The sequence below is a fragment of the Argentina anserina genome, chromosome 5, assembly GCF_933775445.1.
Source record: "Argentina anserina chromosome 5, drPotAnse1.1, whole genome shotgun sequence".
NCBI lineage: Eukaryota > Viridiplantae > Streptophyta > Magnoliopsida > Rosales > Rosaceae > Argentina > Argentina anserina.
This window is the reverse complement of record NC_065876.1, coordinates 16362965-16434659: the sequence shown is the minus strand read 5'-3', so window position 1 is coordinate 16434659 and position 71695 is coordinate 16362965. Positions and strand designations below refer to the sequence as shown.

The window sequence follows — 71695 nt, the reverse complement described above, 5'->3', positions numbered from 1 at the left end:
CTGCTGAGAATATTTTTTATATCTTTAATCCCTTTTAATGCTAATACCTACTCTAGAAATTGCTTTATTCCTAAGTTATGTTGGTGATTATTTTTGTATTTTGATTGGCAGATTTGTTAGTTGAAATGACCCTTATCAATATCAGATTCCAGTTGACTAAATCATATCAGTTTTGAGTTGTTCCTTGACCATTCGGTTAACTGACAAAGGTATGAGTTTGATATATTAGAATGTAATAATATCATAAACGTATTTAAGAAATGTATTGATGAATTAAGGTATAAATTGATGAGTTTTTTTCACCAACAGTCCCTCAACTCTGGTGTACCTACCAATGTGATACCTCAACTCTTAATCGTACCAATGTGATACCCAGACTCTAGTATTGCTATCATTGAAGTACTTCCGTCAGTTTTTTTCAACTTCTCCGTCATCTTGGTGACGTGGCAAGTACGTGAGGCCCACAAAGAGGGTTAAAAGATAAAATTAACCCCATCTGAGAGAAGCAATGTTTTTCTCGCCCTTTACCTTGAGAAAGACACCCAACAATTCCAATTTTGGCGCCAATTTTCCCTCCCTACTCCTTAATTTGTGTCTCTTATCTAAACTAAAGAACTACCGCCAACCAGTCGACCACAATCTAATAAAACCTAGATCAATCTCATTTTCTATTTTTACCCTAGCACTTGTTAAACTAACAGAATAAATATAGACATTTATATGGAACATCTCATTTCCACAATCTCATAAGAATATAGAAACACATAACTTAACGAAATTCAACTACATGTTTAAGTACTATTAGTTCTTACAAGCAAAAATCATGGCAGATCAACATAAAAGGTGGCAACTAATGGTACTTAAACATGTATTTGAATTTCATTAAGTTATGTGTTTCTATATTCTTATGAGATTGTGGAAATGAGATGTTCCATATAAATTTCTATATTTATTCTGTTAGTTTAACAAGTGCTAGGGTAAAAATAGAAAATGAGATTGTTCTAGGTTTTATCAGATTGTGGTTGACTGGTTGGCGGTAGTTCTTTAGTTTAGATAAGAGACACAAATTAAGGAGTAGGGAGGGAAAATTGGCGCCAAAATTGGAATTGTTGGGTGTCTTTCTCAAGGTAAAGTGCGGGAAAAACATTGCTCCTCTCAGATGGGGTTAATTTTGTCTTTTAACCCTCTTTGTGGGCCTCACGTACTTGCCACGTCACCAAGATGACGGAAAAGTTGAAAAAAACTGACGGAAATACTTCAATGATAGCAATACTAGAGTCTGGGTATCACATTGGTACGATTAAGAGTTGAGGTATCACATTGGTAGGTACACCAGAGTTGAGGGACTGTTAGTGAAAAAAACTCTAAATTGATCATAAAGATACGGTTACCACACCATTTTCCGTTTATACTGATTTACAGTAATATTTTTTGGTACGTGAATTTCTGTTCAATAGACCAAAATAAAGACTTGAATAATTAGATCTGTAATGTTGGTTGCAGCTAACTGAAACAAGTCAAATAATTACACTTCTTATTTGAACAAGCAAAAGAAATGCTGGATTGCTGGATCAAACAGACTTGGACAAGGACTAGCCTGCTTTTGGATGGACATTTAAATGTGGCAATTTGGTAGTAGTACCTACTAAGACTGTAAACTATATCATGTGCTATCTAATATAATGGTACTGTCTTCAATTTTGGTCTTGCGTTCAATACCTGGTCCTTATAATTTGCGACTCTTTAATTGTTTCACTTGTTAACTGTTGCTGGTACTTATATCATTGACAAGTATGACATGCCTTTGGATAGACGTTGCTCCAATTATTCAGTTCTCCAGTCACTTATAGTGCGTGATAATAATGTCAACCTGCACCAACGCCCGGGGCTCTTATCTAGTTATAAACTGAAATGAGGATGTAATGGGATTAGCTTTAACCCTAAACTACACTCCAATGAGGATGTAAGGGAGTTTTGAATCTCATACACCTGCTGCAAATTAACAGAGCCAAGAAATCCCAAACAAGTCCTCAAAAACAAACAGCTAGATCATTGGAAATGGTATTAAACATATGCTTTGTTCTTCAACGTTTGTTGTTCTTCAATTTGTGTGGTTATTTTCCTATGTTCAGCCTGTTGTCTCTTTACCCTTTCAATCTAATGTTCGCTTGTCTAAAAGAAAATTCTCAAGTATAGACTAGAGATAGGGAGCGATAGAGTGAGAGCAACTAAATTTCCCAAAACTGTCGGTATAGCAATCGTCAGGTGTTCTAGCAAGGAATTATCATGTAATTTCTCAACGGCAACAAATCATGATCAAGAGCAATGATTAGAATCTTTCCCGTTGCTACATTTTCAGTCTAGCTGATTCATTATTGAGGAAAAGCTTGTTCATTTGTTAAGAATAACGAAATTGATTATGGGCATCCTCGAATCATAGCACCATTTCAAAGATGTCCTCATCACTCACTGACCACCATCCTGTTTTAATCATTTTATGGATGAATCACATGGCATTTGGTTCTCCTTGTTTACTTGGGAACTTTTTGGAAAGCAAAATTAGCCATCAAAAGTAGAGAGCATAATGCCTTACCAAACCCCTTTACATAGAGAATTATTCCCATTTTCACAAAATAATCACTATATATATATATATATATATATATATTTCTGGTTTATAAATGAAAGAAAACAAGCGAATATGAATGGAGGTTTTAGGAAATAATGGATGGACCGACGCCTCACTCTCTCTACCTAAAGCTTCTAACTCTATGGACAGACAAATCAAATCAAATATGGACTCCTGGGGCCTAGTTCTTTCTCTTGCTCATGTTTAGCATCAAGTTGTGACCACGAACTCAATTGACGGGGTAGGGTTAGTGTCCCTAGCTGTATATTTGGCTTTTCCCATCAAGGAAGACACCAGATTCATGGACCAGGTACAATCATCAACAAAGGCACGCTCGCCAACCCCACGCCAGTCACCATTTTTTGTTGTACGTACACACGCGAGAAAGCGAGAATGACAAACTGAGAGTGAGAATAATAGGGTTTAGCAGTTGTATGTATCTCTGATCGTAATGTGATCTATGTGTGCCTTGGAACGTTGATGTGTGCAGGCCGATGCATCTGTACCTCCCCGATGGTTTTGCGCTCGAATTCTTTGATGGTGCTGGCCAGCTTCTTCATTTTGTCGTCGAAAACGTAAGGGAGGTTGTTGTACATTGTGACATTGTTCTTGGCCGACATTGGCACCAACTCCCTGCAAACCTCGCCCCGTACTTGTATGGAATTGTGGTAGTGATAGTAACGAATCCTGTCCTCCGTCTTGTGCAACGTCTTCCCAGCCACATTTTCCGACATGTGCACCCCGGTCGCGTACGCCTGCTTTGCCTGAATTGCATACTTCCTGTCTCGACGGAGTCCCGTTCTCGAGTCCCTGAACAGCAGCTTCTCGAACCCCCACTGCCTGAAATTTAGCCAAGACAAGTGTAAATTCAGAATGTCAATTAGCTATGTGTATCACCACACATTCACTACCTATCTGTCACGAAAATGACAATGAACAACATTAATAACCAATAATAGATTTCATCATTTCAAGGCCTCATAGAAACTTAAGGGGTCCAATGCAAGCAACAATTCCAACTTCCCCATCAAACTGTTCTTTAACTTGTTTCAGTTTACTTGCTAGTTACTTCTAATAAATCTCTCTCTCTCTCTCTCTCTCTCTCTCTCTCTCTCTCTCGGGCAACACAGTTCCATTAGAATTTAGAACAATACCTCAAAATTCGGTAAAATGATATGTATGAAGTATGAACTACTTAATGAGAAGTAGAACTAGTACTGACCTGGAAAAGTCCTGGGTGGAATCGTTGAGACAAAGCGCGCTAGACATTGGATTCTGCTCAATAGTGAACTGGGTATAATCCGAAAACTCATTCAGAACTGATTCCAAAGTATTCCCATCTGGCAAGTAAATATACTCATCCACGTCGAAGTAGAATGTCCAATTGGCAGAGTATCTATACTTGTGCAAACAGTCATTCACTACCAAGAACTGGTTGTAGTAATACCCATCATACTGCGCCTGGTCCCTAATGTCCTGAACCGTCGCCCTCCCGGCTTTCACCCACGGCTCCAGCACCGCCCTGGCCTCCGGCGACACCCCGCCGGCGTCGTGGAACACAAAATGTGACTTGGGTCCGAAGAACCAGGCATGGTACGCCATCCATTCCCTGATTCTGGATGCACTGAGGTTTCCGTAGAGGCTGGAGCCGCAGTATAAGTATTCGTAGTCGTAGGGTGGGTGGAACTTGGACTCGTTGTAAGAGCTGGGTGCTTCTTCCAAGGCGGTGAACTTCTCGAACCTTCTTGGGTTGTCGCCGTAGTAAGCATTGACAGTGAGCTTTCCACCGGAGTTGTCTTGGTTGGGGTTCACCGGGAACGTGCAGTTGACGACGACGACGGTGTAGACGCGGCCGTAGCCCCAGTCGGGGAGCATTTTGTAAGCCAAGGCTCGGATGGAGGAGCCGTTAGTGGAGATCCATTCGCATTTGAACCAGGGGCGGCCGTAGACGTGGATGGGCTTGGAAGCGAGGCCGACGACGGCGAACGTCTTCGGGCCGCCGCGGTAGGCGCCCATTAGGACGAAGAGCGCGGCGGCGTTGCCGTAGGACTGGAAGAGCCGCTTATTGGGGTCGGGCTGCTTAGAGAGCTTCTGCTGCTTGAGAGGCATTGAGGAGGATGCGGTTATGGGGAGGCTGGTAGTAATGTTGGACGACGCGGCGGCGGCGGCGGTGGAGGGGGCGGCGGAGCAGGAGGAGGAGGAGAGGAGGGTCTGGTAGTAAGGAGGGAGGTTCCAGACGAGCATGACGAAAGTGAGAGCGAGCAATGTGAGGAACAATGGCTTCTTCTCGAAGCAGCTGCTGACGAGCTTAGAGAGTGGGGGTGATCCGCCGGGGACGGAGGAGGAGGGTAGTGGGGGTTCTTTCCTCATTGGGTTTTTGTCGGTGGTGATGGAGATGGATACACAGAGGCTTAACTGGTAGTGGGTGCCTTGTTATGGTGGAGTGGTTGATTATAGGAACAAGTACTCAAGAAGTAATAATAGTAGGAGAAGAGAGTAATGTAAGAGACAGAGACAGAGTGAGTGAGAGTGAGAGTGAGAGAATGGAAGGGAGGGGTCAAATTGGGGTCACCAAGAACGACGACGATGCCCACTCTCTGCTGCCTTTAAGCCTCTAGAGAGAGATAGCTGCCTGTTCCTTCTTCTTCATTCCTTGCTTCTCTGTTTTCCGTCTGCCAAGGCTTTTTGAGGTAAAGGAACGATGGTTGGCTTAGCCGACAGTTACATAAATGGGGTTTGATCTTGGTTTATTTACAGAGTTATGCCACTGCCCATGAATAGCTGCCGCTAGTTATGAAGGGGGACTTTGGTAACTGCATATGTTTCACTGTTGGTTTTCTGTATGGGAGAAAAGAAGGGGAATTTGATGGTGTATGAGTGAAAAAGAAGGTTATGGAGTCTAAAAATAGGGCAACGTCTATTAAAGGCCTGTTCTCCGAGCGCCGGCCCTTAATTTGCAGACGTTTAACATGGCAGAAATGATCCTTCTCTTCCTATCAGTGGTCACCCTGCTAAGCTTTCCGACTACAGAGGCCGACTACCTCTTCCATATGTGCCCCAACACCACCGTCTTTACCCGAAACTCTACCTTCCAATCCAACCGAAACCACCTCCTCTCCACTCTCTCCTCCAACTCCACACGTACCACCGGCTTCTACAACGCCACCGCCGGCCGTTCCCCAAGCGACACCGTCTACGGGATGTTACTCTGCCGCGGTGACGTCACCACCGCCGGTTGCAAAACCTGCGTGACCACTGCTACCTCGGACACCGTGCAGCGCTGCCCGGTCGAGAAAGAGGTTATGATGTGGTACGTCGACTGCATGATCCGGTACTCCAACAAGTCCTTGGGAGACTCTGCAGCTGATGGAGAACAGTGGCCGGCGCTCGGAGAGCAGGCGTTTACCAGAACTTGCCCAAAAATAGAGGCAACAAAGACTATTTGACTGTTTTATAAAAACAGAAAAAGTTTTTCTTTTTCTTTTTGGAAAGATAGAATTCATTAATTAGTTTATGCAGGTTGAATGCCGCTTAATTCTCGACACTAACTATTAAAGTTATATGACTAAAAGTTCTCATTTGTGATAAGTACATAACAAAATTTACAACTAATTACCTCCAACTAAGCCTAAAAATCTCATTGATTGATAATACATGTCGCCTAAGGCCTATACTGGTGTACAAGTGAACAACTAGGTAAAATAAGAATTATATAGACAAAAGTTTTCGATCAAAAGTCTATGACGAATAAAAGAATCTAAGCGATGCATTTTTCCTTACTGGTAGGACTCATCTTCCTTGGAGTTGGATGAAGAATAACACGAGGAGGAAGAAGAGGACCAGGTCTCCTCGACGCCTTGGATTCCACGTTCTTGCTACCAATAGTCTACCACCTTTTTTTTTAAGGTAAAACATCCTCCACAAGTCCAAAGACTCAGGCTGCAGACTATAATTCTATCCAAACATAAACGAAAAATTTTAGTATACATTAATGTATGTTATATATCTCACATCTAACGGTTAATATTGTTTTGTGAGTAAGCTCAGAAAAATAATATTTGTTGTCAACTATTGAATGTGGGATGTATAACATACATTGATATATAATAGATTAACCCAATATAAACGTCTTCATCTTCTTGGGGGAGGGGAAACAGCTCTTTGTCATGCATACTTCTTAGTTTGGTTCAACCGCCTTCATGTCCGTGTCTATTTGACAATTTTATATAAAAAAGAAAATGTTATTTCTTTTTGAAAGATAGAATTCATTAACTAGATCATATGTACGGATCAAATGACGTTGATTTCTCAACATTAACCTCCAAAGCTTTATGACTAGAAGTTCAATTGTGATAAGCACAAACAAACTCAACAACTAAATATCTCCAACTAAGCCTAAAAATCTCACTAAGTGATCATTCACTTCTTATAAAGTTAAGAAGTAAGAATATGTGTTCAACTCGTAACTCAATCAAACTTAATTTTTTTTATCTAGCCCACTTTCAGCCTTGTAGGGGTGGCACTTAAGACCGAAAAACCGAAAACCGAACTGAAAAAATCGGACCGAAACTGAAAAAAACCGAACCGAACACAAATCAAACCGAACACAAGAAAAACCGAACCGAACCTAATTAATCGGTCTGGTTTCAGTTTGGGCACATAAGAAACCGAACCGAACCGAAAAACCGAATTATTTATAAAATAATGTCGTTTTACGTTTATCTTACCGAATATTTGTTTTGATTAATGTGATTTTAGGTTTATATTATATATAATTATATGTTTCTCTTTTGTAGTGTTATATATGTATATATAATCATCTATGTTTATATGTATGCCCATATATGTATGTTTCAAATAAGTTTGCTAAAACAAACACACACATATATATATATACAAGCGGATGTGTAATTACTAAATCCGCCTCAATATGAAGCAACTATATGAAGGAAACTTCTCAAGATCGATCGACACCAGTCGATATGATCAGTATATATATTTAGTGACCATTTTAAAATTTCATCCAATTCGGACCTCGTTTGACCGTCGGAATTTCCGATAAACCGAAAACAACACTAATATACCGATTATACCCTAAGGAAGGACCCATTACCAAGATGCGAATGAGAAAAGTTGTTTACATATTTGAAGTCACATAATTTTTGTCATCGATCGTGCGTGGTCGAAACAAGGAAACTCATTTGACAAAGTCCCGGTCAATGGGGGGTTTTATTATGTGAAAACGCATATTTTTTGGTTGACCGTTGGTACGGACGGTCAAACCATGTTCAAAACGGACGAAATTTTTACGGGTTCCCTAAATATATATACCGATCACATCTACTGGTGTCGATCGACCATATTTCAAACTGGAGTTGTCGATCGCCGAAGTGTCCACTAATGTACCATAACCTTTATATTAGGGTTATAATAAAAACTATCACATTATGAAGCGACTATATGAAGGAAACTTATTAGAATTGATCGACACCATCCGATGTGATCAGTATATATATTTAGTGACCATTTTAAAATTTCATCCAATTCGGACCTCGTTTGACCGTCGGAATTTCCGGTAAACCGAAAACAACATTAATATACCCTAAGGGAGGACCCATTACCAAGATGCGAATGAGAAAAGTTGTTTACATATTTGAAATCACATAATTTTTGTCATCGATCGTGCGTGGTCGAAACAAGGAAACTCATTTGGCAAAGCCCCGGTCAATGGGGTTTTATTATGTGAAAACGCCTCTTTTTTGGTTAATCGTTAGTATGGACGATCAAACTATGTTCAAAATGGATGAAATTTTTACATGGTCCCTAAATATATATGCTGATCACATCTATTGGTGTCGATCGACAATATTTTGAAACTAGAATTTTTAAAAAAATCAAAAAAAATATTTTTTTTCAAAAAAAATAAAATAAAAAATAAACCGAAAATAACCGAACCGAACCGAATTAAAATTTAATTTCAATTTGATTTACGATTTGACCCTAAAACCGAACCGTTTAAACCGAATGCCTCCCCTACAGCTTTGTAGTGATTGGATCTAGCCCAGTTTGGGCATGGATTAGGTCAAGGATACTTTTGCATCTAGGTGCAGCTGCAAAGGTGGCGTAAATATTAGGTTATGTCAGCTAAGCATTGGAAAGAAGCAGTGAACCTGATTTCTCAGTTTACTAGGTGTACACCAACTGAGGTCGATCTTAAGTGCATCTAATTTAATTTACTCTTGTCAGGAAATTAATTACTTTGTTTTGTCTCCAGTGCTCGTGGGTATTCTCGAGCTTATTTGTAAGTTGTAACTAGAGAAGGTGTTGCTTATGTTTTTGTAGCCAACCTACATGCACAACTAACATTGCATGAGGATAACATATGATTGCAACGTCCCTTCGAAACATTGTTTGGCAATATAATTTTATATATGAGTTCGAAAAATAGCATGACACCAAATATTGCAGGTTAGCACTTAGCATCAACTAATAATTAAGGTTGGAAGCTAAAATAATTAAAGAAACTAATAGGATCCTATAGCTCTCATTCTCTTAAACTCAATCAATTATTTTTGAATGTAACTAACTGACCAACATGTCTAATACTTTGGACCATATGCTAATCAATACCCCAATTGATATCAATAGATATGGTTAGCAATATAACCACAAGTATTATTCGAAAAAACATAATCACGAGTATCAATTGATATCAATGGATATAGCTGTCAAGCCATACATGATCAAATATTATAGGTCAACTTGTCAAAGCTAGAGTAACTATTATGCATTATGATGCGATCCTCATTGTTTCCTTCAACCACTAATCATTGCATAGTTTTTGTTACTATATATAATACATGCTTTCTGGTGGTCAAAATTAAGGCAAACAAATATGATATAATATCATGGACAATTACTCAATGTCTCAATTGGTCCAAGAATCATCCAATATGTGCATTATGAACCGAATCAATCTTATTATTAAACTCCCACAAATCTATCCACTGCTAAAAAGACATAAGTTTAGGTAGAGTATTAAGTGGTTTGCTCAAGGAGAAACACCCGCACATAATACAATTAGAAAACCCTGTCTTCACCCCTCCCCAAAATCTCAAATCACCAAAATAAACCTCCGAACTGGAAACAATCCACTTGGGCTGGCGGCCTGAGGAAGCCAACCATCGAAACGCGACCCACTTTCAACTTCCTTGTATGCATGCATGGGTAGACCTCGCCCAACTGATTTCAAATTAATAGTCTCAACTGTGCACACAGTTTACCTATAATTATTTGATTACATAATTTCTGGAACCAACTTCGATCTTTCTTCCACAAGCCCAGTTAACTGTCTTTACTCATCTCTTAGTATTTATGGATTGACTCAGCTACATCGTGTATCAGGATATGATACCAAATGTTAAATACCTTCAGGAGAGGTTTTACTCATTACACCAAAGGTTTTCAGTGAACTATTGAAGCTATCGAGAGAGTACCAAATGTTGACGGTGACGAAGGTTACCTACTTTCGGTGGACGCGGAGCCAACAAGTTCAGTCGAACAGCGTAACGAGTCTAAGGGGTTACAGAAGCTGGTCGTGCTTTGACTTCTACGTATTTAAGATGCAGTCGCTTCCTCGATAACGAGCTCTTCGCAACCAAGGAGCTGATGGAAATTGAAACAATAACAGCCTAAAGAAATTGATGAACGTACTTTTTTATGTGAAAATTCTAGTAGTATTGAATTGTTGATCAGTAATTACATGGTTTTTGCTCGCCTTAAGATAAAGGAAAGCATTAGTGACCGCAACAGCAGCAGGATAGCCTGGATAGCTAGGTTGCACGGACATGCCTAGATGTGGCGTATCGCGTGTCTGACACGGACACGCACACGGACAAGCCCCAATACGCGCCGGACTTTGGACACGGCCCGGACACGCAGACACGCACCAAGTCATAATAAAAGTGAAAGTGCTTATGGTGAGAATCAAACCTTGGTCATCCAAGGCACTCAACAACTCTTTAACCATTACAACAGATTCAGTTTTTGTTATATTTATGCACACTTTAATATATATATATATAAGGAGAGAAACTCGTGATAAAAATAAGAATGCTTGTGGTGGGATTCGAACCTTGGTTATCCAAGGTACTTATCAAGTCCTTAGCCATTCTAACAAGTTATGTTTTCATCATTGTAATGCACACTTTGACATATATATATATATATATATATATATCTCTAAAATTCTAAATACTTTCAAATTTATAAAATAATTTTTTAATAAATATATATATATATTAAAAATAATATTTAATTAACGTGTCCACCACGTGTCCGTGTCTAAAAAAATTTATATATGCCGTGTCTACGTATCGAATCGTGTCCAATACGGACACTCGTGTCCGTGTCCGTGCTACTTAGCTGGATAGGTAAGACCAATCGGGTCTCCCCGAGAGCTTGTTTCTTCAGAACCCTAGCCTTCTCGTTTTTTTACCGGGAGAAAAGTTTCATGCTATTCATTTTGTACCACTTCAGTGAAACCAAAAGTAGCAGCATCCATATATATATATATATATATCAATATTTTAAAAAGCGAATGGGTACCCTAAGGTGTTTTCTTGAGAGTCTTGAGCCTTAGAACTTGAGGCGTATAAGGCGTAAGCCTTATGTTATACAAAATTAGTAGTTAAATGTGTAAATATATAATTATACATATACAAAAAGAACAAATATACATAAGAACTTACCAATTTATTGCATTTAGATATAATGAAATTCATAATCCAAACGTTTTAGATAGTTTTCATCAAATTAAACACATTATATAAATAAATATAAAAATATACTTAAAATGATTATTTTCTAAAGCGTAGTAAAATGCGTAAAAGGCGTAAAAAAACGTAACATAAGGCGTAAAAGGCGAGCCTCGGTGTCCAGACAAAAAAATAGAGGCGTTATGTAAGTAGCTTTAAGCTTTTTAAGCCTTAAGCGAGCCTTATGCGAGTTTTTTAAAACATTGATATATATATATATATATATATATATATATATATATATATATATATATACAGTCCCTATCCAGAGTGAAGGTTCACTCTGAAGTTTCAGAATGAAGTTCCAATTTTTGCCCACTTTTCTGTCAAATTTTTACAGTATAAGCGATTCAATATTTAGGTATGCTATTCAAGATCATCTCTATAAAGTTTCATCCAATTTGACAATGATTTGAGCTTTCAAAATTGAGATTTACACGAACGGTTCACGTTGAACAATTTTAATTCATTCATTGATTTAATCTAATTTCAATACCTTAACGATGTCCGAATTAGATGAAATTTTGTAGAGATGATCTTGAATAGCATACTTAAATATTGAATCGCTTGTACTGAAAAAATTTGACCGAAAAGTGTGCCAAAATTGGAACTTCACTCTGAAACTTCAGAGTGAACCTTCACTCTGAATAGGGACTATATATATATATATATATATATATATATATATAGTAGGTGACGGATTGTAAGAGCCAACTTACGTAGCTTAATTCTTGGGTGAAGGAGACTCAACCTCAGTTCTAGTAATGTTGCCTAAAGCTATCTGAAGGATCGAACCATGCACAGCTGGTGATTCCTCATGAGGTTAGAAGTCCAGTCACAGCACTGATGGAGGCTGATCGAAGGACAACTTCAAGGTTCGTTGGCTGCATACTTGGATTGACCTTCACTAAGCGTTTGCCTCATACTCAAGATTCTGATCAAGGCCTATCCAAATAAAACCTTAGAGAAGCTAATCTGGATTATTTTGAAAATTAGAGATTGAGTTCTCATCATAACGTATGGAATCACTTCCATCTTCACCAGAAAAACAATTATATGTCGCTTACACCTCCAAACTCCGAGCTAAACTTCGTAAAACCTTGTTGCTGCCAATTTAATTGCAAAAGTCACTAATATTTGTCAAAAAAACTGAAAAACAGGCAACTATAACTGTTAAAAAAAAAGACTATTTTCATATAAAGTTGCTTGGTCTTAGATTTTACCTCAGAACTATAGTTTTGGTCAAGATGATAAGTTAGTTAAACTAAGTTGAACTAATTTTTCTTCACAATTATTGAATTTCCAGCATATGTACAAACAAATGAGTATAACGTACTGTATAATGCGCGCATCAGTTGAGTGAGCGACCACGACTAGTCTAACTTATTTTTAAAACCAAGCTAATTCGTTATTGTTACTTGCTAGTATTTCAATTCTGCTCCACAATTCGTTTATTGTGAACCTTTCTCCTTGAGCACATTTTCGGAACAAAGCTTGATGTTAAGTTAGTGGAAATCTTTCGTTCAGTAATATTACAGCACGGCCTCATGCATATTCGCAAATGCTCATGTGGCTACGAGCGTAGGATCTTGGAGACTTGCTTGAACGTACACTAGGCGTGATGTTTATGCATGTAGGAAGAGTACTCATGAAAGATTTATTTGGACATTAACACAAATTACATGACTTGAGGATTAAGTAATTGATCAAATAATATCTAAGCAATTGGAGTTGAATAAAGAATGTATATTCAGCAATATCTAATAATCATATAAACAAGATATTCACTAAGAATCCAACTAGATTTCTGATATGATACTCATGTTCAATAAGGAAACTATTTAGAATCCAATTAGGACTTTTTGATAGACAAGGCACTAATTGAATCACTATATATATATATATATATATACATGGGCTATTGGTCCCTGCCTCTCGTTACAACAACAATTCAGCTACGTACATATCCCATTGAGGTTTGTGAACGTATTAGAGAGCAGAAGATCAATGTTCTACATATGGCCATCTCTGTCAATGCTACAGGTATGTTATTGATCTTTTGTTTAAGTTCTAGTTGATTAAATGTGTTTGCATAGCTTGATTAATACAATTTTAGTTTTCAATTGGCATCAAGAGCTACGTTAATTGACTCATGCATGCAAATTGTTTTCAGAAAATAATCAATGATTAAAGTTATAAAAAAATCTAAAGAAAAACCAAAACCTTAAGAACAAAATCGGGTCAACCCGAATTGTAAAACCTTCATAAAGTTACTGGGCCTGTGAGCCGTGTTACCCGCCCCAGCCCTACCCAGAAAACCCATTTAAAGGGTTTGAAGTTCGTCGTTGGGAATTCATAAAACACATAAAAATACTCAACAAAACTTTTAATCAAACAATACAAAAATCACATTAATAAGAATACTAATAGAAAATCTCTTTTATTTGCTCTAGGTGTCCAAGTGGTTACTCTTAACCAAATTGAACTTTTGACTGGTGCTAATTACAAAAACTGGAGGAGACAGATTGACTTGAATTTTTCCTACAACAATGAGCTAGATGACTACCTATTTTATGAATTTCCTGAGAGGATTGATTTTGAGGACAAGGATACCTATGCTACTCAGTGGGAGTATCAAACCTTATGGCATAGGAAAAACAACATTTGCAGAAATATAATTAAAGCCACCATGTCTGAAACCATACCTGAGATGGATTATGCCTATGATCTACTGCAATATATAGATGAGAAATTTAAGAAAAATGACAAGTCTAAATCTCATGTCTTGTCATTGGAGTTCAACACCCTGAAGTACAATAGAGTTGGAGGAGTTAGAGATCATAATCTCAAAATGGAGAATATTATCAACAAACTCAAAGAGTTAGATTTAATCCTTCCTGATGAGTTTATAGTTAATACAGTGTTGCACTCTCTCCCTCCAACATTTAATTAGCTTAAGTCGAGTTATTTTGCTCAAAAGGATAAGTGGGGGCTTAATCAGCTTCTAGTTGTAGCAACTGAAGAAGAAACTAGGATTAAGGCTGATGATCCAGCCTACAGTGTGATAAAGGCTGCAGATGCAACGGTCAATGCAGTATGCAAGAAAAAGTGGAAGAAAAAGTTATGAGCCAACAAAACTAACCTTAAACCAAACTCAGCTAAGTCTGCAGGAGGTTCAAGCAATGGTGTCTTTAAATTTAAATGCTATTTCTGTAAGAAGACAGGGCATAAGAAGAAAGACTACAGTGGCTTCAAGGCTTGGATGCTGAAGAAGGGGTTTAACAAACATGATGAATCCAAGGAGTGATGAAAGTCACATTCGAGTTGGGAATGGTATGAAGACTTGTGTCAAGACCATAGGATGCATTAAGCTAGTTTAAGTTCAGGAAATTTTCTTATTTTAGACAATGTCTTTTATGTACCCTCAATGAAGAAGAATTTAGTTTCTTGGGATTTATTTATTGAGTCTGGATATTCTTTTCTATATAATAAAAGTGGAATTCAGTTTATTAAAGAGTCATTGGTTGTTGGTTCAGCTTTGCGTTTGAATAGATATTTACATATACAATGTAGTCTTTATTCTCAAATTGTTTATGCAATTGAGAATACTTCTGTCAATTCAAATGCTTCTAATAACAACAATGTTTCTAGAGGACTCGACCATATTTCCAAAGAAAGATTAAAGACCTTAGTTAAAGAAAAGATGTTGCCTGAACTTGACTTTTCTAACTTGCATGAATGTGTGGAATGTTGTAAGAGTAAAATGACTAACTTAAACAGAAAATGTGCTTACAGAGCTAAAACTCTTTTAGAATTAATTCATACAAATATTTGGACCATTTGAGATTAAGACTGTCTGTGTAAACATCTATTTCATTGCATTTATAGATGATTTTTTATGTTTTTGTCACATTGAGTTGTTATCTAAAAAATCACAGTCTATTGAAACTTTTAAGAATTACAAAGCTGAAGTTAAACTTCAACTTGGTATGAAGATAAATATTGTGAGATCAAATATGGAGGAGAATTTTTATGGCAGGTATACTGAGATTAGTCAGCACAAAGGACCATTTGCCATGTTTTTACAAGAACATGGAATTAAAGCTCAGTATACCACACCTCACAATTCCCAGCAAAATGGAGTGGCAGAGAGAAAGAATAGAACTCTGTTAGGCATGGTCAGAAGTATGATGTGTACCTCTACTTTATTATTAACACCTTGGGGAGAAGTCTTAAGAACTGCAAATTATATTTGTAATAGAACTCCAAGTAATTCAGTGGATAAAACACTTTTTGAATTGTGGCATGGAAGAAAACCAAGCATGCACCATTTTCATGTTTGAGGTTGTAATGCAGAAGCTAGACTCTACAATCCCAATTTAGATAAATTTGTTAGTTGTCATTTTATAGGTTATTGTGAAAAGTCCAAGAGTTATAAACTCTACTCAAGTAAACATTCTCCCAGAATTTTTGAGACTCATCAAGTTAAATTTTTAGGAGAGACTCAATTCAATGCAGACTATGTAGATTTATCTATTGAACTTGCAGAGATTAATGAAAATTTTGGTCTCCCTTAACTTAAACAATCAGACTATTTCACCAAATATCACTGATTTAACTACAGAAAATCAAAGTTTAAGTGAAACTGTGATTTTGGGGGAAAAACAAATGTTGAAACACAAACTGAGCCATTAAATGATAATTTCGTAGAAATATAGAAATTGATCAACCTGCAGATAATAACAATGAAAATCTAGAAAATAAAATAAAAATCAAAAGGCTATAGGTTGTAAGTGGGTTTATAAAACAAATAGATATGCCAAGGGAAATATAGACAAAAATAAGACATTAATTTTACTAAAACATTTTACTAAAACGAAGTATGCTAAGTGGGTTTAAGGCTAAGCTATTAGCTAATTAAAGGGTTCACTCAAAAAGAACATTTTCTCTTGTGTCAACAAAAGATTCTTTTAGAATCATCATGACTTTAGCGGCTCATTTTGACATGGAGCTACATCATATGAATGTTAAGAGAACTTTTCTAAATGGAGAGCAACGTACTCATCTATCTCGCATATATAGTAATGCATCTGCATGTATCAAATGTATAACACACCAATTCAAACGAACAAATGTTCCTTTCAAACTATTTTTACACACAGTGTAATGTACGTTCATACATATGTGGTGTAAAATCGGATATAAACGAAGTATTATCATCAAAAGGAAGGAATCACTTGCCAAACACGAACAACAATTGGAGTATTAGTGGCTACTCTTTATCATGAATTGAAAAGAAAAATGGCATCATTTTGTTTATTTGTCGTAAGATGCTATACAACTCAACAACGAAAATAAGAGATATTCGAGGGAAAAATCTAAATGAATCTGGGAAATTACCTTATTTAAATTTAACAAGCAACATTGTCTTTGTTTTTCACTTTATATCGAATATTACAACTTTTGTTCTTCGTATCTCATAGCTGTTGATTTAATTGGTTGTAGAAAGTTAAAGAAGCCGGACGGAAAGCTTCTTACTTATAAGACACATGCAATTGTCAATATATCTGACTAAAGCTTAAAGACAAACCTTGACTTTTGATGCCATGGTATCTTCTTTTTTGCTAAATTAAATCATTTTTATCACAGCAACGTACATTTTGGCTTAAAATCGTGTCCACGCCACTAAACCTAAAAACCAGCAAGTGAGTCTTTTAACTGTGCAATTATCTACTTTGTTTTTAAACTGGTTCCCACTTTGGTTTGTCATGAGGCCATCGGGAATCTTACACTGTTTTCCCATTGAAAATGATATTGATATATGTTCCCTATTGTAATTTATAAAATACATCAGCACATTTTTATCTTCAAGAGTTATTTCTAATAATATAAAATGAGTACCTAAAACTTACCAAATTATAAACGCTCAAATTTTCTGGTATGAATGACCCTTTAATATTATTACTAATGTTGACTTATTTTGGGCCTTACAATTGTATGATAGCTGGACCTTGGTTGGATTCTCTTAGTGTCGGATCTCTAGGGTATGTTCTGAGCTTGATGTCACATACCTAGTCATTCGGTTATCACACTTGGTCCATGCAACGCTCCATCCTTATGGAGTAAGTCTTATCTAACGGGACAATGCACTGGTTTCGCCATGCCTTGGGCTCATCAGGGGATCGGCTCCAAAACCTGACCAGTGTGTAGGGCAGCCAACTCCTTTCTTCGATGTTAAGTCCCCGACTAGCGACAAGCTCCCCAAACTTAACCAGGTCGGCCTGCCTGAACCCCTAGAAAGGAGCAGCCATATATCTCCCACAATTCTGATCTTGGAACAATCCCACATATGCATGAAGTTCATTTAACCAGCGATGTCCACGACAGACACTCCTAAAAATGGGACGTGACATCCTCCCCTACCAAACTTGGTGTACGTCCTCGTACACGGCATCCCCACGTGTGGCCCGTGTAACTCTTGTATGCCCGCGATGCCTGAGCGACGAAAAGGAGTGCCCAAAGATCGCCCAACAATGCTTCGCGCTGGATCTCTCATCCTGGACTTTGCCATGGATCCTCATCTGGTCCTCCCCCTAGAGACGACCCTGCCTACTCGACTCCCCCGTGGAGCCCCTCTTATCCTGGGGACATGGCGATACGTGTGAGCGCTTGGTGACACAACGCAGCGATGTTGAGGCGGCTCTGATACCACTTGTCACGGATCTAGCCATTCGGCTGCCACACTTGGTTCATGTGGCGCTCCATCTCCATGGAGCCAGCCTTATCCAACGGGGCAATGCACTGGTTTCGCCCTGTCTTGGGCTTATCAGGGAATCGGCTCCAGACCCCGACCAGTGTGTAGGGCGGCCAACTCCCTTCTTCGACGTTAAGTCCCAAACTAGCGACAAACTCTCTAAACTTAACCAGGTCGACCGGCCTGAACCCCTAGAAAGGAGCAATCATATATCTCCCACACTTTTGATCTTAGAGCAATCTCACATATGCATGAAGTTCATTTAACCAGCGACGCCCATGACAGACACTACCGAAAACGAGACGTGACATTGAGCTATATAACCAACTTCTATTGTAAGAAGAAAGCTATTAAATGAATATCAAATCTATCTAATTTAATTTCTTTCAATTTCATGTTTCAATTCCTTCTACGTTCTTTTAATTTCTCTATTTCAATTTCTTAATGGATTACGATCCAATCATCTTCCCCTCTATAATTTTATCCTCACACATAAACATAAAAAATAATTATGTAAAAAAAAATAAATATTTCACCAATGTGTTTTGTCAAAATTATGCTTTATAAGAAATTGAATTACATAAAAAGAATTATCTTTCAAAAATCACTTCAAACAAAATTCTACAAAGTCGTGTCATGAAAGCACGGAGGCTAATATGAATAAAGCTAATCACCCCTTTTATTTAGACCAAACCGTAATCCTTTTGGTCTTTGAAATTGCTGCTCGATCTTATTTACTGTTATGGCTGCTCGATCTTTGCTTGCAGTCGTATGTTACTCCAAAGTCCAAATGGATTTAACTTTTCTGTCCAATCAGATTTGACGTTCAGATGAACTATACATGTTGAACGTGGTCTTTTCACCCAAACGAATCAGGTGTACATGTGTTTCTCTCATAGGAGCTATAAAAATCGGATAATAACGAGAATTACCAATCTATTATGTCCTTGCTGCCATGCAAGAGATTGCTTGTAGTGCATATACAGTCGGCCACAGAGCCCCCAGCCCCAGGATAATCATTTTGGATAACTAATTAACCCCATTAATTAACTGATTTCTTCGATCTCCTGTGAAACACGATGGTGTAAATTCTGCTTCTGAGATTTATATCTTTGAACTTCCTAACGAAAATGGGAAACATATATACATGCATATATATAGACGTTTTTTTTTTTTACGACCCGCATGCAGTGCTGGTTAAGTTTCTGACTCCGCTATCTAATCAAGCCTAAATAGCCTTTAGGGTTCAACTAGCTAGGGTTTAGATTTATAATTTAGGCGTGGTAATTTCTTGTCTCCCTCTGCACTATTTCTTGCTTGATAACTTTCGTTTCATTTTCCATGTACGTACGTAGTGTGATCAGATAAACTAACAGCACATGCAAATGATGCAATATATGTAGTCAAGCTAGCTGTGTATCGAGGGGCATCTTTCTACACTGTCCTCAAATAGTGCCAACCTTGGTGGCATAAATATTCGTCTTCTGTTTTGCAATTTGCACCACCAAATTAACAATACAAGTAGATCATCGATAACCAGAGTGGGGGAGAGAAAGAAAAGAAAAACGAAAAAGAACACCAATACGATGATGTACAGCAACAACAATTCCACCTTGAAGAATGCAAGAACTACTTTCCTCAAGAAATCAGATTCAATGCAACTCCCAGCATATCATCAACCCATAGAATCTGTCCCTAGAAGGTGTGCTTCGCTAAAGTTTCCGACCTCTCCTCAACTTGTCTTGGGGGAGGAGATGCTCCATTTTAGTCACCCACAACATCCTCTTTCCCATGTGAACTTACCAGACCTCTTCACCTGCGCCGGCTGTAAAGAGTACGGCGCAGGCAAGAGGTTCACTTGTCAACAATGTGACTATCAGGTTCATGATTTTTGTGCCTTGTCTCCTCCAGCTCTAAAAAGTCATCCCTTCCATTGCCAACACCAACTTGTTTTCTATTCTAAACCAGGTATGCACTGACTTAAATTTATAAGCTTCACCTATCTAGCTAGCTCTGTCAAAGTCGCTATTTTCCAACTTTTAAATCTATGCAGTATGGTTTATTAACGATAGGATAATAATACTGTAAGAGAATTAGCTATATCCACATCGAAGATCGATCATTTAATCATCTAAGTTTGCAGACAAATACAGTAGGAGGTAACTGAAATGATAATATAGTGATAAAAAAAAGAAGTTAAAAACGTTTTCAGAATTCAGATTCGATTGATCTTAACATTTGTGATGTATCCTTGAATGAAACTAAGGTCCTAAATCATGATGGTTCTGGACATAGACTGTAGAGAAGAAAATTGAGATTTTCTCTTTATATATAGTTATATAATATATACATATATGCGATCGAGTTCAGAATTCTGCTGGGAGAAGTCCACTTTTAGATTTTTTCGATTTGCATTGTGCGCGTTTTCCTTTAGAGACCATGTTGGTATAAGGTAGGGTTATGTTCATCCCATTACATCTATATAATTGTTCAAATTAGCAGTCTGATAATATATATATATATAACCATATTATCACTAACCATATCGCTGCTGAATTACATATAATTAATAAAATCAGTAAAAGGAGGGATGGCGCAGTCGAAGTGTGATGTTTGCAACAAGCCGATCAAAGGGTTTGCTTTTAGATGCGGTGCATGTAGTTTTCAGATGCATCCCTGCTGCGCCATGCTATCTTCAGAAATCACCTTGCCATATGTCCATTCCCATACCCTAAAACTCTTACCTGCATCAAGTGGCAACGATCCGAGTTTCGTTTGTGGTGAGTGCAGGAGGAAGAGGTCAGGCACAAGAGTGTACCACTGCACCGTCTGTGATTACCATCTTCATGCGGTTTGCGCAAAGAATATGATCAATGGACTTCATGAAAATGGCATCAAGAACAGAGAAAAGCCCAGCATGTTGGGAACTGCAGCACGCCTGGCATCTCAGGTGGTCATCGAGTTCATCGGGGGATTGATTGAGGGGCTTGGAGAAGGTGTTGCAGAAGTGTTTGTCCAAAATGTCACCAGGTCAGGAAGGGGCAACGGTAGACGAAGAAGCAGAAGAACTACTAGATAGTGTTTCCTCATCATGCACATGCAGATATTGATAACGCCTGGACTTTGGGAGTGGGATTATATAAATTACTACCTACGAGTATAAATACATAGGTATATACAGTTTCCTTTTCTTTTCTCTTTCTTGGATTTCTTGTGGGAACATTATTGTAATGTAAACAGCTGATGATTGGATTGGAGTGCCTACTATTTGTTTCATGTATGTATGTTACAACTTCCTACTTTATATAAGTATTTGCTTTCAAGGGATATGCTTCTTCAATCGTTCATGATGTGTTAAACATTTTACAAACTTGATATTTGTGTGAGAACTCGTGAATTGTGGAAGGGAAAACAAAACCAACTACCTATAGCACCTTATCTTTGATGAAAGCTCAATCACAAAATACTGACGAGGTGTTTATCACTTTATCCAATGTTTCTCATTCTCGGCCTTCTCTCCACATGGTTCATCTTCATCAAAAAGGATATAATTTCATTAAACCAGGTGTTGAAGTTAAAGTGGGGAGACGGGAACTAGAGTTGCTAACACAAGCTGAGAAAACAGAGAAAATACACGAAGAAACAATGCGAATATCCGCCAAAAAGCAACAAAGTAAGGGTATGCACGGTGCAGTGCAGTGCAGCTCGGAGGTAAAACCATATCCAATCCAATTTAAATGGTTTGATGATTTTACAAACCATATCCAGTATTCGGTTGAGTCAAACCGTTTATCCGGTAAATTACATTTTCGATGTGGTTTCGGATAAATCACTTGTTCCACATACCAATTTAAATAAATAAAGTCTTCAAGTCTCTGTATAATATTATAAGCCAAGGAAATAAATAAAGTCATCAAGTCTCTGTATAATATTATAAACCAAAATACTAACTAAGTTTTGAAGACACAAATTTTTAATAATATTACATAATAATGTCTCTTAAGTCTTCAAATATACTATTGTTCCGGGAGAATTATTATTATATCTTTGTGTGTCTCTTAGCCTATTTAGGTTTCCTTATTGGAGTAGATTATGTTTTATGTAATATATATGAATTCATGATTCATCGGGATACTCCGTATGTAATGTCTATATATAGGTCTCATTATCAATCAATAAAGAGTTCGATTATGTTCTTTTATGTTGTTATTATTCTCCTTTCGTTCCTTCTCAAACACGTTATCATGCACTTTGTTCTAAAGTGTCTAAGTGGTGAGGCCACCACAAGAAATAATCCATATCCCTGAAATCCTATGCTCCGGCAGCCCTCAATCCCCCTCATTGCCGGAAAATAGATCGAAAAGTAGTTGTCGGCAAAGAACCGAAAAAAAAAAAACCAAAATTGATCTTGTTCAGGGCACCCAGAAATTTTCTTTGGGCACCCAAGCTCTTTCTCCCTCGATCGAATCACTAGCTTTCATGGCCGCCGGCTCTGACTCAGTTGCATGTCGCCACCCTCATCCTGCCAGCCATGTACGCCGCCTCTAGCCGCCATCCAGTGCCACTCCAGACCTAGATTTCCCTAACCAAGACTCGTCGCCGCCACCACGTAGCTTTTGCCTGCCTCCATCGCATTTGTAGAAGTCGACCCGTGTTCGGAGTGCTTAACCCAACGACCCAGCATCGCTGCTCATCCTCGGAGCCACGTAACTTCGTCGACGATATTCTGAAGTCAAGGTCAACCGCCTCCGACCTGGTCGCCGCCAACTTGCCATCCCCTCCTTCCTCACCGTCAATCAAATTCAGCATTGGACCCGAATTTGTAGATCCTGATCCGTGCAACGCCGGCTATATCCATGACGTCGTCAAATTCCCTCAGTCTAGCAGCCTCGAAGATCGTCGCCGCCTTCCCTAACATCTCTGACACAGACTGATGACTCAGATCTGCAAGATCCAACTTGGCCTTCACCCGGTTTTAACTCCAGGCTTACCCAACCCAGCTTTGGGCCTTCGGTACCATCGAGCCCACTAAGCCTTTTTGGCTCTAAACTTTATCTTTTCTCTTTCCTTTTCTTTTTTATTCAATTTTAATCATTTATTTGCATGTTTTAGTTTTCTAACTATGTTTCATGAGCTTGCATAGGAAAATTGATCATTCATCATACTATGACGATGATATTCATGTCGAGATGGATGATACTTTTATCATCTACACGCGATTTCAATCGTATCCTCAAAAGATTTTTATGTCATCGGACGAATATGGAAAAGGAATTCATCAAGTAGCTTTTCTACATGAATATATTTGAAGATTATCTCATTTTCATGTGGTCTATTTGGCAGACTAACAAGTATGTTTTTCTTAAAGTTGCTACTTTTGAACATATATATATATATATATATTATCTGGTGTTATTAGCCTTCTTTATGTCTCATTTTCGGCCTTTCTTATAACGCCGATGAGACCAAAGAGAGATATGATTCCCCTCTTGGTCGACGTTTTTCGTGTGACGGTCATGGGGAGTCACGTTATTATTTAAAGGGAAGAAATTGATTTAGTATGGTCGCCTGAGTGCACCGCTATTTTGGGTGCTATCATGAGAATCATCGATATGCATCGAGTATTTTGTGACCATATACATCACAACCCTTCTAATTCCAGTTACATACTTGAATAGTTTCGATTATTCGAAACCTATACAACTCTCGTTTCTGGTGGATGCGTCGACATCGCGACTGTTATTTGAATTTTTAAGTTTTCTTAAACTCATGTCTATAAACGATAATCTCAAGGTTTATGTACTCATTTATTTGAGTTGAAATTCATTACTCTAAAGCAGCACTATTTGCTGACAAAAGATCCCAAAAATAGCAAATTCCATGGTACACACTTAAAGTGATCCGTCTATGACATTGTTTTACCATAGTTGACCTTGATGCATGCTCCACATCCAAGAAACACAAGCCATTTGTTTTTGCTACATATCTATTATATATTGAGGGAACATTTGAGATGGAAACATAACATTCTTCCAATCTCCAGATAGCAGATTTTGAGCCTCAGGATTTGGTTGTTATGCATTTTTCATTAGTCAGTCTATTTGACTATGTTTTCTGCTTACTATTTTTCAAATATGACGTCAGCATTGCCATGTTTATTACTCGACTTTCGCTTAAGTCGTTTATTGGAATTGGAAGGTTGTTTGTGTTGTATTAAAGATTGGCATATTCAATAAAATTTCTCGTATTCCTTGTTTACAAGATGATCTGTGAGAATTTTATTTGTCTTAAACCTAGCATGAATGGTCAACATTTACAACTCATTTTGGTTCTTAAATTGGCCGTTTTTTGGTTACATGAGACCCCAATAGCACTACATTATGAATTTGGCACTTAGCATTTGGAAAACAAACCTCAGAATGTCAAAATTTGACATCATTATGATCTCGGACGTTTCCAGCACCACTGCCCGGTTCCCGTTGGCGATTTTTGTCAGATATGAAGTCCGGCCTCCTAACCGGCCAGATTTCGGTCGCCAACGACGGATTTTACCGTCACTGGCGCCACCAGTTTTCTAATGAATTTTCCGGCGATTCTTCTTCATTTTCTCGTTGTTTCCAGCATATTTCCAACATTCTTTGTTGGAGCGTTTTCCCGCCAACGTTTCATTCAGTTTTGAGTTATTTGGACATGGTTTTCCGGTTTTCTCCAAGTCGTTTCATAGCTCAAACGATTTTATTATTGACCACCCGCACCAATTGGATGGTTTTTACCACCCTAATTGTTTGGTATTCAACTGCTTCAATACCATTTTTTTTTTCAACTCTTCAGTTGAATAATGTAGTTATATTGTCATGTGATACATTCGATAAGATTGTACTATTTGTTCCCCGTGTCGCTTACTCTCTTAATTTATTTTGATAATGTCTCGCGGCGAAGTCGAGTGTCTTGTTGATTGCGTAACCACCCACACTATTCTACGGGACAAATAGTTGTTTTACGGATCTCGTGCGGAGATTGTGTTCTATATCTTCGTATTTTGCTAAGTTTTAAAGGTCATACATGCCAATAATTTTTATCTGCATACGTATGTTGAGAATGGAAAGGAATATCTTTGTCAGAAATTCAAAAATTGGTTCTACGTAACCCTACTGCCCTGTCTGCTGCCACACCACTGCTCACACAGCAGCCCCTGCACCTGCCTTGCACGACTCTGCTACCCTACAACTGCCTTGCACGGCTCAGCTTCCCTGCAGCTACCGTGCACGGCCCTACAGCCATGTAGCCTCGCAGCCCTTGCAGCTACCCCGCAGGCTCGCATGTACGGCCTCTTGACAAAATCTGCTTAATTGATTACTTTTATTGTCAATCTTCTCATGTGAAGACTCCAATTGAGCGTATTTCATTCTTACAACATATTTAAGATGTCATTTGTGGACTTATTCAACCAAGAATACGGACCTTCTAAGTATTTTATGGTATTGGTTGATGCAACGACGTGTTGGTCACACGTCGCTTTGCTTTCCATAAGGAACGTTGCATTTGCTAAGTTTTTTTGCTATGATCATCATACTGTGGGCTCACCACCCTTCCCTTCCTCTCAAATCTATTCGATTGGATACCGTTTGAGAGTTCACCTCCAAGACTTTTGATGATTTCATTTTGCATGTCTGCTGGGATCGTCATTGAACATATAATTCTTTATGTTCATTCACAAAACGATCTAGCAGATGCTTGTCTTGGTTATGAGTACTAACCTACCGGGCTTTGCATGGGGATATGTAATGATGCTGCATGCAGCGACACTTATTCGTTTCAGACCCAGAACTTACCAAGCGTTTAGTACATACAAGATGGTTAGTGGATACAATCCCAACGTTCATTTCACTAACGCCTATTTGGTTAAGTTGTTTATGTGTCTCTATTGTAGTAATCTGAATGGGTCTACTTGAAATGCTTAAGTATTTTGGTTGGTTATGATTTATGAATCACCAACACTTGTCTGTTATTTCGAATCTACAATTGTCGATCTCTATCCTGCGATATTAGCAGACGGTCACTTTGATGAGACATACTTTCCGTCGTTAGGTGGAGATATGGAATGCTCACATTCCAGTTTTAACGCCAAGAATTGACGTGGTGTGACACTATGTCTCATTAAGATCCCGCATTGCTCTAAGTAAGCAAGAAGTACAACGCATTATCGACCTCCAGAAAGTCAAAGATTTGATGCTCAATGACTTTACTGATATTGCGAAAGTGACGAGATCACACATAAATGTTGTGATGGGCCAATAAGGTTGGAACTCTCAGCATATGGGAGAATTTCCAATGACCTACTCCTAGCACCGTTGGCACCATCCCTGACAGTGGGAAGGAAGCCGACGATGGCACCATTGTACGCTGTGGTGTTGTCGGCGCCCGTGGTATTACACCACAAAACAAGGACAACAAACGCAAAGATGTACTAGTAAGGGTCATAGCTTCGATCTTGGCTCCTACCTAGATGAGGGGGAGACCATCAAATTCTCTGGAATCAAAACCACAAAGAAGCAAGGTGCGTAGGCACAAATATTTCACCCATCATCAAGAGATATTCTCTGAACATGTGTATCAACTAAGCTTCTGTGGGATGCTACATAGTCTTTTTGTTGATGTTAGAGAACAAAAAAAATCTCTTAAATTGATCATATAAGCGCGCGTATGTTAATGGATTGATCTCCCATGATTGATGATGTATTTTCTTATGCTCTTATTCCGTTGTAAAGTATCAACAATGAGCAACTTGACCGAAGTGGAAAGAATCAATACAGGATGAACTAGACTTGTTATGTTAGTCTTTGTTCGTAAGTATAATGAGAAAGATAAAGTCATGCGATATTTACAGGACTTATGACACAAATATTGTCTCATTATCCTAGTAATGACCACGATGAGTTATATTCTCTCGTTATGGACATAATTGTTTTTCGCTACTTGATCAGTAGTGTCCATAAAAAGTGATTTGCATCATATGATAGTGGTCATAGCATATTTGTAAAGGGATCTTGACACATATATGAAAGTGCCCGAGGGACCTTAATTTCTCAACTAAATGCCTCTAGACCACGGAGAGCTTATGTAATCAGATTGTAATATTCAAAAGAACGTAGTACAATTGGTTACAAGAACTCATACTCATACGTGTTCATATCAAAGCCCATTTTGGACTCTCTATTCTGTCTAAGTTAAGATGATGAAGAGATTCAATGAGATATAGATTCATATATGTAAATGTTGTTGGGATACTTTTTCTTTCATTATAATGTGATTAACTATGTGTCTATGCATCGTCATTGGACTTGAATTGCTCCATTGACATGGGTTTATTCTACACTTAGTGAACCAACATAAATCATATCCACACCAATGCCGCCAACAGCTCATACACACTAGCATACGTGTTAGTGTTGTTGTTGACACTGGCAATGTAGAGGACGTGTACGGTTCTGTCTCAGACCAAAATCAGTCCTTCATTGGTCCATTCCCCCATCCCTTTGTGAAAGACACATTGAATGTGACAAATCAGAATTTGTCCAGTTTCGTAGGTCAACTTCAATGCGACCTACATGACAGCTTACTTAATAAAATATGGTGACATTGGTACCGTTGGAAAGGTCAATATGTCTACTTTCCAGGAACACCAACTATTTGTTCATATCTATCGTATTGAATGAGTTATAGCTGTTTTAGCAAAGTATGACGGTTTTGTTCGGGAAGTTGCAAGTTATCAATTTCGATAGAGCACTGTGAACTGCTCCGGTCGAATTAGGTTGTGAACTTTATGTCATTGGAAAGCCACGGGTGTCCACTTTTCAGAACATTTTACAGTTCACTCATACCTATTGTGAAGAAGAAGTTATGGTTGTCTAAGTGCGTGAAGGTCATTCGACACCGGAATCTGATTTTCATTGCAAACTCTTGTTTTGAGTTGATATGCAATCTTGTTTCCTAAGATCTAAGTTTGGCTAAGTATAACATGTATGATCTAAGGATGTATGACTATATTAATGATTAATCATTAGCCAAAGACTACTTTTGAGAAGCATGTAACGAACGTTGTATACGTTGTTCTTTGTACTTCATGATTATGGCACTAATCATGGGGGTTGTTTCGTAGACATCAGGAGGAGTCTACCTCACATGATGCTATCAAATGTAGATTGTGTGTTGTGCTCTTTTTCCCTTCGATCAAACTTTTTTTTTTCACCCAAGAGGTTTTTATTTTGCTTGACAAGATTTTTACCGAGGTAATGTTATGTGCACCATGCAACCTAGGCATGCGACACAATGGAGAGTGTTCCGGGAGAATTATTATTCTACTATTGTGTGTCTTAGCCTATTTAGGTTTTCTTATTAGAGTAGATTATGCTTTATGTAATAGATATGAATCCTGATTCATCGGGATATTCCGTATGTAATGCCTATATATAGGCATTATTATCAATCAATAAAGAGTTCGGTTATGTTTTTTTATGTTGTTATTATTCTCGTTTCGTTCCTCCTCAAACAATTATAACATAAAAAGTAAATAGAGAATGAAAAATGAAGTGGTAGAAAGAGATAGAATTTAGTCAATTTAGAATAAATCTTGGTAATCTTACGACTTAAAGCCTTAGAGATAATGTTTTATTACTATTAAGTATTGTTGTATTACTATATCATCATGTTGTTACCTGTGTTGTTCGGTTTTTATCTGATTTGGAAAATGTCTAATCTTAATCCAATTCATTTATAAGCGATTTAGTGATTTCACAATCGTAATTCAGTTCATATAAAACGGTGCAGTTTATTATCCGGTTTAAACCAGTGCGGTACCGCACACCCCTACAACAAAGGAATCTGACCAGAACAAAAATGCAACAGAGAACAAGTAAAAAGGAGGAGACAGCGGTAGAATCTGTTATATAATCTCAATCTTGAAAATTTACATTAAAAAAATATTAAAAAATCTACAATGTAAAAAATTTCACCACCTGGCACCGGCCTCTTAATCTTAAGCCCTATAATCATATATCTTATGCTCAAGTAAAGCCATGAAATTTCATTTCTGTGATCCATCATCCTCTACAGTGACAAAATCAGTACACAAATAACTTAAAAGCTTTATCACAAGTTAAAATGAAATCTAGTAAGGCAAACCCACCTTATATCAACCAACATGTGAAACCTCTAATTACGGTATAACTGCTTTAATCTTTCTATTTCTTTTTTTGTTGCCTTCGTTCTCACCCTTTAGTTTCAGTCTCCAGTTTCTCTCCATTCAATTGTCCATGCATACCAATGCAAAGATGCATTCACCATCTGCCCGATCTCAACTATTTCATCTCATTTAGCAACTGTTAGCATCGAAGGTCTCCAAAGCAGAAACGTTCCGCATTCAAAGAGGAAAAGACAGAAAACTTTTACCTATTTTGAAAGCAAACGAAAGCTAAATGAAAAGCATATCCCAATTTTCCCCAGACCTCATCTGTTAAAAAACATGCAGCTCTGAACACCAACTTTGTCTGCTGTCCCAGAATGTCCCGCTCTCAGGTCAAGTTTCCTCTCCTTAACGGGTTGTTAGCTGAAATTATTTTCCTTTTCCAGAACTGCATCACAGGAAAGCTACCCTGGAACGTGGACATCATACCAAACTCACATGTCACTCGACAGTTATTACTAATAGGACTAACTTGTGCCAAAATCCAAATTCTCCCATTTGAAAGGAGCAACTGCGCCAATGTCTGGGGAACCTCTCAAGAACAAGCAAACACACACACAAACAGCAGCTATAGCAAGCATAGAATGAATGAATGGGCGCTGAAGCAAGCCTTGAGCACCAGGAACCCTCCTGGTGTATCTCGATGCCGCAACTGCACACTTGGCACATGATCTGCCACCTTGTCTTAATTGAATACTTCCATGCTCCAGCTCCATCCCGTTGTGAGTTTGCTCTATCTCATTTCCAATTGTTAAGGTAACCTGACTATTTCTTCTATCAGCAAGTTTGCGAGCCACCAGATTGTTGTAAGAGTAATTATTCCTCATCATAGCATAAGCATATGGAGACTGCCCACTGCCATCCAAAAGGGAATTCCAGCAGTTCAATCCGATCTATAGGGAAAAGAGAAACAGATGAATAAAAGGAAAACATTATATGTTATATCAGACAAATGTAATACTTCTTATAACTATCCATAAGTAACGCAAACAACCAAAATCTATAAAACTGAAATGAGGCATCATGTATAAACAATTATACAAGCAACCTAGATATCAGAGTTAACGGTCACTATTTATTACCTCCTTTGGGTCATTTGTCAAAGCATCAATCATATCCTCTGAATTTGACATCGATGCAGCTAAATGAAGCGGTGTCAGGCCACCAGGTCCAGCAAGATTAGGAGGGAATATATATTTCTTGTCACTGCTAATCACAGAGTAATTAATAAGCAAGTCAATCATCTTCCTGCACCTCCTTTTTACAGCCCGGTTTAACAGCTGGACATCTGACAGCATCTCCAATGACTCTCTTGACAGCCCATTCCCATTGAAATTCACCAAGATGTCCAGAAGTGTTTTCACCAAAGTACAACAATCTCTCTCAACAGAGAATGCAAATAAAAACTTGAAACGACTAAGAGAGTAGCAGGACCCTTGAAACATGGAAGCGGTCCTTTTCCTTTGGAAGAGCCATCCTAGCTCATTCAAAAAATGTACAACTTCCTCCGTTGACCTGGGCCGCCCATAATCCTGATTTTCATCTTCTGAAATTGCACCGCATGCCTTTGTCTCCACATCAAACTCAGACGCAATGAGATTCAGTTCTGTACAGATTGTAGCATCAGCTATGATCACAGGAAAGCTGTTTCCCTTAAAACCATTATCCACCTGTTCATATCAGCAAAAGGTCAATAGAAATTTCTCAGTGATTCTACTTCCGATTATATAAGCAATTGTTAACAGATCAAATGATCAAATCTCTTTGAGAATGCTACCTCTATGAAACAGCGACCTAGAACACCGGGAGATGCATCATGAATTTTAAAACTGCTCAAGTTTATCTCATCATACGCAGTTCCATGATATGACGTTCCAACTTCCTTTGATGTGCAACTACCCATATACGTGCAATGAATCCTGCACGATCAGAAACATACAGTTAAAGAAACAAACACGAGAATCGAAGATTATTCACAATAATGAAGCAGATTGCCTTACTTGGTGCCATAATTTGTCAGATTTCTACCCCTTATTGAAAGAGTGGTTTCTTGCCCACCCACAACAGCCAAAGGAGACACAGAGATCAGCTCTGGTGAATTACCTGTTCTCCACGCTTTGCATAGACGAATTTTTCCTGAAAGTTGATTCCACGTTATTGAAATTCAAGGCGTATTTTAAAACATGGCAGTATCCAAACATGTTAACCATGCTACTATGACTTTTACTCTGCAGTACATATAGTCCTAACCCACATAGGAACATCAATAGTGAAATGTTTAGACAAAGTCACCCTCTTAGGATCCCTAGACTTGCTGGAAGCTGCTGACAAGTAGTTGCTTAGAGCAAGACTTCTCAGGAAGAAAGGTCATTAGGGAAGAGCGTTTTATTATCATCAAAGCTAATGAATTATGTTTAATTGTTCATCGATAGGTTGGTGAAATATACCAAATAAGATTGTGTAATGAATTCATTTGTTCATTGACAAATTTAATGATTTAGATAAAATAGGATGTCTGAGAAACAGACATTCTGATTTTCTCTCAAAAGCATGGGTAGAGCTACGTAACACATTTGGATTTTTTTTTTTAAAGAGAGAAACCAGAAGGCCACATTGTAAACAGTCCCAAGGATGCCTATATGCCGGCCAAAACCACACTAACAATTTGTACTTACCGTCTTTATAAGAAGCTAATTGCCTCCCAGTATTTACTAAAAACCTTCCACTTCTCCAAAAATCAGAATCTGAACTTTGAACCAAAGAACTCACATGTTGGACCAGGTTTTCTTCAAGCTGAAACAATACATACGCACTGTGATCAGCAAAAGACTAGAAAAAGATATTACTCATCTGTATTAGGAGAAGTCACTCACGTGCTCCCAGGCAGCAAACGGCATTGACACATAAACTGACAAGACCACACAACCAGGCCTTATGTGGCTCTCCATTTCAGACGGACTGTTAGAAAGCCAACTGTATACCTAAAAGAGAAGAGAAGCTAAATTGTGAGATACTCCAAAAGAAAATTACTAAATATAGCTACCATGGCAAAATAAACCAAAAACTCCTCACCTGAGTCCGCAATGTCCCTGGTAACTGACTGGGATCCTTAGCAAATAGTTTAAACGATATTCTTCCAGTACGATCCTGTTAAATAACAATATAATCCTTAACATCCCTTAAAAAATAGTGAACTAGACTTGAAGATACACAGTACACACACATATTAAGTAAACCAAAAGTATCTTCACCAAGAACTAAATTAAGGATTAAAGCAATAGGTGGACACTCAACACTACCTGAGGATCAGAATTCAAACTGGATGGTGAATGATCTGAACCAGAAGATATATAGCCGGCTTGGTGTGGATAGTTTTGAATGGAGGTGCTGACAGCTCCTCTATTTGACCCTCTAAAAAGATCAAAAGGCAAGTTACTACCATCATTCATGTCTGAGTCAAAGTTCAAATTAGAATCTTTGCTTATCGACAGTTTCTCCGACTTGACAGTTTCTGCCATACTCTTCATTGGAAACAGTGTTTGCATCACCGGAGGTGATGATGATGGAGATCTGTCCTCCGTGCGATTACTACTGTCTGAGGAGAAATACTTTCTAGAAGAAGCCAGTTTTGGTGGGCTATCATTCTCAGGTGAAGAGGTGAATAGCTGTAAAGGTAATTTGACTCGAGTTTCTTGAACCTGGCAGTCTGAATCTTCTCCCGGAGACTGGTAACTAGTACTGCTTCTCTCTCCCCCAGCTGAATGAAACTCTTGAGGAGCCCTCTTCTGCATATTAGGACCAGCTGCCTGGTCAGAGCATGTTAACTTTGTTTTTTCACTGTCACTACTCTGACTGCTCTTTTGAGATAACATAGCAAGAGTGTCAGAAGAAGGTGCTGCCAGAGTAGCTGAAAGAACAGTAATCAAGTCCATGGTTGGCGCAGATGTTTTTCCATTCAATTTGTTTTCTAAAGACTGCAAGTCTGAAGCTTTCCAATTTAAATTTCCAAGATTTGGCAACTTGGCAGCAAGGTCTGCTGGCAGTGGCAATGAACTTATCTTACTAAGAATCTGAATGAGCTGCTCTCTGTCCAGTACTGATGAGCCATTGGTGTTTCTGACATCAGTTTTCCCTACAAATTTGAGCACAAAAATTCAGCACGTGATCAATATAGAGTTTAGACATAAAACCAATAAATCAACCGCAATCAATTTACCTTGCGGACGAGCTATAGCCGCTAATAAGCTGACAATATCCAAATTTCCACTGGCTTGTTTATCTCCATCTCCAGGGATGGTGAGCCTTGAGGTAACATCCTCAGGCTGGGTTTTCCTTCTACGCCTGTTATGTCCCGCAAGTCTCCTTCTGCAACTTCTCTTTCCCTCATCAAACTCCGAGAGGGGGTGAAACCTGCAAAAACCAGCATAGATTATGTTACAGCTATGGACTTTAGAGCAGGCACAATCCACCAACATCCGGAAAAAAAAAACTTTAAAGGAAAAAAAGGTCATTAATCTTAATCTGATCAAACTTATTCTAGGATACTTGATAACTAAATTATCCTATAATAGTTACAAATCAAATAAAAATTTCTGTAATATCAAAGTAAAATCATATTGAAATTCCGGCATATAGCCTGGAGGAATAGCCAACCTGCTGCACTGCTGGCAGAACCTCTGCATCTGCTTGGCAACAAGTGCTTTGGTGGACTTACTGTGACTCTCACATACTTTATGCCGGCGATGATAGTCTTTGGCGCTAGACAGATCCTCTTTACAATTATCAACTTGGCACATGGGGTAGCTTCCACCATTATTCCCCGGAGATCCGGACCGGACTTTCTTGTTCGGCCTAGACCCCGCCGTCTCCTCCACAGAAGCCAACCCACCACCCAGATTCAGCTGAAGCCTTTCATCATCATCCTCCCCAGCCACGGCCGTGCTCTTCGCAGCTCCGGCGGCTGCTTCCTCAGTCCTCTGGGGGTCCAAACTGGAAGCACCCATCATTTCAGTGTCCAGTGGTTTAGCTACAAACCTTACTGCATCCCAGTCCCACACGTTCGGGTTCCAGCTGTTGGAACCAGGGTTTCCGAACCGAGGCTGCGTATTCGGAGGCTGATAGCTGGAGGTCTGGTAAGGGAGATCCCGCTTCTTCTTGGCCATGGCCGCCGGCGGATCACAGAACCGAGACGAAAGCGATTGCCGGAGGAAAATTGGGTTCGCAACTTGAGCACCAACCTCTTCCATCCAGATTCACAAACAAACAAACACCAAACAAATTCTACAACAAACACATAACAAAAGAAATCAGAAAGACAACTAGAAATCATGTGTAAGGCTCACGCAAAGACCTATTGCAAAACAACGCAACGAATAAAGGGAAAAACCGGAAGAAAAATTAAAAGAAAGTGAGAAATTTTCGTACCTTGACTCAAATCTGTTTATCCAATCCACATCTTTCTTCTCCCCTCAAAATCTCTACTTCATGCTCATTGAGCTAAACCCAGACGTGAAAATTCAATGAAATACAATACCCTCTTAAACTCTACCGATCTGAATTTCGCAGATTCCAAGCGTGCCCCCCACAAACCTCACAGACAATCGAAACTACGAATCTTCCCCACCCCTCCCTGCTCAACACACAACAAAACCTTCTTGTACTGAATCACATGGGATCGAAATGATGAAGATGATAAGAACGAGCTCTGCTCTTCTTCTGCTGCTTCTTTGTTTTTTTCTGAGCAAAGCCCTGAACTTTGTTCTTTTTTTTCTCTCTTTTACTTTCTCGTCTTCTCTCTCTACGAAGTCCTTCTTTTCGTTTCTTCCCCCTGTCCTTGCCTCGCAACAAACCTTTTCTTTCGGTGACTGGTACGAACCGTAAATTCAATCAACTCTGGGGTCGCTTCTATCGCCGCCCCCCGGGACCATTCGAAGAATCCAAGACCCTTCCTTTCCTCTCTCTCTCTCTCTCGCCATTTTTACCGCCCTCACTTGTTTATTATTTTCTCATCAAAACTCTGATCGTGAAAAACTCCCGACGTCGTAAGGATGCTGAATTTACATAAGTGCCCCTAGGGGTGGTACGATGGGTACAGAAGACCGCCAGCAGATCCCAGTCGACCTTTTTTTTTTTACGTGATGCGAACGTCGCGATGAGGAAGGGAATGTGTGGGGATGGCAAATAATAATAATATTCGTATCTGACAACGAGATTACGTTTTTTACCATTTATATGTATATGCACAATCATTTTTACTGATTTAGAAATTACTTAGATTGATGAACAGATTCTGGAATGTAAACCAAGTATGGAATTATCCATTAGTGTTCAGTTATAAAATAGTGCCCTCTAGTATTTTGGTTTAAAAAAATTCAATAAATAAACTCGTATTGGATATGTGAAAATATAAATAACTAGTAAAATCTATATTATACGATATTATCATGAGATATAACTACAATTTCTATGTACTAAAAGACATTTACTAATCTGCTCATAACAAAACAAAGTGTTCATAGTGAATGATACTGGTGAAAAAACAAAAGAAGTCAAATCTATGATGGCCTGGAAATCAGGAATTGGTATAATGATGGCCGAATTTCTTATTGAATAACATGAGAGCTATGTAGCACGGATACGATTCGATACGTAGACACGGCATATAGAAATTTTTTTGGACACAGACACGTGGTGGACACGTCAATTAAAATTATTTTAATATATATATATATATATATATATTAAAAAATTAATTTAAAAATTTGAAAGTATTTAGATGTATATATATATATATATTAAAGTGTGCATAAATATAACAAAAACTGAATCTGTTGGAATGGTTGAGGATTTGTTGAATCATTTGGATGACTAAGGTTCGAATCCCACCACAAGCATTCTTATTTTTATCATGAGTTTCTCTCCTTATATATTAAAGTCTGCATAAATATAACAAAAACTGAATTTGTTGGAATGGTCGAGAAGTTGTTGGGTGTCTTGGATGACCAATGTTCGATTCTCACCATAAGCACTTTCACTTTTATTATGAGTTGGTGCGTGTCCACGTATCCGGGCCGTATCCAAATTGAGTTCGCGTGTCCGAGCGTGTCCGTGTTGGTGTCGGACACGCAATACGGACCCTTGTCCGCGTGTACGTGCTTCATAGCATGAGAGACTTGGGAAATTGTAGGTTCTTTAGATAATAAACTCTCTAAATATAAACATATATATATACACAGTTCCTATTCAGAGTGAAGCTTCACTCTGAAATTACAGAGTGAAGTTTCTATTTTGAAACTTTGTAGAGATGATCTTGAATAACATACCTAAATATTGAATCGCTTATGGTGAAAAAATTTGACCGAAAAGTGTGCCAAAATTGGAACTTCACTCTGGATAGGAACTGTATATATACATATTTTTTAAAAAAAAACTGGGTCAAAATTTGGGGCATGAGGCGGCCGCTGCTCGGGCCTCACCTCAGGTCTGGGCCTGCTTTCAAATCAAGTTAAGTGAAAACAGTTACTTTTTTTTAGAAGAATAGTTGAAAGAATTACTTATTACTAACTATTAAGCTCAGTAGAGAGAGAGTTACAAACTTACAATAGAACGAGGATAAACACTATTATTAAATTTAACTTTGTAAGGGGTGATTGAACTTTAATTTATTAGTTTTATATGATGAGGAGAGAATTATATGAAATTAAATGATCATATTGTTTTGGGATCATATTACAAAAATGAGGAGATGATCTCAATCCGTTAGGTGAGATGTTCTTTTCGTCCTTCTCATGAATATGTTATTTAATTTTATATTTCAATGAAGCAGTAACCAAACCCGATTTTGATCCTTTTTTTTCTTTTTGATTTCAAGTAAATGATAGTGGCAATGAACTTAAGTTGTGGTCATGGCTCGTGATTTTTCACTTCAAGAAACGTCATGTTGCAATTTAACGCAATACTGCATTCAATGGATTTCGACACCCCTTGCAGCCTTGCTGTTTAAAAAATAATGATAAAGTCTTACTCTGCTATCTCAATTGGCCATCTCCTTTGAAAATTTAACCTTGTATTCCTTTATCTTCACTTTTATGTATGTGCATTTGTATTTTCTATTTTCAGATTCACTACATTACGTAATCAACAAATCATATATAGTGATAGTGCGATGGATAATCGTCGTGTGAAACCCTTTTCTCCCCCAACAAAACTAATGTCACGTAGGTTAACTTGCTAGCTTTTCATGTCTACTCGTAGCGAGTTGCAACAGATATTAAATTCACTGTTAGGAATTCGACCCTGAATTCCTTTTGCGGAAGTTAACAAGTGCAAAATAATATAGATAAACGATTGAGAACACAAACACAAAGTTTATGAAGTTCGACAAAGAACTTGTCTACGTCCTCGGGCTGCTGGGTTTCACTATAGATGAACAACACAAACAAGAATACAAGATCTCTCACAAGACGTTCTCATCAACTCTCAAGACATCACTTGCTCTTTGTGTTTTTACCTTGATTTCTAACTACTGCTACCTATGTCCCTCTTTATAGATGTCTAAACCTGAAACCTATAAGTCATTGGAAACATGTTCCCAATAGACATAGAAACCATTACCAAATAGGAAACTACCAAAGTGTTCATTCTTTGATCAAGATCTAATGAATCATTATCTTAAATGGAATCGGATCCACAAATCTAACATTCACAATGTTTTTGACCAATATAGAGAAGAGAAATCTCTTAATTCAACACTCTTAATTCAACACCTCACCATGCACCCACATAAAATTACTATAAATAAATCAAAAACACACACACACGCCGGATTGAAGTATGAGCAAATAAGCAATCCTTGCTTCTGGTTTTCTACGTTTGAGCTTTGACGTCTCCGGCTGCCCTTCTAGATTTTGCCTAGTGTTAAGAATCCAACGCTGGTAATTTTGATAACAAATAATTAATATAAAGGAAAATGTATAAACCACACATGTCAAGTGATAATTGATCGTAGTACAATCAATATCAACGTGGAATGAACAAGATCCTCTAGTAATTATCATTGTTTGTAGTTTCTGCTTATCAAATTTCTGCTTCTGCCGATCAGATATATGCCATCGCATATTCAAGTCCTAGCTTTACACAGTTACCCTTGACGGGGTTGGCAAGTATATATAAAAAGAAGAATTCAAGTCGTCGCCCATGATTTCAAGTATTACTACAGTTATTGTAGCTAGTATTTTCTACTCGTATGGATGGTGTCGTCGGCGTCACGTAAATGCCGCCCGACGTTTACACAGAGACATACGTAGAAGTCATGAATGAAGATTAACTGAGATTACCGACAACTACTATGCCTACCAACAAGAGGATGCGTCCAAGATGCCCTTCTTAATTGTTTTCTCATTGATCGATCAACTAATAATAGCGTTATAGTCATGTATCTAGTATCTGCAAAGGGAGTCAGGCAGACAACTAATTTGTATCGGACATATGCTTACTAATTAAAATTTAGAAGAAGAAAAAATTAATGAATCAATATCTTTACTACTATGAAGTCGATCAGGATTCAGGACCGAAAAAACATCACCAAAAAATGAATTGTTAACAAACAAAAGGGATACTATGATAAAATACAGAGTGGAAAAACCTTTTCAAAAACAAAAACAGAAAAACCAAAAAAAATAATTAAACTGTGAAAGAGACATAAGATTGTGGGAAGAACATATTAAAGAATATCATGCGGAAGTTAGGAACTTAGGATGCTACTCAAAATAAAAAAGAAACGATAAAATCAGTTTGACCCTTTTAACTTTTGAAATGAGTTGCAGTCCTTAGAATTGTACCGTAGATAGATTGAAACTCAAAGAGTCAAAGTAAAGAACAGATGTAAAAAATAAAAGGTAAATAAAATTATTTTAAATACAAAATTGGCTTTGTGACTCATGTTCTTCGAATTCATAGGTGGTAAAATCAACGGATGCAAGACGGAAAATGAAAAAAAAAATGTTCAACGTTGAAAAAAAAGGCATGCATTTAATGAAAACATTGAAACCTTTCATTATTAGCCAACAATAATAGTCTTCAATATGACAAGTATGAAATAAAAAAACCTCCAAAGTTTATTAAGATGAATCCCATGACTAAATACGTACATAGCCTTGAAAGTGCGCCGTGAACACTGGTATAGTTGATTAGAAATGTGATTAGGCATTTGGGTGGGGGTGATTAATAGGGAGATTAGTAGGAGTTGACGTGATTGATGAGGGTTGGTCGCCCGAAATGACAATTAACCCATAATGGTCGATGATGATTCATCCCGGCAAGTACTTTTTTGTTGGCTAATACTGATTGATTGATTGGTCCCAATTAAGACCCAACTCCTGAGGACATGGGCGCTAATAATGTAAGGGCTAGAGAGGCCTACCGATTAGAAGAGGTTTCTCTTTTTTTATCTGTGTGGGGTTGGTGCCTCGTCCGTACGGGTAAGGTTTGGTGAAAAAGTGAATGCCAATGGATGCATGGGAATTGGAATGAGAGAGTCGTCTCGTTAGTTATTGGGTGCTGCGTAGGAACCAGCTGTATTCCTATTCATGTAGTATTATGGCCAGACATGTTGTACATATGTACTACTCGTCCAGTGACTCTACTCCAGTACAATCCACTATCTCATTTCGATTCTTCTCAAAATCATCTTGCGACCAAAATATCTGATATATGCTCCATAAATATTTATCAAATTTTATTTTATTAAAACACAATAAAAGTATACTTAACTTCTGTTCACAAGAGAGGGGTGAGCCTTGTTTCGGCATTCGGCAATACCTAGGTTTTGTACTAGTAGTGATGGCCTTGGTGCTTCTCCGGCTACAGGCCTTTTAAATATTATTGGTTGATGATGAGTTGGAGCAGCCTCTTATTTCTTTGAAGAGGACTCGGGAGAAGAAGAGAGGACAATTGGCTACCCTTCCAGATTCTATGGAGCTGATGAAGCCTCCATTGACCAAGAAGAAGAAGGGTAGACCTTCTAGCTCTAAGAACAAATCCAAAGAGAAGAAGGCGGAAGTGGAAATCGAAGCTACTCCAAGTCTCCAAGCTGACTATCTTGCTTTTAGGCCTTAATGTGAAGGGCAAAAATAAAGTTTAGTTTAGCATTTGGCTTATTGTTATGCTTGCATCAGTCATAAAATAATTAGATTGCATGAAATCGGGTATAGGTACATGGAAGTGATTTTTTCAAAAAATTTTGGAAACAAATACGTTTGGAAGCGTCAGAATCAAATATTATATGAAAAATAATGAATATTTTTCTAATAATATCTAAACATAACCTTCACTCTCTTTATATTTAAAATTTCTTTTTACTTGGCTAGGTTTGCCCTTGGTTTACTCGCCTTCAACACCAACTCTACCAAACCAGTAAACTCGTCAACCTCAACTCGTGTTCCTCTCCACCTCCACCCTCAAATCCTCAACTTACACTTCTAACTTTTGCCACCTCGCGCTTCCATAGCGCTTCCAAAACCACATTTTCAAGGAAGTGTGATTCTGAACGCTTTTGATCACTTCCAACGCGCTTTCACTTCCGAAGTGGGAAATGTGGGTGAGAGCAAGCTTTCGTGCTTCCTAATATAATAGGCAAGTTTTTCTCGATTTGAGCTTATTACCAAATAATAGTTCTATGCCACATACTAATTTTGAATTTAGGCTCATAACCTCTTGTCTGATACAAAGACTCAGTGAATGAGTATGTAATGGCTATTAATGGCTCATCAATTTATAGAACCTATGGTTTATTATTAAAATAATTATATAACTTTCAATAATTTTCAATCTTTAAGGACATATATGTCAAATTACATTTAAAAATAAACAAAAAAGGAATCAATCTCACCCTGTAACACAACTACCTCATTCTTACATCTTAACTTTTCTCTCCGGTCTCACTATCAGTTTCTTCACACCCATAGGGTTTAGAATAATAAAAAGGATGTAATATGCACCCACGTTCACCATTGTAGCATTTGGCCCATTTGTAGCATAAGTTTTATCCTAGAAAAAAAAATGACTCAAAGTCCTAACTATGCCGTGGTTCAGTATTTATGCTTCTATAAATGGTAATCTTTATAATATAAAATAAAAAAGTAGTGGTTCAAAGGCTTAAAAACTAACAAGCGAATCATGAATTTTTTTAATATCCGGAATGCTTGGCCAAAGTAACCTACTAAGTACTGACCAAACACATCCGTTTGAAACCTAGAATGTAGGGGTGGGAGTTGGTACCGAAAAAATGGTACCAAAACCGATCGTCCCGTACCGAATACCGACGAGTCGGGACGAATCGGTAAAATATTTTCGTCCCGTACCGAACTTAATACCGAAATTTTATAAACGGTACGGTTCGGTATATGTATAATTCGTACTGAATGTATAAAATATATTAAATATATGCATTTTCAATATTTTTTTAGTTTTTTAGGTCTACATTGTACTTTTAAAGACTTAGAATATTAATTTACATTAGCTAATAGTTATAAATAGATAGAAATACATGCAAAAGTGTACAATTTTACCGAACCGAACCCATCCCGAATCGATATGTACGGGTTCGGTTCGGTATTAAGTTTCAAATTTACAATTCCAAACCGAAATCGAAACCGAATAAATTATCGATATCGGTATGGGCCGAATTCCGAACCGAACCATACCGGTCCCACCCCTACTAGAATGTGTGTGTGATTCTTAGGCTAGGCTTTACTAAACAATATTGTGATTAGAACATGGGCATGACTTTATGATTATATTCCTTTCCTTAACAATACCTGTTGATGGAAACAGGTACATGAATTTTGCTGCATGTTAAGAACAAGCACAGACACCTCTTTCTATTATCAACCTTTTTAAAGAGGAAAATCTCATTGACTAAAACCTACATTTCTAATTATTCAAAAGGGCATCTTTGTAAGATTTGTTAGTATGTTAACGTTCAAGCTTAGTCTCGGTGACAACTGACACATAGTATTTTTAGTTTTGATTATGAATCTATGTTGACTTTGTTATTGTTGCTTTCATGATGAAGTTATCACATAGTTTTTTTCGATGAAGAAGTTAACACATAATTGCAGGTAGTTTTTGCTGAATCTTTCAAACAAATATACATATTGAAGCATCACTCATGGAATTGGTTAATTTGATCACAAAAAACAGGAGCATTTTTGCAATACGTACCACAAGAGCGAGTTAGTGAGCTCTTAGAACATACACTGCAGCATATTGCCGGCAAGTATTGCCATTCAAACTAAACACTCGAGTAAATCCTCTAGATTATGATACCGAAAATGACAAATTGAATCTAGATGGAAAATCGCACCTAGACTCGTTATGATTTCGAATGTGGGTGGGTTTCCTCCGGCACCCAAGTTACAAAACATTTTCGTATCTTATAGAATCATTCGACATTCGAATCCTGCTGAACACAATTACTTCCCTGGCGCAACGGAGATTTATAAAACTAAGGGGCAGCACCATGGCTATACCAAAGAGCAGATCTTTCTCATCCCAATGGAAATTTTAAGAGCTCAAAAATGGTAATTGAGAACTTGGATTTGAAAGAATTGGGGATGCAGAGATTAATTGGCTTCTATGTTCCATTCCACACCAGAATATATTACTCGGTCTAACACGACCCAGTTGATAATAGAAAGTTAGAAACACAAAATAGAGTAAATAACTTGAATTTATTGTAATACTGAATATGTTTTTCTTCAGACATTTTAAGCATATAAATAAAAGAAACCACTCTTCTATAGGTGTATGAAACCAAAAACCCAATTAAATATTGCAAACTAGGAGGGAGAAAGCCAAACCCAAGCTGCTCACCAAAAAAGAAAAGAAAAAAGAATCGCCTATATATAATTATATAATATAGTGATTTCCTAGATATACCAAGGGAATGTCCCAAACAACCTCTGCTAAATAAGCTACTTAAAGAAGTGCATAGATGTAGTATTTAGAAAAACCTCTCGAGCATAGATCGAAAAGAGAAGCTGCCACCATTACCCAACAAAAACAAGCCAAGGACGGCCACAACTGCAACAAGCACCCACATCCAAGGCTGCATTCTCCTCTTACTACGGTTGCGAAGAGGCAGAGGGATTGGTTTTGCCTTGCTTTGCTTTGTGAACTGTTGCATTTTCTGGGACCTCTTCGTTATTGTCACCGGTTTCTCTGTAGCTTCAGGCTCCACTGGGGTCGCGGTTGTAGTCTCTGAGGTTCGTTCTGGAGCAGATTCTCCTTCATTAATGCCATTTGTAGCCTTTGTTGCATTTTCCTTCTTTCTTTCCTTCTTCCTTACCCGCTTCTCCCTTTCCTGCACCATCACGGAGTAACAGAAAAATATTACATAAGGTGGGACAAAAAACCGACATCTCTAGTTTACTGACACCAGAAGTCAATGGCATTTAACAAAAGAGCAAGTTCAGGAAATTTTACCTTCTCTTTCTCTTCAGCTTCTTTCTGAGCTTTTATAGCAGCTCTAACTTGGGCCTTCTCCGCTATTCTTTTCTTTCTCTCCATTGCTTCCTTAGCTTTGGCCTTTTCCTCCTGCTTACGTTGATCCCTCAACTTTGCAGCTTCTTCTTCCTTCCTCAATTCCTCTTCCTTTCTGGCCAACTCCACTTCCTCTTTTGTAGGTTTTGGGTCTTCTACTATTTCCTCAACAATCTCTGTTCTTCCAGAAACTGTTGCTTGGCTGATTCCAGAAGAAGCAACTTTCACAGGCTTCTTGATCTTAGCTGTCTCATTGTTTCGCTCCACAATCTCCACTGATTTATCATTTGGTTCTTCAGATTCTACAATTGCAACTCGTTTTGCAGGTTCAGTAGTAGAAACTACTGATGCTGCCAAGTTATGCCTGGTTACTCTTACTATATCAGGAATTACAGGTGGTTCCTCATCAGGACCAAGTTGACGGCCATCCAAGGTTCTTAATCTCCTTAGTGTACTCCTGGTGTTGCATTTGATATATTCTTTCCGGAAATCATCATTTGTATTCCAGAGTTCCATAAATGTTTCCACCTAAATAATTGATGGTTAGCCAATCCATGCACATATGAGCTATGTTGTCCAAGTTTTCACCCTAAAGAGTTGAACATACACAAAAGTAATAAAAATAAACTTCTCGAGCTAACCTGATTGATACATAAATGCTGTAGTTGCTCCTTATCTCCACTCAATGCTAAGTCATTAGCAGCCTTTGCATCATTTCTGTACCTCCAGAAGTGTTTGGTCTGCAGATTCAAGAAAAAGAGGGTCACTATCTCTTCTAAATTGCACACACACACACATTGATATATATATATATATATACAATCCCTATCCAGAGTGAACCTTCACTCTAAAATTACATAGTGAGGTTCCAATTTTAGCACACTTTTTGGTCAAATGTTTTCATCACAAGTTATTCAATATTTAGGTATGCTATTCAAGATCATCTCTACAAAATTTCATCAATTTCGGTTATCGTTAAGATATTGAAATTAGATTAAATCAATGAACGAATTAAATCTGTTCAACGTAAAAAACCGTTCATGTAAATCTCAATTTTGAAAGCTCAAACCATTGTCAAATTGAATGAAATTTTGCAGAGATGATCTTGAATGAAATACCTAAATATTTAATCACTTGTGATGAAAAAATTTGATCGAAAAGTGTACTAAAATTGGAACTTCACTCGTTAATTTCAAAGTGAAGGTTCACTCTGGATAGAGACTGTATATATATATATATATATCAATGGTTCAAAATAAAATATCTAAAAGAGAAGGGTTGGCAATTTGGCACATAAGGTTTCAGAGTACTCAAGTATTCTGCTTGAAATAAACCAAAACAAAGCCGATAACTAAGCCAATGTCAAAATGCAACCCTAATATATATCCTATTATATCCTTTTAGCATATATATTAGATAACATGCTCAGTAGTACTTTGATATTTGCTAACAGGTAAAAAACCGCAAGTGTTTTCTTTCATGGGAATGCAAGTACCTTTTCATAATTTTGTTTCCTCAAGCTCTGTAGATGTACATATGCTTCTTGGCGGATTGCATCTGCAGCTTCAAACTGATATTGTAATTCATGCAGCATATCATTCTCCCCATTATATTTCCTTTTAGCAACTTGTGTGACTCCCTGTGCTTTGAGAAGATTTTCTTTGAGTTGATCCATTTCCTTTCTCAGATCCTGCAATAATAAAAGTGAAATAAGAAAGTGCAGAGCTCATGAGAGCTACTATAACTACAATAGTTTGTCCACCTGTTAAAGAGTTGAACACTCAATATCTTACATCGTGGTCATTAGAGAAGTTACTAAAATTCAAGAAGATCATGTGGGTAATCTGAAGATATCATTCCATATCAATTATCCACCATATCAAAACTCTATTTCTGATTATTAATCATTAGAAGATAAAACTCAAGTTCAAAAGTGATAAATTGTTTGAAACGTGAAGTATCAGGATAGTTCAACCATATGAATTCGTCCAGAGAAAACTGAGGTTCATTAGTGATAATTTCTTATTAAAAGTGAAGTATCAGGATAGTACGACCTTGTGATTTAGTCCAGATACCAACTCGCATCATGGTTGGAAAAAGAGAAGTTAATGAGCAGGATACCTTTATGCGTTCTTCAATTTGACCTTTCTGATCTAAAGATTGTTGAACTTCATCCTGTTTACCCAGGCTATAAGAGAGCTGATCACGGCGTTGCTTGAGCTGCTTGATATCACGAATATACTGCTTTTCTTCCTTCAAAGATACGGTCTCATGAGCCATGGTGTGTTCCAGATGGCGTATCTATGTATGAAGCACAAATAAGTAAAATAACAGTGCATAATAAATAAAAGAAGTAATCAAATTCATTATCTACAATATGGACGAGGAAGTGATCACTTACTGTGTTAGCTATTTCCTCAAGCGAAAGAGCATCCTTTACTTTGCTATTCATAAATTGAACAGAATCCATTTCCTGTCTTTTGGACTTGAGAAGCTCTTGAGCAGCTCTCTCATCAGATATGGCAGCTTCGAATTTTAATTTATGCTCCTTGCAAATGGCCTATCCATAGAAGATTCAACAATTAATTTGAAAACATGCTGAAAAATTAAAACATAGAATAAAGTTAAGCATGGTAAAAAGAAAAGAAAAGAATACGCACCCGTTGCATTTGCATTTTTGAACGAACAGCATCCCTTTCTTTGGTTTTTTCTTCAACTTTTAATTGAGCATGCTTGATCTGTTCTTTTAAATTTTCGTCATCATTTCTAGGAATCCTAATTAAATAGTAGAAAGGCCTCTTTTCAACATCAACAATCTTATCCTGTCCTTCCAAAGAATCAACAGGAGTAACTTCAAACTCTGGTTTATCATCAGGGATGATGGACGACTCTTCAGACTCTGGTTTATCATCAGTAATGATAGACGACTCATCAGCACCTGAGCTAGCCGGCAAGATGGCTTCATCCTCCACTGAATCATTAATCTGTAGTGTTGGCTTCTCATTTTTGTCAGCACATTCAGTCTCCAAGTCTGACATACCAGAATCTACTACAGGCACAACATCATTAGATGCTAGATTTTCACAAACAATAGAATCACGGCTGGTCTTGGGTTCTTGTATTGCATCATCAGCTGGTGAACTTGACAGGGTACCATCGGTGGCTGGAGGGATCTTGGGTTCATATTCTGATATGGAAATGGGCTCTGATATGACATCCTTAACAGGGCAACTTGACTGTGTGTCATCTACAACAGGAACATGACCTGATTCAATTTCTGATTTCAAATTAGATACCAATTGAGTGTCACTAGCTGGGCAAACACTCTCAGCTGTAAGTTCTGATTTTAAATCGGCTTCTGATGCTTCATTATTAGCTAGGCCACTTGAGAGAGAATCTTCTGTGACGGAGACAATCTCAGCTTCAATATCATATTTTGAATTCAGTTCTGATACTGCATCATTAGCGGCGAAACTTGAAGAAGTTTCAGCTTCAATGGGGGAACTCTCAGCTTCGACTTCTGGTTTTGATTGTTCAAGAGGAAAAGAAATCAGCTTTTCATTATTCTTCTCCTCTAATTGCTCCGGCGTTCCATCATCAATACTGCGAGTAGAATTATCTTCCATAGATAGAGAATTCTCATTTTCATCACTCACTATTGTATCAGCAACAGCTACAAAGCTTTCACCATTTCCAACAGATAAGTTCTGGCACACAAAAGCCTTATCAGATGACTTATTCTCTTCATGTGTATCAATCAAATCAGGCACAGAAGTCTTCTCTTGATGAGAATGAACAATAGCCATGTCATTCCCATTTTGATCAGATATAGGGCCACTGGCAACTGGCGTTTCCACTTGTTTCTGAACTTCAACAGGTGCAACTAAAACGTCCTCATTTTCACATGATCCGTTTTCTTCAGGTGTACTAGCCAAGGGATTAGTATCCATTGGCTTTAAAATACTCTCTTCATGACCATGAATGATAAGCGACTCATCTCCAGATTTATCAGAAACAAGACCACTGATAATCTCAGTTTCCAACTGCTGGAGTTCAACACTTTGTGCCAAGCTTCGGCCATTTTCTTGACATGAATCCCCATTAATTCTGTCTGTTAAGTTCTCCAAAATGATCTCTTGGTTATTAACATCAGCTGCCAATATATGGCCATTTTCTTCACCTAAACCATTATTCTCTTCAGCAATGGGCTTGGACAGACTATCCTGCACATCAACATTGGCAGCCGATGTTTGGCCATTTTCTTCGCATGTACCAATGGGTTCCAAAAAGGGGTCTTTAACATCAACATTGGTAGTCAATGTTTGGTCAGTTTGTTCTGATGAACCATTATCATCTTCTTCAGCATCAGGCTCTGAAACACTATTCTCCTCTTGGGCAAGAGGCTCTGAAATGCTGTCTTGGATATCACCATTGGCTTCTTCAGCAACGGGCTTTGAAGTGCTGTTTTGGATATCACCATTGGCAGCCAAACTTTGCTCTTTTTCATCACATGACTCATTAATCTTTTCAGCTCTATCAACCAAGCGATTTGTGACCAAGGACTTAGATAGACTCTCTTGGACATCATGAGTAGGCAGTGCATCTCCATTCTCATCAGAGACAATGCCATTGCCCACTTGCGTCTCCAAATGTACCTTGACTTCCACAGAGTCAGCAGCCAAGGATCGGCCACTTTCAGAAGATCCATTCTGTTCGGCAGCACTTGCTAAGGCAATATCATTACCATCACAAGCAGGCACACCGTTCCCATTCTCCTTCAACTCAGGATCACTAACAGAGGCGGCATCATTACCATCACAAACAGGCACGCCGTCCCCATTCTCCTTCGACTCAGGACCACTGACAACTTGCTTATCTAACTCAGCACCAGCTTGCGATGTCGACTCCGCCCCTTGAACTACATCTTCTACCACCACCTCCTTGGCTGATTGCTGATCCCCCTCACTCTGAAGACAAGAACTTTCAACCGTAATCTCCGGACCATCACCAGAACATTTCGACTCCTCAGCAGCTTTGGAATGAAATTGTAATTCAGATTGAGGATTCTCAACTACAACAACACTCTCCTCCAACTCAACACGGCCACCGCCATTGGTCTCAACTCCACCGGCGCAGTGCCCGTTGGCCAGATCAGACTCATCCGACGCCGCCACGGCGTCACTCCCTGTGACAAACACATAAGAGCCGTCGCCGTCGTCCTTGGAAATCCCATTCACATTCCCAATCACACCGACATTGACGGTGACATTGTCCTCACACTTGGACACCTCAGATTCACACGCATCACGGCGCACATCCGCCTCCACCGTCATTGCTTCAAATCACACCCGAAATTCAAACCCGCACCGACAAAACAACAACAATCTATTCCAAACAAAAAAAAACTCAAAAATTTAATTTTACAGACAAATTCAAAGCTAACGTCTTGACTCAGATTCAGTGTCGGCAGAATTCAGTATTTCGGAGTCGAATTAAAGCCGAAGAAGAAAAAAACGAGATCTAAATCTAGATCAGGAGAACTTACAGGAGCAGATCGGAGGAGGAGCAGATCGTGGAGAGCGAGATCAGCCAACCGACATGAATGTGGTGCGGAAATCTTTGCTGAGCAATGTAGAAGGGTCTAGAGAGAGAGGGGGCTGTAGATTGGGATTAGCTAGAAAGAGAGAGAGAGAGAGAGAGAGAGAGAGAGCAGGTGGACAGGGAAGAAGAGAGAAGAGTATGAGTTTCTGTTACATAGCTTTTTGGAAATCGCGTCTGAACTGACTTATACTTGCTACTAGTTTCTTCTCTCTCTCTCTCTCTCTCTCTGATTACTATGCGGATTGGATTGGGATTTTTGGGCGGGATTTTGGGCTTTTTCGTCATTTGTGGCGTTTTTTAATTATTTTTTAAATATACCCTCTATGTTTTATTCTGTCTCACGTTTTTTCCCAACGGTTTTAATAATCCGTCATTTGTCACGGTCACATCTCTCGGATCGATCTGGGTTTTTTTTTAGACGGGTTTACAAGTCTTTCACATTTACCCTCATTTTGTACATATTTTAGTCTTTCTCACCCTTCCTACCTCAAAAAATAACGAGAAGTTTCTATAAGATAACGTCAATATCGGACGAGCAAAAATTATCGTATTATTATCCTTTTTCGGAGTGCCCTAAACTAGTGTTGCTTGAATAATTTTAGATTTTTTCATCGGAAAAAAAAATAATTGTAGATTTTCTTATGAGCTAGAAATTTGAAATTGTAAGTCAACAATTCAACCGGTGTAAACTCATGATTTTTAATATCTTTACTAGTGCATGTAAAGATAATTATAAATTCATTCTCAGTTGTCCTCTACTCGACATCGTTAACACTATTGTCAAAACCAACAAGGCCACAAACCCAAGTAGGGTCAGACCCACCAACATCTTATCCAAAGCTGAAGAGGTTCAAAGACGCCGGTGGTAATCTACTTCCTTCCTCAACATCTACTTTGTTGTGCGAACCCACATCAAACCTTCTGGGTGAAAAGCGAAGTTCATACAAGCTTATTTCATATAGCACTAAAGGGCGGTCCATAGGTGTGCCAACCGTGCAGTCTCATAGGGCCTTTGATTTTCGGGGGCATCTAATTTCTTTTTTTAATATATGTGTATTACACTAGTATATATATTTTATTGCAATACATGCACAAATAACTCTTTAGATTAGACGACAAGCCCTTAAGCTCTCTAACTCTCCTTTTTTATGGTAAGGAGTTCGAACCCCACTAAGATCTGGTTGTTTAAGTAGCTTAACTAACAACGTTGAAATCATGAGTTCAAACCTCTTACATATGTAAGCGTGTGTGAGTTAATTAATTAAATTCTTAAGGAGTTCGAACCCACTCTATATTTTTAACCTTGATTCTTTCTGCCCCACTTTCACCACCTTAGATCCAACAACCATAAACAAAGTCGGCCCGGATCGAGAAGAGCACCATTGCCAAGACCAAAGATGCAATGAGTGCCAATAATGCTTCGCGTTTTTGTTTTAGTATAGGAGTCATCTCTTTATTGAACTATAACGGAAAATATGAAACGTTGCGGAGCCTCCCTGCTAGGGTTGGGAGTATGACGCTTTTGGGCATGGTTTTCCATCAAAGCACTACCTCTTATTTGCCATCTACTTGTGGTTTCCAAGGTTGCTATGCAATGGCAGCTAGTTGATAGCATGGGGATGGAATCTCCATCAATGAAAGCGGCGAGGATGATGTAGACGTCGTTCAGGCCTATGAATATGGACTTATAAAGGTGGGTTTTGGAAAGATTTAGTTAGTTTTTTCTAGCCTATCATTATCCTTGTATAAGTCGTAGAATACTCTCCATATTTATTATTATGGTTCATTTGAGCTCACTTTTTAATAAGGTATAATTGACCTATATTAAGTAAGTTTTGAATTTCGGCTTAAGACCTCTTATTTCTTATTCAATAAAAGTGGATTGGTTTGTAATAGTTATTGCGTCTAAGTTATAAAATTGAGTGATTTACCATTCGAAATACATCATGAGAGCATCCACACCCATAATTGGATTTGCTCAAGCAAATGGTAGGGCTAGAAGCAAATCAATTTCATATTTTGCTCAAGCAAATCGATTTTTTCACACATCCATTTACAATTTGCTTGAGCAATCCAATTTTGTCTTGTTGTGAAATAATTAATTTTTTTACCAGATATATTTACAACCAATAATAATTTGCCACGTGTCATTATCGACTCGATATTATCCAAAATGTCTGATAAAATTTTCGACTAATAGATAATTGACAGGTGTCACTGCCACGTGTCATTGTCGGTAAAATAATTGGAGCAGATTTCCGATAAGATTTTCGACTAGTAGAGAATTGACACGTGTCACTGTCGGCAAAATAATTAGACCAAATTTCTGATAAGATTTTCGACCAATTTGCTATAAAACGTCTAATATCATTCATTCTATACTCACACCATTGTGAAGAATCCGAGCATATAACTCATCTTTCAATCTAAACACTTAGCAACATTTCCTTGTTCATCACTCTGATGAATCCTTTCAGCTTCCACAATTTTTTCAGGCGGAGACAACGTCAACAAGAAGAGGATGACGATATGGAGCAATCATTCGTGAATCAGGTGGTCATGGCGGAAGCACAACACGATGATGAATCAACAAGACCAAGTGGTTCACGTCGCGGTAAAAAACCGAATAAGCCACGTCAGAGGCTATCTAGGGGAGTTTATAAAAAATTGAAGTAGTATTTATATGCAATTTTTTGGGAGAGTTTTGAAATTTTTGGGATTTTTTTACAATTTTTTGGGCTTATTTCCGTTATGATCAAATAGTAGCCGTTGTCAATTAATTCTGGCCGTTTGATCGAAATTTCTAATTCAAAATGGAAGGCCCAGATCTATTAAACCGTTGGCCAACTCGGTGAGACATGTGTCAGCCATTCATTAACGCACGCACCTAACATAAAAAAATTTCGCCCCGTGCCTGACGTCACCCATGGACGGTGGGCTCCGCCAAGCGGACGAGCAAACGCCGGAGCAAAACTTGCTCGAGCGATTGGGCGAGCAAATCAGCTCGTTTGACTAGGCGAGCAGCTCGCCTCCTCCTGCTCGCCGGTGCGAGCTTCATCTTCTCCTGCTCGAGCTCCTCCGGTCGGTCCCTCCTCCTGCTCGAGCACACCGCTTGCAGAAATTAGCCGGTGCGAATGCACTGATATGAGATGAGGCGAGCAACCCTTCCCGTGTGGGGAATCGGCCAAAAAATTGAGAGTAGAAGTATTTTATTTTATTTTTTGGTTACAAACGAGTTCTAGAAGATTGAAAATGAGAATAAACAAACTACAAAAGGACTACTGTATATTGAGAGCTTCTCCCAGCAGCCTAGCTCTAGTAAAGGTCTGTTTTTTTTTAAATACCTTTTCCCTCTACTTAAACAATTAAGGAAAAGGTAAGCGCCTAAAATGCAGCGGGAAGTGTGGGGGCCGTCGGAAATGAAATGCAGAAACGCGTGAGCGGATGATTTCATAATTGAGACAAGAAATGGGTGGTGGGTCCGTTTGGTATGAATTTGACCATAGAAAGAGAGAGAAGGGCCAAAGGCATTATTGGATTAATTTTTGTTGGATGTTTCTTTACCAAACAAAAACAAGAAAGTCTTGGATCATCACAAGTGGCGGTGCCGGCATTTGCAGCAGATTCACAGGGAACTGATGAAGGAACGCCGGGCTTTTGTTGACGCTTTCTCCGATCTCTTGTGTATATACCGGTAATGCCACTGCCGATTGCATTCCTATCTGTTTTCTTTCTCAGGGTTTCGAGATATATCTATGTCGACTCTATTGTTTGTTCAAGAGTAGATGTGATGTTTTCATGACAAATTTACTGTAGTACTGATATTCATGTGTATATCTCTCAATATGTCATTTGATTTTGGGTCTTCACTTATTTTCGTCCATTTTAATATTATCTTCTTTGTCTCTGTATTTATGAGGCAATCAGATTTATCCTCAAGTAAACAGACAAATCATTTGATTTATTTCCATCATCAAGCGCCAATATTTTATTTCCATAGATCATATCGTAGGAGTTTCATCAAGCAAAGTCTCATCTACCGTTTTAAATTGTTTTACGAATACAAGTCAAAAGACTCAAAAGTAGATAAAGAGGAGTGGGATTTGACACTCTCAAAATTTGAAGAACAAAATGAAAAATATCATCTTCTGTACGACATTGTCAATTGTTGGTGTTCGCAATTCACTGCAATATTCGGCAAGTACGTGACAACAAGTTACTTAGCTGTATCATCAACATGATATTAATTCACGTACTCACTACTCACTACCACGATTAACCCATACAATAGATTAAGCCATTGACCAAACTCCCTTCTAAGTGAGATTTACAATAGGAATCAAAAGTCAAAACAAGCTCATAATATTAAACTACCCGCCCTATCTTAAGCCTAAATTATAATAAAAGAAGTGTTCTTGCTCTAATAAATGGGCACTTAATTTCATAAGCAATATTCCAACTTGTCTTTCCAATTTAGTCGTACCGATACATGTATAGATACAGTCATGTCTCATGTTCCTGCTATAATCATAAAAAAAACTTTCACGAATTCACGTCTAATAATATTTTTGTTGTTTTTACTTTAAAGTTAAAACCTTGCCATTTCGCAAGTGGAGTTTCATGACATTTAGTCATGGCATTTCCTTCTAAGGCAGATAAAATATTTTTGATGTCTACGCTACTAAAACGTGTCGTGCTTTTCTGACAGAGACGTAGCAATTACTGAAAGTAGCAGAATTAGCCTGGGGTTGATTACATAATTATAGGACTGGGTTTGATTCAGGTATGAAATGTTTTGTGTTACAAAATTGGGGAAGGGAGTGACGCGCAAGTCTAAATTTTAGGCGTGGTATGTCCCTGTGGTCCTTAAATTTTCAATGAGAATCTAACCTTTAACTAAGGACAAAAGTGGAAGGTATCTTCACGTTCATAATATGTAGCTTTCAGTAGTTGGTTACTACTATCATAGTAATCATACTCTAGGATTCTTCGACTTGGTTGCAAATTTATGGTCTCATACTGTTTCCAATATTGAGAAAGCGAAAATGAGATGGTATACTAGAGATTTATTCTGCTAGATAAGCATATGGTTGTGCAACTAATCATTTGAGCTACATTGAATTACAAGCATGGTATTTGAGTTATCCCGTATTTTTCATTTTTTACATGAGTTAGGTCTAGTTTGATATAGCTTTGCTTTTAAATAATCAGTTTCTATGTCAGCTTTTAAATTCTATTATATTTGGTAAATTAAATTAAAGCAGTTTTTTCCTAAAATTACAGGTCAGTAAGCAGCTTTTAGAAGCAGCATCATGGTTGCTTTTAGAAGCTGCTGCCATAAAAAACACTAAGAAATAATATTATCAACTTTTGTAAAAAAATGTTTACCAAACACGAATACACAAAACTATTTTATTTTATAATTGATTCAATTTAAAGCACAACAACAACATATTTTTTAAAAAAGTCGTAGCAATACCAAACTAGCCCTTAAACTAGCTACCACTTACGAACCAAAAACAAGATTTGCACCACTTACCATTTGACCCAAAATTTGCACCCTCTTTACGCAAGGGAGTATCATTAGGGCGTACATATTTACAACTCATAACAAGAGGATTCTCACTTCACTTTTTCCATTTTGAGACAAACTGATTTATACCACTTTATACCACTTTATGTGGACATATTTGTGTGACAATTTCTTACCACGACTAAATTAAGCATTAAAACATATGATCTTGTAATTATTATGGAGAATACAAATCCATTTTATCTTTCATTAATTATAAGTGCAACACACTTTTTTAATAAATCCATTTGAATTTTTTTTTTCCAAAAGCTTCTTGTGTCTATAAGCAGCATATGCGGATTGCAGGCTTACTTTATACACTGCAACCGTACTCTAAAAGAGAAATTGTCATGTGATATATTTTGATGAATCGAATAATTTGATGATTTATTGATGCCTTGATGTTGATGGCCTCACGCCTTCACATTATAGGGGCAATGATGATGGCAATAACGCATGGAAATTAAAATGTAGCAAAAAAAGTGATGGACATTTTTGATTAGATATATCGAGACCCATTTTCATTTCCACCTACTTTTAGTTATTTTGATATTTCCACTCCATTAACATTTTTTTTTCAATTAAAAGAGCCGTTGTTACATTGATACCATCTCACTACTCACATTGATACCATCTCACTATTAATATTTATCCATACTATTAACAACTCAAACACAATTAATCAACTAAAATGGTTGTAAAAAAATATGACAATATTACTATTATATTTTATTTTAGATAAATTTTTAACATATAAAAAGTGTATAGGTAAATAAAAAATATAAAAAATATAAAAAATATAAAAAATAATTATTTATAACTTTATTCACTATCTTCGTGAATAACTTTCAAACGGTAACTTCCTCATTTTTTTTATTTTTTATATTAACATGTGTAGCATATATATGTGCCGAAAAGTATTTATTACGCTAGGCCAACATCATGCTTTGTTGATGGGAGACCAATGCATTTGATAGTGTTCACATAATCTTTCTCACGAAAATCTAACCTTCTCCTCAAACTTTCACTTCACATCACCCTACACCTAGCATCTCCACACATGCTCTATTAAAATAAAATTTATGATCTAACAATTAAAAAAGATTATCCTTTTGGGAGGCTGCTCCGAGTAGTGAGTACCTCGTAGGACCTCGACCCGCCTACTCAAAAGATAAGACAGTGGAAGAGTCAATTCTAAAAAATAAAATAAAAAGATTGATGACAAGGTTAGATTTTTATTAAAACTTATCTTGATCATGATATGGTTACTGATGATATAGTAGTTAATGGTTTGAAAAATAGTTATTTTATTTTATTTTATTATCTTATTTGTGTTTTTACCAGAATGCCCCTTAATTATTAAAAAAATAAATGAATATAAATTTTTGGAGTGTTGTAGTATTTTCACATGAGTTTTAGTTAATCAAACCTGTTTTTGTTATAATAGTATAAATTATTTCAATCATTCTAATATTAAGTCTGCTACTATTGGGTTGAGTTAGATCGAAAAAATACGTACTTGAATCAAGTACACGATACATTTTGTATATATATGAGGAAGAAAGGAAAGTAAAAAAGGAAAGTAAATTAATATGTCCAAGAAGAGAGCGAATTGAAAAGACATAGGATACGACCAATTTACACAAGGAAAAATACATGGAATGGGATTGGATTGCTTAACCGGTCCATCCTTCGTTAAGCAACATTTTGTGGCCAAAAGAAAGAAGGTAGAAGCAACCAATCCCATCAAACATGCATTGGCCGACTAGAACATTCACACTACATTTCAATCTTCTAATCCCAACTACACCAATTAGTTTGACCCAAATCAATGCCCCATTCTCATCAACAAGACAACAACAATCTAGAAGGATGAAGGTTAGAAATGGAATTTTTTTACCATATTGAGAAAAAGAGAAATTTTAAATTCACACCCTAATCACTTAATACACATCTATGTAATTTTGCAATTCGAATTAGATTTTATATTTATGTCAAATGACTAGAATGGTCATGTGTAACTAAAAATGTAAATATTAAAGATGAAAACTAATAAAGTACTAAAAATTTTACAAAGTTTCTATGTGTGTTACTTCTACTTATATAGAAATTTAAATGAAATTTGTTGATAAAAAATTCATTTATTTTTGTCCATAAAGGAATCATAATTTCTAAGTTTAGGACGCCAAATTTGTAATTTATGTTAAGAAATTAAATTTCTCCTTCCACTAGATTTCAAATTATTTTTTTCGTGCACACACCTCGTTGTTGCTTCATCTTTAGCAACAATTAGAGCTATGCCTTCTTCATCTTGTTTATTGTTTTAATGTTATAAGATCTGAAGAGCAATAAGGATTTCTCAAGAACAAGATATGTAATCAAATATGGACATTTATAAATGTCAGTATGTATAATTATATACTAATCATATCAAATAATTTAGACTATGTAATTAAATAAAAAAATATTTCATGATTTTTGTGACAAATGACATTTTAGGTATTATGAGTTGTGTATTTAGTAAAACAGTTTATTGAAAAATTTAATATGTGGTGTATTGAGTAAAGGGTGTGTATTCAGAAATTATTAGAGTGTATTTAAAACTTCTCTTAGAAAAATTAACAAATCCGTCACCATCTTTAAAATTTGTTTTCTAACATACTTGTATTATCTAATAATGAGTATCGAGGTGTACTCTAGTTGATTTCAAATCTGGACCCTTCGCTTAAGGCATAAAATTCTGACTCTATGCCTCTTCTTCTTTTGCTAGTATCCAATGGCTAATTGCTGATAGCTAGCTGGTGCCCATCAATTTCACATCTGGAATTGTTTAGTTTGATAAGGATGTACACCATCCAAGTTCCCCTATTATTATTTCTCCAAACTAAAAAAAAAAAATCCCAATTATTCAATTGCCTGAAGCAAGACTGGAAGATCACAAAAGGAGAAGCCAAAATTAGAGAAAACCTAAAGAGTAAAAGATGGGTAACCGCGTGCCCATAATGCCTAATGCAGATGGAAACTGAAGTTATCAGAAAGAAAGAAAAGAATATAGAAGAAGCAATGTACCACTATCATGCTTAGCTTCCCACATGAAACCACATGTAATGTGATAAACTAGATCAGAGTATAGAATTGAACTTGGGTCACTGTTTAGTATTGTTTACTTAACAAAACAAACACGGGTTTCTGCTTCTTCCACATGACCATCCTGAGAGGCTTGTTTTCAAAGGCATCACAGCACTTTGTGTACAGTTGTGTTGTCTCACTCATTATTAAAGAACTTCGGCTTCTTCCTTCTTTGATCCTATTTCAATTCAATATCACTTGTTGAAATGTTTGACTAGCACACCACATGTATGAGCCCTCTAATTGAAGTGGTCCAATTCAAGGTATTGCTCAAGCTTTTCCAAAAACAAGGTGCTAATTCTAGGCACGTCTCCACCCTACATCACATTCTGAGAACCACTACCTAACGTTAATAGAGAAAAAGGCTAAGACAGAAGGCGACTGGCAATCCTAAGGGAGGAAAGCTAAGACAGAAGGCGACTGCTGTATTCCAAAAGCATTGCAGCGTCTTAAACCCACCCGAAATAGTCACGAAAACGAAACAATCAACTCTAGATTGGCATTTGGGCCTTATGATTGTACTCTAATGCTGCGTTTGGAGGAGACTTTTCAAAAATCTTGAGAGATTCTGAAATATGGAATTGAGAACTTCGTTGTTATCCGAGTTTCCTTAACATAATTGATGTTGTTCTTTAAAAAAAAAAGAAAGTAAGATGGATCATTTATACGCATACCACTGCGTGGACTGCAGCTCATACTCAGCAAATGAAACATTAGGAATTAACGATGAAAATTGGACGTTTGATATGAGGACTGTTTGTAAACCATATATATGGAACTGTGTTGGGCTACCGTAAACCATTAGACCGGAAAAGTGATTACACCGTCGACCACCTAGTGCTAGTAAATCTTTTTTCTTTTTTCCTTTTCCTTCTTCTTTTGACAAAAGTTGTGTCAACCATTCTGTACACTATCTTCATATCCTCTCAAAAGAAAAGAAAAGAAAATAATGTACACTATTTTTTCCCCCAGTTATGGAAAAGCAAGTGACTTCAACACCCTCTTTAGCTCTTCCTAGTCTCCATCATATTCCATGTTATTTTTGGCCAATATGAGCTGGTTTGGGCCTCAAACAAGAGAGTCAATGAGACTTGTAGTGATTGATAGTTCTTGAGACATAAAGATTACATAGGAGGAAACTAATGAGAATATGTTACAGCCTTATAAACCTATTATAAGTACTCTGATACAATTGCTAATTAACCTCCTGTAAGATTTTACTTTTTTATTTTAATTTTAATTTTTACAGTCAGTCGGGTTTGCCCAGTAGTCTATAACATGTACATTACATATTAACAAGATTACATTAGGTTCAGTATTGACAATATATTATTATGCAGGGGATCTGAAATGTGTTCAAGTAGGTTCTGTACAGGGCCTTTACCTGTCAATGCTGCTTGACTGTAAAAGCCTAACCAGGCAACCATAGCTAGGCGCCCGTTCTTTATTTCTTTCACCTTCAACTCCTCGAAAGCTACAGGGTCTTTGGAGAGGTTCAAGGGATCAAAAAGCTCTCCTCCTGGGTAATTAATGTCACCTGGCAGGTAAATCCCCAGTGGCTCTAATGCTTCAATTCCACAGTATCTTGCATATTCTGGTCCAACCTAGCCACCATCAATATTTACAGTAAGTGAACTTCAAAACGATATCTGCATTAACAATCTAGGAAACACAAGTGTATACAAGGAAGATCTATGTCTTGTCAACCAGTAGTAGAAGTTTTATTCGTGCAACCTAAACAAGTCGCTGTTTTGGAACAGTGTGGTTTAAGCCATAACAACCATAACAACAGTCTGCAAGTTTATATGATCGTGAAGTCTTTGGGACAACAAATCTCCCTAGACTATGCAACAGAGACAAATTTTGTTCCAGTGAATTAAACTATCCTGGCTGATGTCAATAATAAGCCATTTTCAGAGTTAAATTCCATACTTTATCACCAAAAATAAATCAGACAATAAGAATCATGGATGGTAAGTTTTGTCACTTAAACGAGCCCCAGGATTCCCACTTCAGACAAACCAACTTGAATCAAGCACAATTTGACAGCTTGTTAAAACTCTAGCATTATAAAAAGTAAGCCATGCAAGAAGTGAGTTTCAATGATTCTTTACCATCAGAAGGACTTGGCATATGGCTATAACAATTACTCCTTGGCTTCCAGCTACATGGAGTCCTGGGATGCCAAGGTAGTCCAGTGTATCTCCCTGGTAAACATTGATAGGCCAGAAGGAAGAAGTTAATGGCAATGCACTTTGCATATGCTCATATGAAAATAAATAGTACATTTTTACTTAAATCCATTGAGAAAACGCATAAAATGACAGCATATCTGGGGCAGGGAGTGCAGTAACAGTTACTCCCTACAGCAATACCTCAGAAATAGTTGAGAGTTGATTGGATAGTATTCACTTCATATAGAAACCAACACCTGATAATGTTGCATATTATACCAAGATTACAAGATTGGGTTTATGCTTATCACTTCTAAACCCTTTGCCAATATGTGCTCGAGTTTTACCACAACTATATGGTCATATGCTGTAGGGTGTTGGTAACTTAGATAGAAATCAAAGGCTCCCAACTCAAGAAATTATATAAAACTAGCTTGTCAAGCAGGATGAGGTTGTATAATTCTGCCAAATACATGGTCTAACACAAAGGCAAAAATAAACACGTAGACGTTGATGAATCTAACCATCTTGTAACATTATGTTGCAGCTTGCTATTTGTCAAACAAAAAGGATTAGCATATTAACATATAACAGCTCTAAACATATTAGACTGAACATCAATCTCGTTAGGGCCATAACTACCTCCACATCTGAAAGGGGTTATGATCCTATAGATCCCCCAAGGCCAGAAGACGCAAAGAGTTACAGCAGCACATAATTTCACATGAAAAGAATTGAAATCCGAGGGAAAGATTTTATTTTCTATAGATATAACTGACTTGTGAGGAAATTACAAAGGGACAGGCACACTATCATGCCAGAGTCAAAACAACTAAAAGGCTGATTGTGTCTTGCTGATTGAATGAGTCGATGAGAGATAATCATTCTATGTCTCACAAGAGTGTGCAGTGTCCACTGTAAAACACACTGCAATTGATTGTCAAACTTCAGTTCCATTATCCATTATTTTGACCAAATAATCAGCAGAACTTGATCTCTAAATAAAAGATACATCATCATCTCAGCTAGAATAATATAGAATAAAGTATCCATTATCATTCCTAGAAATCAAGATCCAGTTGGCTGGTCTTCACAGGAAAACAAAGTTATATCATCCCAGAAAGTACTAACCTTAAGTTTTGAATAGCCGACTCGCCACCACACAGGCTCAACAAAGTGAAAGGCTCCTAACAGGTCTAAAATTTCTGGAACCAAAGCACCAAAGGCAGCTAGCATGGCCCAACGTGCATGGAGTATTTCAAAGCTGCAGTTTAACAAAGAATACTCTAATTATCTGACATTTAAATTTGTTACTTTACACACTCATTTAAAGCTACACAAGACCAATGCTGTACTAAACATGCAAAAAACTTTGAAAATCATCCTTTCAAAATAATGTTTACAGAACAGAGAATTTAGCTTATGAAAGCACTTGGAGCAAGTCAATGCAAAAGCAGTAACCACATTGAGATCACCCATCAGGAAAGTTTAAAAGGTACAGTTTTTTACCATTATAATTATCTTTTATTTACTTATTTTATTTATTATTTTAAGAACTCAGCTGCACAAGCTTCTGAGCTTTTGGAGAGTGAACAACTTAACTACTCAAGCTTCAGACCACTTGGAAAGTGAAGGAAAACATCAACAGTTTTCACCCCCTTTCTACGCATTATCTCGAGGAGTCATTTCTTGAGAAGAAATAATTAGCACCTTTGAGCGATCCAGCAGCAGTGGCACGGAAAAGCTCCTTCATATCTGCATTATTTTATTGCCTTTTGTAACCAAATCTCAACTCAACCGTGGACAGAAGGATCACCAGATGTAGTCATTGTTGACTATGGGCGGTTCTTGGGTAGACTGAAGTGAAGAGCCTGGGAAACAATGACTTCAACTATTGTCCCCAGCCACAATGCCTCCCAGAACTTACCCTGCGCATCTTGCCTACCGCAACCTAACAGCCATGCAAAGAACAGTCATCCATGAGATTTCAGAACTTAAAAGTGCCCTTCCCCACACATCTACAAATCACATATTTGTTCATCATCAGAATGTAGCAGAGAGAATCACTTTCCAAAGGTAATCTCCATAACCGCTTGGCAAACAAAACCAAACTTTCTTCAACAACTCACCAATAGGTCTGTCATTGCTATAAGTGATTCCAGATGTCTTCCTTAATATATTACAGAGAAAGTTTCCCATATCATCTCCAATTTCCTCGTCACCCAATTTTAGAATTTAAACACAGACAAGTAGTTGGCTGACTTTCTTGAACAGCTTGAACCTTTTTTTTGGGTCATAATAACAGCTTGAACCTGACTAAATACACCTCCTTGGAGAGGAAATATATCCTTCTAACATTGCATTATCCTCTACCTTGAGTACCTTCTGTATGACCAGATTCAGAAAGAACTGTGCTCTAGGATCATTCCCAGAAAAACTCCCTAGAAATTCAAGGCTAAGACCCAACAGTGCATCCCAAGGAGCATTTTACTCAAACCAGATGAACCATAAGAACGATCTAGATTCAGTGGTCTGAACCGGCTTTTCCTTATACTAGACACAATGAAATTAGTATGAGCTGCAAATGTCAGATGAGTAGACTTCAATAAGCTTTCTACCATGAAAGCTTCAATAAGCTTCATCTCCTTTGCCTTTTCTAGTAATCTGCTTAACACAAGCCTGTTGCCTCATTATCATATTCTAATTAAAAGTTTGTCACCCCTCTGTCTACAGTGATATATTAATTCTCAGATAAAATCATGTAGGACTCTAGTATATAACAAGCCAGAACTCAGTGGGAGGATTATATTGCAGACACAAATAAACATGCAGCTTACTTAAAATATCGCTGGAAAGCCTCCGGGTCTTTGCTCAGACCTACAACATCAAAACCATAATCCCCAGGTAGTTCACCAGTGAGATATTCAGGATAATCATACGGAATTGGACCAAGCCAGCGGGGACGCTCTTCTCCATACCACAAGCTGTGAATTACAAAATTTCAGTGCAAGCCAGTGATGCCATACATATCTTTTACCAGACACTCTATACACATAAAGAAACGAACAATAATTTACGAATATCGCCGAACAAGGTTCGCATTAAATTCCCCATTGATGGTATCTGATTAAAACCGTAGCAGATGACTAAGCCAGACACTACATAAGCCCTTGCTGCTTGCATACAATATGTAAATAGCTAGCACATTACAAACTACATTGAACAGTCTCTTAAGGTATAGGCTATTTATACAAAATGATTAACGAGTGATAAATGTTTCAGTCAGCTACATAACCATGGAGGAGTGTTTGGCATAAATTGAGAATGGCCACCGGAACAATTACCTCCGATTACGAGCATTTTGGGCCGAGGCCTTAAACCTGGAAGAATTCTCGACCGCAACTTTCTTCCTCTCCTCCAGTCGGCGCTGCAGCGACTCCCCCAGCGCGCTATTGGCTATGGCTTTGACGGCGGTGAATGGGACCGCCGAGAATACTACAACGCCCACAAGCTCTTGCCATGAAGCTGTGCAGAGAGAAGGACAACGGGCTTTGGGAAATGGGAGGTTGGGTGTGGATTTTAGGGCGAGAGATGGAGGGGGAGGAATGAAAGAGGAAAGGGAGGAAGGCGAAGCTGGTGGTCGAAGCAGCGCCATGGTGTCATCAGATAGCCTCTTTCGAATTTCGGACCTGGGGATTTAAATGCCTTTATTTTACCAATATATTTCAAACGCAGTTTTTTTTTTCTTTTAAGCAATTAATTTAGCAATGATGTGAATCATCTGATCCTCTGTATCCAAACCAAAATAATATGGAAATCTAGGTGTTACATATACCATCATTTATTTATCTTATATATTTTTCAAACGCTTCACTTCTACATATTCACACTTGATTTCGTATAACTTAGATATTTAAATTTAAACCAACTACGCTTCTAATGTCATACTCTGTATCCAAACCAAAATAATATGGAAATGTAGGTGTTACATATACCATCATTTATTTATCTTATATATTTTCAAACGCTTCACTTCTACATATTTGCACTTGATTTCGTATAACTTAGCTATCTAAATTTAAACCAACTACGCTTCTAATGTCATAACCGTTGTACCACCCGTATCAAAATTCAACCAACTAAAGTTGGTCCACGATTATCAACCCACCCCTGCAGCACCATCGGCCACCATTAGCAACATCAAACCTACATAGGCTCGCCGATTAACGCCATACCAAGAATTCGACACGGCCGATCTAGGGTCTTGGACAAGGCCATAAAAATTTAATTAAGGAAGACTAAAGTACTATGGTTCTTGCTTGCTCTTCCATTACTAGAGTAGCAAGAATTCATCAACTCCCTATGCATTCTTGTGTTTAGTCCCAAAACAAAAACGTACTTCTTTGTGTTTTTTTCTGTTTTATTGTAAGCTTCTAGTTTAGCTCCCTATTGATATCAAAATATAAAGGACCAATGTAATGATGTACAAAGAAACACGTCATAACAGGTTTCATTCCTTCCTTGATCGAACAAACATAATAGTTAGAACATTACAGTCGGTTATTACTGAACTAATACACATCAAATCTGAGCACAGCAGCACACAATCTATATAAGACAATGATGCAGATGGATGATGATCAATCCTCGTAGATTCGACACTCCTCGGTCTCAGGATTATCCTCGCAATACGACTCGAGAGGATCACTGTCCTTCAACTTGAGCCTGAGATCGGCCTTGGCTTGACTCACCTCCTCCACCTCGTCCCACGCCACCTTGCACTCGTCCGTGATCGGATTTCCCTCGCCGCACACCTCCTTGGCTTCCAGAACCTTCTTCTCGATCATCTCCGTCAGCTTCTTCTCCCTCATCTGCGTCCCCTTGAACTTGGCCACCGCCATCACTCTCATCCCAACCTCCCTCCTCTGCCCCACCGGGTTCACAACCCGAACCGCAAAGGACGCCAACGCCGACGGTCTGACGTTGCTGGAGAAACGAAGAGTGCAAAGTGTTGGAGTTGATAAGCTCGACATGGTTTTCGAATTGGATCCAAAGTTTCTCCTTTAGGGTGCAACAAACTAATAATGGAAGAGACCTTGGTTGGACTTAACCATGGTTAGTAAATTAACTCAAATTCCAGTTTGAGATTAGTTGATCAGAATTCCCAAAATACCCCCATGATGTACTGCTTTCAAGATTAGTGGGTATGTAACAGTCACATGAATAATTCAAGTTTTTAAGTGTGATTGATTTGCTGTACGACATCGTTATCCACACCAACAAATTGTCGTTTGGATAGATAATGTTCAAAATGCATCCCAATCTTTTGTTGCCATCTTTCTCTTCCTTCCACATAATAATGCTCGTAGCCCACGGTTACTAGTTACTACTCTCCTTTCTGCATTGTTCGTTTTGTGTTAAGGGATCTAGCACATTGGTGATTTTTGGTGTATGGTCTTTGTTTGTTATATTTATTGTTTTAATGCGGAAGACTAGATGTGTCAATGTCACATGATTCAAAATGAATCATTTTCAAGCATGTCTAAAACGCTCGTACGATAATTTTTTGGCCATGAAAATGTAGGTATGTCATAGTACGTGAACTACTTTGTCACATTGTTACTGTGAGATTCCGGCGGGGCTAGAATCTTGACTATCATGGGAAAGTGCACCATCTCCAATTACCTGAAAACCATGAGCACACGGTTCACGGGTGAAAACCGGGCTGACCGGTGTTCAACGCTCCAATGCCTAAGTGAGTTATAAAGATGGACATATAGAGTTAGGTATGAGAAGAGGAGAGTGAAGCCTTATCTTGTTTGTAGAGAGGAGATGTCTATTTATAGAGCCAAATATGGTGTGGTCATTGAAATTACCAAATTGCCCTTGCAAGGCTAATAATGCATGTAATGGGCTTTTGGGCTTGACTGAACCCTAAAGTGGTGATTTTAGGGCTACGGTAGTCAAGTGTAAAGTGAATAATTCCAATATTTAGCCCTTTAAGGGCGTATCGTTAACAAGTCCACAAAATCCACAGTCAAGAGACTCTTGGATGAGGACTTTATCAAATAAAACATCAGGAGTGTGAGCCTGAACGAGTGCCGAAGCATTAATGGTAACACTACCAGTCCCCCAAGTCCCCATGCAAGAGAGGGGAAAGACCGAGGCTGTCACGTGGTTGGTAGCCGCAAGCTCTAACCGATGGGTCAAAGAGGACCGAAGGGATAATACAATAATGAGTGTGAAGTGTGCCATGTCCATGAGACATGTGATGGCGAAGCATGATTAGCATGTGAGTGAGACGTGATGGGTATGCACATGATGCACAATGAGTATGTGTGGCGGGATGATGTATAAGTCCCCTGATTTTTGGGTCATGGTGGTGTGCATGCAAGAGAGGGATGGAACGGGCATAAAGATGCAAGGTCTCAGAGAGATCATATGAGGAGATACGTATGGTTATGGGAGAACCAAAGTCAAGACATAGAGACGAATGTTACAATTCGAAAGAACAAGTGGTGGCGTATACAATGTGCCGACAAGTGTGGTCATGATCTGGGGGATCATATGGCGATGTGTAACACGTGGTTGCTTGTAAGTGAGTGCTAGAGTGCCTACGTACCCGTGCATGAGATCAAATCAAACGTAGTTCCGTTGAAGCTAAGCCAGGCTGTGTCGGGGAGTGCCAAGGACTCACCTCGGTTGGCGTGGCGAGTATGCGTGTAACGCATGAGGACGTGTGGCGGGTGAGATGCATAAGTCCCATGATATCATGTGGCCCTCCTTCTAGCGCTAATTGTTACTGTGGAATTTCGACGAGGCTAGAATCTTGAGTATCACGGGAAAACGCACCATCTTCGATTACCTAAAAACGATGAGCACACGACGTCACAGGGTGAAAACCGGGCTGACCGGCCTTTAATGCTCCGATGCTAAGTCAGCTACAAAGATGGATGTGTAGAGTTAGGTAGGAGAATAGGCGAGAGTGGAGGCTTACCTTGTTTGTAGAGAGGAGCTATATATTTATAGAGCCAAATAAGGGGTCATTGAAATTATCAAACTGCCCATGCAAGACTAATAATGCTTCTAGTAGGCTTTTATGCCTAATTGGACCCTAAAGTGATGATTTTAGGGCTACGATAGCCAAGTGTAAGGCGAATAATTCTGATGTTTAGCCATTTAAAGGGCGTATCGTTAATACACACTATTTGTGAGAATATGGAAAAATATCTTAAAGATGTTTGTCACAATGGCGTATATAAAGTGTGAAAATTAAGTAAGTGGAAGAAATTTCATAAAAATTAGCATGGTTTGGACTTCCATACCAAAAGGAGTGATGTAAATCATTAACACCTCATGAGTAAATGTTTATAATGTACGTGAACAAATGATATAAGATAGTCTTATAATGTGAAAGATATCTTATAACAATTGAAATTAATGAAGTGAAAGAAAAAAATGTATCACTATAGTCATCATGTATGTGAGTGCAAATTTCAAATTTCTATAAAGATATGTGGGAAAAATTATTTTAGATATTTGAGAAATTTAATAGCCTTTTGTTGTAGAAGAATTACTCTATGTAATCTTCCGATGTATCTTGTCCTAATTAGTATAGATTAGTCTAGATAAATAAGGATATATAATCATTGAATATACGTGATACTCAATGTAATGCCGATATAAAGGCATCCCTTATCAATGAATAAAGATGTTGTTTCTCCCTATTTTGATGCGTATTACATTCTTATGTAACATGTTATGAGCACGTAGTTCTAACTCTGAGTTCCTAGGTCTAGAACCCTAATTTCTGAAAAATTCGACAGAAGAAAAAAAATCATGAAAAATCCTTCTGTTGAAAAAAAAAATGCATAATAGACAAGAAAAAAAAATACAAAACCAAAAATCAGTTTGACTTAGGGCACCCAGAAATTTGATCTGGGCACCCCTATCTTCCTCCAACCTGGTGTCGGCGAGCACACACATCTACGATGCTGCTTTAACGCATAGCGCTGTCGAAATCAAATCCGGTCGCGCCCGACCCAGCCTTGGGTGTCGCAGCCCAGAACTCCGGCCTTCTCCTTGTCCCTGGGTTCCAATCTGGGCGTACACACAACCCCTTAGATGGATCCTCGACACAACCCAACACCTGGCTCGAGCCGACATCCTCCAAGTGCCGCCACGCTCCTCTTGTCCCGTTTGGCACCTCCGTCCATCGAGCCTCCCCGGCGCAGCAGCAACAAGCTTGACCCGAATGCTTAGGCTCCGACCCGGTCATCCTTCTCCAGCTTGACCCGACTTGGTTGAAGAGGTTTTTACCTCTTTCGGTAAATCAATAAATTGATAAATGAGGAATGATAATTTTTCTCCGGTAAAAGTTTTTTTACCCTACTGTCACTTCAGTAATTTCATTTTTATTTTTACTGATTTCCTATGTGATGAATTTAAACTAACCATATGTTTTTATTTTGGTGAAATTTATAACATGACGATACGAAATCGAACGGCGAGAGTTATTTCGCGATGTATATATGTGGAATAAAGCAAGAGCAAGTATTACATTGTTTATTTGGCAGACAACCAATTGTGTTTTAATTAACGTTGCTGCTTTCATGCAATTTAAATTCCTCTAAATTTTGTCTTTCATCGGGGACTTTCAACCTCTCTTTTCTTTTCAACCCGATTCTTTCGCTTCTCGAGTGGTATACATGGATATGATTCCCCTGGTACCGAGTTTTAGGAGCGGCTGGAAGTGCCGCTGTTACTATCCATAGCCGTTGTGTGTAGCTACAAGTTTGAAAAAAAAGGACAAAGATTGGTTTGCGACGAAAATTATCGCTTATACCACCGGTTTGTGACTGAAATTGTCACTTATACCATTATGATAGAATTTGTCACGGTTTATTGAATTGAGTTACCATACCTTGGGACTTAACCTCTAATTTAGTACTTGGAAGTTGTATCGTATTGATACTAATGAATCTTCCCTCTTGTTGACCGCAACATGTGCTTAAAATTTGGTATAATCATGTTGGATGTGTTTATGCCCCAAGTCCGGATTAATTTCTTTTGGTGCAACATCATTTCATTAAAAGACATAAACATTATGGTCAAAATATACAAGAGCGAGATATGAGAAGTTCTTGAAACAATACTCATTATATGAAAGAACATGAGAATATCTTCTCACTATTACATGAATTACAAAAGCAATTATACATTGCGGTTATAAAATGAAAATAATGACGCATAAATGCTTCGGTTAATAGTCTGAATGACTATAAATCCGTGTATTTTCCCCAGTTTTTGTGAATGTATTCACCGCACTAGTGTGACTATAGTTACTAAATCATTACACTTTAAATTGATTTCATGGTCAAGATCTCAATCCAATTGTTGGCTATAAAATTCTCATGTAGTTCAAGTAAACGAACATATACTAGAATGTCTCGATGCATTTGTGGTTTCATTACCAAAAATAAATGTTAATGCAATGTAAGACATTACATACTACATGGCGCTACCTACATAAGCCCACATTTTAAATTGTGACATAAGTCAGGCTTACACGATCTTTGTGTGGCACAATGCACACTGATATGATCTTTGATATTGTTATTATACATCTGTTTCGGTTCTCCATAATTTTTGGTAGATTAGGTCATCATCTATTGATTTTGATCAAAACGTTGCAAACTAGCATTGCAACACGCCGAAAGACTATGAGCCATGAGCACTTGCTCTCGGCTTATGTCGAACCGACAATGCTTGTTGTAGCACATTTATGCCTCGTTGGCATGATGAAGCCTTGATTGATGTCTTGTTATGACATGTTTCCACTTTGTTTTGGTGATGATTTGTAGTGTTACATGTCATGTAATGCACTATATATTCTACCGTTTTAAAATATGGTGATGTTTTCACAAAGTTCATGAACTAACGCTCGTATAAGATTAGGGGAGTGGCAAACTATAAAAGGTTCGCGAGTTACGGTCTTGGCAGTATCGCTAAGATGTTCCGTCCGCCGCCCGGTTTTACCCCTAATGGCATAAAAAAATTGGCCGAGCTCTTAACTAGGCCCCTAGGCCATTGGCAGCCCATTCGACAACACCCTTGCAGCTGCCCTGCAGCCCCCATGCCGAGACCCCTATAGCCCTTGCAAGGCCTCCCTGCAGCCCCCTGCGAGGCCCCCCCCCCCCCCCCCCCCCCCGCAGCCCCCCTCCCGCAGCCCCTGCACGGCCTATGCAGAGTGTCACGGGCCGACTTTGCAAAGCACAAGTAGGACCGTGCGGCACTTGCTAATCTTTGAATGAGAAGCAAGTTAGCCAAATGAATACCTTGCAAGGGACAATGAAACCACACGATATTAATATAGTGCTAGCAACAAGCAAGAACACAATTTATATAATTGTAAGGGACAATCTCATGAACAAGTGAATGATCGAGTAGGCAACAAGAAATGATCTCACGGGGCACAGATGATTGAATAATTCCTCTCTTTATTGATGGTAAGACGTTAAGGGAGGCGCAAGTACATGTGCTTACCTATACTAGTTCCGTAGGCCAACCGTCGCCGCCTAGGAACCCCTCCCTATAATAGCATATTTTGCAAAACTAGACTTGGCAGGGGGAAACATGGAACCTTCCCACCATGAGCCAACTTAATAAAGGAAATTACAGAAAATATAAATTACAATACTGCCACTAGCATGCAAGCAACCGGCCATAGGCATGACTCATGACCTTGGACAAGGTTGCTTGCGGCCTTACAAGTGCGGCCCCTAACATCCTCCCCCACTAAAGCTGTCGGCGCTCTCGACGACTGCCTTGGACTTGAAGTCTTCAATCTTCTGCTTGAACTTCTTTAGTGCTTCGACATTCTCCCAGCTGACTTCTTCATCTCCAAACCCCTTCCACTTCACCAAGTACTGCTGGCGCGGACGCTCTTGAACTGCTTGGTTACGCCCTGGACTCTTAAATGTGCTCACAACTCTTTCTGCTAGAATCTCCTCCACCTCCTTCGGCTTGGTTGATCTGATCTCCACATGCTCACGAACAGGATGGTTTCGGGCTTGATCTTCAAGGTCTGGCAGGTGCGGCTTGAGGTTGCTAACATGGAATACCGGGTGAACTTTCATCCACGGGGGTATGGCGATCTTGTATGAACACTTCCCCACCTTCGAAATCACAGGAAGCGGGCCTTCATATTTTCGAAACAACCGCCTATCTTTAGAGCG

General features: G+C 38.1%; 7 protein-coding genes across 7 annotated transcripts; 2 read left to right on the top strand and 5 right to left on the bottom strand.

Annotated features, from left to right (window-relative positions):
* Window positions 1-2931: 2931 nt before the first annotated feature.
* Window positions 2932-5287, bottom strand: LOC126793597 (galactan beta-1,4-galactosyltransferase GALS1). The gene is made up of 2 exons (XM_050520161.1): window positions 3852-5287; window positions 2932-3469 (listed from the first exon to the last, which is right to left on the bottom strand). The coding sequence occupies exons 1-2, from the start codon at window positions 4997-4999 to the stop codon at window positions 3088-3090; spliced, it is 1530 nt and encodes a 509-aa protein (XP_050376118.1). The 5' UTR covers window positions 5000-5287; the 3' UTR covers window positions 2932-3087.
* Window positions 5288-5598: 311 nt separating this feature from the next.
* Window positions 5599-6075, top strand: LOC126795612 (cysteine-rich receptor-like protein kinase 25). Its single transcript, XM_050522418.1, has one exon. It carries the CDS (start codon window positions 5599-5601, stop codon window positions 6073-6075), a length of 477 nt encoding a protein of 158 aa, XP_050378375.1.
* A 13648-nt stretch (window positions 6076-19723) lies between these two features.
* On the top strand, window positions 19724-21517 carry LOC126793602 (uncharacterized). Its single transcript, XM_050520167.1, has 2 exons — window positions 19724-20167; window positions 20779-21517. Exons 1-2 carry the CDS (start codon window positions 19786-19788, stop codon window positions 21276-21278), a joined length of 882 nt encoding a protein of 293 aa, XP_050376124.1. The 5' UTR covers window positions 19724-19785; the 3' UTR covers window positions 21279-21517.
* Window positions 21518-29121: 7604 nt separating this feature from the next.
* On the bottom strand, window positions 29122-35234 carry LOC126793590 (squamosa promoter-binding-like protein 14). The gene is made up of 11 exons (XM_050520154.1): window positions 34866-35234; window positions 34095-34721; window positions 33658-33851; window positions 32741-33573; window positions 32514-32588; window positions 32315-32422; window positions 32117-32234; window positions 31442-31577; window positions 31219-31360; window positions 30524-31111; window positions 29122-30334 (listed from the first exon to the last, which is right to left on the bottom strand). The coding sequence occupies exons 2-11, from the start codon at window positions 34685-34687 to the stop codon at window positions 29909-29911; spliced, it is 3213 nt and encodes a 1070-aa protein (XP_050376111.1). The 5' UTR covers window positions 34688-34721; window positions 34866-35234; the 3' UTR covers window positions 29122-29908.
* Window positions 35235-43149: 7915 nt separating this feature from the next.
* Window positions 43150-49731, bottom strand: LOC126793588 (uncharacterized). The gene is made up of 8 exons (XM_050520150.1): window positions 49528-49731; window positions 46643-49367; window positions 46384-46542; window positions 46104-46283; window positions 45478-45672; window positions 44624-44722; window positions 43926-44510; window positions 43150-43803 (listed from the first exon to the last, which is right to left on the bottom strand). Exons 2-8 carry the CDS (start codon window positions 49313-49315, stop codon window positions 43444-43446), a joined length of 4251 nt encoding a protein of 1416 aa, XP_050376107.1. The 5' UTR covers window positions 49316-49367; window positions 49528-49731; the 3' UTR covers window positions 43150-43443.
* Window positions 49732-59451: 9720 nt separating this feature from the next.
* Window positions 59452-64138, bottom strand: LOC126793600 (chlorophyll a-b binding protein 7, chloroplastic). The gene is made up of 5 exons (XM_050520165.1): window positions 63803-64138; window positions 63296-63442; window positions 61590-61722; window positions 60399-60491; window positions 59452-59888 (listed from the first exon to the last, which is right to left on the bottom strand). The coding sequence occupies exons 1-5, from the start codon at window positions 64111-64113 to the stop codon at window positions 59586-59588; spliced, it is 987 nt and encodes a 328-aa protein (XP_050376122.1). The 5' UTR covers window positions 64114-64138; the 3' UTR covers window positions 59452-59585.
* Window positions 64139-64942: 804 nt separating this feature from the next.
* LOC126793609 (calvin cycle protein CP12-3, chloroplastic) lies at window positions 64943-65520 on the bottom strand. Its single transcript, XM_050520176.1, has one exon. It carries the CDS (start codon window positions 65489-65491, stop codon window positions 65099-65101), a length of 393 nt encoding a protein of 130 aa, XP_050376133.1. The 5' UTR covers window positions 65492-65520; the 3' UTR covers window positions 64943-65098.
* Between the last annotated feature and the right edge of the window lie 6175 nt (window positions 65521-71695).

Excerpts from the sequence above, each read along its gene's own strand:
- LOC126793597 (XM_050520161.1), bottom strand. The coding sequence starts at position 4,999 with ATGAGGAAAGAACCCCCACTACCCTCCTCCTCCGTCCCCGGCGGATCA. Across the intron at positions 3,470-3,851 it reads TCCACCCAGGACTTTTCCAG|GCAGTGGGGGTTCGAGAAGC; the intron begins GTCAGTACTAGT and ends GCTAAATTTCAG.
- LOC126793609 (XM_050520176.1), bottom strand. The coding sequence starts at position 65,491 with ATGTCGAGCTTATCAACTCCAACACTTTGCACTCTTCGTTTCTCCAGC.
- LOC126795612 (XM_050522418.1), top strand. The coding sequence starts at position 5,599 with ATGGCAGAAATGATCCTTCTCTTCCTATCAGTGGTCACCCTGCTAAGC.
- LOC126793588 (XM_050520150.1), bottom strand. The coding sequence starts at position 49,315 with ATGACGGTGGAGGCGGATGTGCGCCGTGATGCGTGTGAATCTGAGGTG. Across the intron at positions 45,673-46,103 it reads AAATTGAAGAACGCATAAAG|GATCTGAGAAAGGAAATGGA; the intron begins GTATCCTGCTCA and ends TTATTATTGCAG. Across the intron at positions 43,804-43,925 it reads AAGCTGAAGAGAAAGAGAAG|GAAAGGGAGAAGCGGGTAAG; the intron begins GTAAAATTTCCT and ends GTGATGGTGCAG.
- LOC126793590 (XM_050520154.1), bottom strand. The coding sequence starts at position 34,687 with ATGGAAGAGGTTGGTGCTCAAGTTGCGAACCCAATTTTCCTCCGGCAA. Across the intron at positions 32,235-32,314 it reads CGTTTGCTGCCTGGGAGCAC|CTTGAAGAAAACCTGGTCCA; the intron begins GTGAGTGACTTC and ends GTATTGTTTCAG. Across the intron at positions 30,335-30,523 it reads TGACAAATGACCCAAAGGAG|ATCGGATTGAACTGCTGGAA; the intron begins GTAATAAATAGT and ends TTTTCCCTATAG.
- LOC126793600 (XM_050520165.1), bottom strand. The coding sequence starts at position 64,113 with ATGGCGCTGCTTCGACCACCAGCTTCGCCTTCCTCCCTTTCCTCTTTC. Across the intron at positions 63,443-63,802 it reads CAAAATGCTCGTAATCGGAG|CTTGTGGTATGGAGAAGAGC; the intron begins GTAATTGTTCCG and ends TGTAATTCACAG. Across the intron at positions 60,492-61,589 it reads TCGGCTATTCAAAACTTAAG|GGAGATACACTGGACTACCT; the intron begins GTTAGTACTTTC and ends AATGTTTACCAG.
- LOC126793602 (XM_050520167.1), top strand. The coding sequence starts at position 19,786 with ATGATGTACAGCAACAACAATTCCACCTTGAAGAATGCAAGAACTACT. Across the intron at positions 20,168-20,778 it reads TGTTTTCTATTCTAAACCAG|TAAAAGGAGGGATGGCGCAG; the intron begins GTATGCACTGAC and ends TAATAAAATCAG.